Below are 72089 nucleotides of genomic sequence, written 5' to 3'. Positions count from 1 at the left end.
GCCAGGTGCCAGGCCAGGTGACCTGGGAGATGGGGATGGTCCGCTGACTCTCACGGTCTTTTACGTGGACGACCCACCTTCCTACGGGGACCCTCAGATACAGGCCTTGACGATGTTAGGGACGCTCCGTCAGACGAATCCTCCTCCTCCTCGTCCCTCACTGTGTCTGGTGCTGGTCTACGCCTGGTGGTACAGGGAGGGTTTACCAGGCTTTGGGCGATATGACGGAGTGATTGGCTCACGTCCCTGTGCACCGCCAGGAGCTCAGCCAGTCTTGCCTCCATCCGTCCTTGGTGTTGTTGATGACTGGCATGATGCTCGACCTGCAGGTTCATAATCTCATCGAGGGTCCCCTGCATCCCGGAAAGTCTGGACACGACCTGGTCGATGCCTCTGGTGTCACGCCGGTATGAGTCCAGGATGTTGCGTATGTGTGACATACCGGTGTCTTGAGCTGGCTGGTCAGGTTCGCGCCTCCGCCTGCCTCCACTCCCACCACCCCTGCCCACTTGAGCCTGGCCTGCCCTTGTGGGCACATCGGGTCTACGGGAACCCTGAGGAATGGCATTTGCAGGGTTGCCTGCCTCCTCCTGGGTGCCCGTAGAACCTTGTCCCTCCTGGTCAGACTGGCTCTGTTGTTCAGTGCGAGCAGGGCTCCTGGGTGTGTCCTGGGATGTGGCAGGAATGGGGGTGGTGGTTGGCACAGATGTACCTGACACAGGTGCTGCAGGTGCTTGGGCACCAGAGGGGCCAGGTTGGTCGGGGTCATCCACGGAGTGGTGAGAGTCGTCGCTGCCGGTGGGATCGTCTTCACGCGGAGCCTGGGACAGTGATTCTTCCCCCCAGTGTTGGGGGGAGATCGATGATGTTGCCCTGTGTGTGAGAGAGAGACAATGTCAATGGTGTTTCCAGCCACATCTATGTTTCATACATATTCAAGTTGACACAGTTCCTCCAGGTAGTTGGTTGTCCCTAGCATTCCTCTCAATGTCCACTTGGGTATGGGTATGTTGCGGGGGACATATTACGATGTTCTCCTGAGTGTTTGACCTGTAGATTGGTGGCTCTGATGCTTATTTGGCTCTGGATTGGTGTAGTTGTGTCACATGTCCATTGTGGGAGTGTGTAAATCCGTTGCCTGCCCCGGGGGTGTGTGCTTGTGTTAGGGGGGGTGTGTGACCGGGCGTGCTGTCGTGTGTAGTGTGAGTTGTCATTGGGTCTCCCAGATGATGTGTCTGTCCCCTCATGGTGCATGCTGGTATGACAGTGAGTGTGAGTTCCTGTGCTAGATACCTGTGCTTGTGGAGTTGGATTTTGAGTGTACAGTGGTCCCAGGAGGGCCTTGTGCTGCATACAGCAGGGCCCAGTGTCAGCTACCTTGTCAGTAGTTTGCCAGTCCCTGTGCATTGTGCATGGGTATGTACATATGCCATATGGGCTGAGGGCATTGTTGTCTGCGTCTCAGTTCCACAATGTGTCGTGTGGGGCCCACCCTCCCAGCCTCCCGGACATCCAGTCTTGTGTTTGTGGTTGTTGTAGCCTTGGACATGGCCTTGCCTTGATTTGTGAAGGGTGCATGGAGACGTTAGTGGCATGAGCGTGGTTTGTGAGTGTGGTTGTGTGCGGTGAGTGCTTGGGGGAAGTTGCGTGCATTTGGTGTATATGTTGTGTGGACCCCATTGCCCCATGTTACATAAGTTGTTCGTGTACTCACCAGGCTCTGCGACTCCTTCCACTCCGTGTACTCCCACTGGCGGTAGCAGGGCCATCACCTTCTCCTCCCAGGGATGGTAGTGTACGGGTCTGCGGGGCGGCCCACCTCCAGTGATGTTAGTCTGGGCATATTCTTCATTCATTTTCCTCTTGACCGCCCGGTGCAGATCGTACCACCTGGCTTGGCATTCATGCCTGGTCCTTCAGACGGGCGCAACAGCATTCACCTTGTCGACAATCCTCTGCCACATGGCAGATTTTGCAGATATGCTGGTCTGTCTGACCAATGTTCCAAACAGCTGTGGCTCAACTCTGATGACTTCGTTGACAAGGAGCTCCAGCTCCGCCGTAGTGAACTTTGGATTCTTGTCTGTGGGCATGGTGTGAGGTGTGGGTGTGGGTGTGGATGGTTGTGGGTGTGTGGGTGTGTATGTGAGTGCGTGTGTGTGTGAATGTGAAGAGTGGGATGTTTGTGGTGGAGGTTGTGTGAAGGTGTGTGAGTGAAGGTGTAGTGAAGGTATGAGTAATGTGGAGTTGTTTGTGTGTGGGGTCTGGCAGCAGTGGGTCTGTTGCAAAGGCTCATGGGTTGTGTGTGTGGGCCCTTTTTATTGGTCCATTTTTGGGTGTGGCTGTGTTTGAATTTTGGTGGGTGTGTTATAAGAGGTGGTTGTGATTTGGGGCCTCTGTTTAGCTGTTTGGATGTGCCAGGTCAGTCATTGAGATGTATTTTGTCATGTGGATGTGTTTGGTGGTGTTGTGCGAGTCGAATTGACCCTCCTTGTGCTGTTTTACAGTGTCCTGGTTCTGTATGAGTCTTTTTCGCGTAGGTGCGATCCGTATACGCGATGCTGGGTGTGGGTGCTGGGGTACGGTGTTGGAGTGCGGCGTGTACATGCGGTGGGGGTACGGTGCGTACACGGGTGGACCTGGGGTACGGCGCGTGCATGCGGAGGTACTGCGTGTATGGGGGGATGGCGCGTACATGGGGGGGTGCAGTGCGTACATGCGGTGGGGGGCAGGGGGTACGGTGCATACATGCGGTGCTGGGGTAGGTGCGTACATGCGGTGGGGGGCAGGGGGTACGGTGCGTACATGCGGTGGGGGGGCGGGGGTTCGGTACGTACATGCGGTGCTGGTGTACGGTCCGTACATGCGGTGCTGGGGTACAGTGCGTACATGCGGTGCTGGGGTACGGTGCGTACATGCGGTGAGGGGCAAAGGGTACGGTGCGTACATGCGGTGGGGGGCAGGGGGTTCGGTGCATACATGCGGTGCTGGGGTACGGTGCGTACATGCGGTGCTGGGGTACAGTGCGTATATGCGGTGAGGGGCAGGGGGTACGGTGCGTAGATGCGGTGGGGGGGCAGGGGGTACGGTGCATACATGCGGTGGGGGAGGCAGGGGGTAAGGTGCGTACAGGCGGGGCTCGGGTACGGTGCGTACATGCAGTGGGGGGCAGGGGGTACGGTGCATACATGCGGAGGTATGGCGCGTACATGCGGGGGTGATGCGTGTACGGGGGGGGCGGCGCGTACAGTTGCGGGGCTGGGGTACAGTGCGGTCAGGGTGGTGTACGGTGCTGACAGAATTGGGGGTGGGGGGGCTGTACGGCTCGTACACGGGCATAGGTTTACCCGTATACATGTGTGCTACTGCATTAGCTCTGTACGGGCCTTTTTCCGTGCGATTGTGTATTCGGACGGACGGTCGGGATCGTACTTGCGCGTTCGGACTTGTGTTTTACGATGTGCACGTACAAATGTCCGGCTCACTCTCGTACACTTTTCCCGACGATATTCGGACGTAAAAAATTCCTGGCGCACTCTTGTAGACTTTTCCCGACGCTAATCGTAGATATTTTTCGCGTACGGATCGTACGCGGCCATTTGTACGGTACTTGTACGACTCGTACGTAAAAAAATACGGATACGAGTCGTACGGTATTTTTTTTTACCGGATCGGAATCGGCACCTTAATGTTCTTAAGAAGTTCAAGAGCCTTTTGGGAATTTTGTTTTTTCTTTTTAGCAACATAAGAGATAATAAAGTCTGTGGCTGAAGCCTTAAAAGCATCGCATACAACAGCGAAGGATGAAACAGAGGATGAATTACGATTAAAGAAATCAGCAATAAAGGTCTCAAAAGAGGAAGTAAAAGTTGATCAATTAATAGAGATGTATTAAAATGCCACCTTCTGTTGGACTGATTAACAGGGAGTAATTCCAAATCTAGGATTACTGGGGCATGGTCAGAAATCAATATAGAACCAATGTCTGCATGTATTATGTGTTGTCTGAGTGATTTAGAGACCAATAAATAGTCTATGCAAGATTGGGAGAGATGAGTAGGAGAGAAAAAAGTGTATTCACGAGGTTGTGGGTTGCAGAATCTCCAACAGTCAACAAGAGATCTATGGGAAATTAAAGTACTGAAATGTTTGTGCATTGGAGAAGGGATGAAAATTGCCTTGGAGGAGCAGTCTATGTATGGATCAACAATGAAGTTACAATCACTGGCAAAAATAACATATGGTGTAGGAATAGACATCAAAAGAGTTGAAATGTGAGGCCTAAAATTGTTATCAGGTTTAGTAGGAGCATATATATTAAACAAAGAAATAGTAACATTATTAATTTCAAGATGAACAATTAACCAACAACCTTCATCGTCTGAGTCTTCAGATAGAAGGGAAATTTTACGTTTTTTATGACAAAGAATCACTGTCCCATTCTTCTTGCTTGTACCAGGAGATGAAAACACAATTCCCACCCATTGATGTTTAAGTTTCAAAACCTCTGAAGTAACAAGATGGGATTCTTGTAGGAAAACAGTATCCACCTTTAAATTAGCTAAATGGGCAAGAACCCTCTACTTTATTGGGTGTACCCAAACCTTTGACATTCCAGGTAATAAAACGTAGCGTCATTTATCAAAAAATAGAAGAATAAGAGAAAAACGTATAAAAAGTTACAGCAAACATGAACATAGTAAAAAACCTGCAATAATCAAAATAACCATTAGTATAACACTCAGGTGCCGATTCCGATCAGGGTCAGAAGGGCACCGAACGCGATCCGGCCAGAAAAACTACGAGCCGTACGAGTGTTTTCCGGCTGACTCGTACAGCTGTACGAGCGAGCAAGTTCGATGCGAGCTACATGAAATTCACCGACCGAGTCGTTTCCGGGTCCGAACCGCTCCATACGTCTCGGTCGTAAGCTAACCGTGGTGTGCAATGGAAGCGATTCACGACCGAGCCAGTACGATGCACGAGTTGGACAGTTTGTGCGAGCCGGAGTTTCCGGCTTGCAAATTGTCCGGGTGGTTGTCTTTGGGGATCCACGTCGGACCCCCTGTCACCCGCAGCCCTCCGACTCTGACACAGGGGGAGACCCATGGGTCTCTCCAACACAGGCATGTATGGTGCGGATGGCACCGACGCATACCCACTGTAGGGGGTGCCCTTGTTCGCAATGTACCCATTCAGTCAATGGGAGCCCATGTACGTGTCGTACGACCGGCTCCCATTGACTTCTATGGCAGTCCGACCGAACTGAGTCCAACAGCATACGTGCGCATCGTACTCGCTCGGTTGGACTGTAGGGGTCCGGTTCGGTCAGAAAACACTCCGGATCCGACTCGGTCGGAGTGCTTCCCAACCCAGACCGGAATCAGCCCCTCAATAGAAAAAGAAAAGGATATGAAATGGATAAAAATGAAATAAGCAGGAAAGAACAGGAGGATAGAAAGAAAGAAAAAGGAAGGATAAAAGTAAGAGATAGAAAAAGAATAATATAGAATATATAGAGAAGGAGAACAATGAAACATACCAAAGACTTAAAAATGAATGGAGGGTGTTGAGGCAACAAAACGAGAAGACGTATAGCCAGTGAAAAAACTCCAGGGAAAATCACGAGGAGAGATATGGTCAAGACGGTGTTATGCAATGGAAGGTGGAAACAGAAGGAATCGACACCTAGAAAAAGAAGACATAAGAAAGAGGATGATTAATCAGATTCTGTCTTGAAAAAAGGGGATGAGAAACAATGTAAAATTACAGTTGACACAGGGAAACGGTATTACTTTTAAGTAGAAGACGACCTTGTGAACTCCATAGATTCTTCTTTATAGATATCAAGAAAACATTGCAGTAAAGCTGGATCTTTTTAGGTGGTTGTTATATTTTTAAAAGTTACTTTTAAGAGGCAAGGGTGGATCAAACAAAATCTGGCGTTTAAATCATGTAGCGCTGGTCTCATTTCAAGAAAACATTTCCTTTTATCTGCAGTGACTGTCGCGTAATCTTTTGAGAAAAATAATTGTGAGCCTTGCCAGGAGATACGACATTTAAATTTGACTACCTATAACTTTCATCAAGTCAGTATACTCTAAGAAGTAGAGTATTATACCCCTTGGTTTATGTTGAGATGAGGAAGCAGATTGCGGACGGCCAAGTCTGTGTGCTCTTTGTATGTTCAAAGAAGGAGCTTCTGGAATTCCCAGTACCTGTGGAAGAAAAGACTGAAAGAAGGCTATTGGGTTGGATCCTTCCAGCCCTTCAGCTAAACCATAGCTACATAGGTTATTGCGTCTACTACGGTTCTCAAGGTTTTCTATTTGTTTCTGAAGCTGAATATTTCTGCTTTCATAGGGGGAATCTGTTACGAAGAGACTTGTAGAGATTCGACTTGACACTTCACAGAAATGATTTTGATTTGAAGCGAAGACCAATTATCCTCTAAAGCTTGTAGGTGAGTATTTGTCTCCTCCATATATGGCTTGAGAGCACGTATTTCACCTAGAAATAATTCCAGAGAAGCTGGTGGAGGAGAGGTGACAGGCGAAGGAGGGTCTTTTTTAACACGCTTGGTAGCGAATAGTAATGATGAAGAATTTGGTTTAGGCACATTTTTGCCGCTGACTTGAGGCAAAAGAGAGCTAGAAGAACGCGCAAACGTAGATGTACTGGAAGAAGACTCAGCAAGATGGGGCAAAGTGGTTTGTGTTGAGTCCTCCATGTCGTTCTGTAATACTGAAGAGGGGTTAGAGGTAGGCACTACAGTAGATTTCGGGTGTAAAGTGGATGGGTACGATGAAACAGTGCCCCGACCAGCTTTGGTTCTCCCCATAGACACTTATATTCAACAAGGAAATGCAGCTTGTGCGAAGAAAGGCCAAGAAATAGGCGTAGCGCTGTGTTATTAGGCAGATATAATATCACCAGCTGAGATCCTATGAAAATTGTGCGCCACTATCAGGAGTTTCAAAGATGAAATACAACCAATAGAGGTAGCAACATTTCTAGTGTTAAGGTACCAGCTGTTGTAGCAGAATGCAGATTACAATTTAAAAATATGACGTTCACAATATTTAACAGAAGAATACATCAAGCGGACATAGCAAATGACCTTCAAAGTGACCTGTTATCATTGCCTTTCACAAAACTGCAATTTGGGAGGAGACTGCTCTTCGAGGGAAAAACGTTGCAAGTTAAACAAGATGGCGGCCGCGGTCCAGTCATAGAACGCACCACAAGTCTATGGCAGAGGGTACAAAAATGCAGGCTAACTGCGTTTAACAAAAGGCATCTCTAGATGTAGTTATGATTCCGCTAGCCGGTCCTTTGTTTGAAACCGGACAGAAACTTTACAGTCCTCGGATTGTAGCGGGGAGCGGCGTCAGCCAGCCGCCATCTTCATCAGTGCCCAAGCCACGCCCCATGTTGGCTGTTCTAATTGACAAGGGAGAGACCGAGAGAAACCCCCGCAGACGTGTGCCTGTTTGGTCTCCCCAATGCATGGCATGAAGCATCTAATGAAGGCATAGGGCGTGGTTGCTCCAGCAGTCACCGGCTGAACCCGAGAGTATAATATCTGTCTCTGCCTCATCATTGCGGCCACGCCCAGCCGCATGCCACGTGCAGACAGGCCACATTCTGACATGGCGGCCGACCCGCGCAGCCAGCAATATTACAATGGTGAGCTATGAAACCTGTTTGCTCTGAAGACTGAGTTCCACTGGTGCATGATGCATGATGACCATGGCATTTTGTATAGCACTTGCATAGAATAGTGAATTATGAACCCTATAAATCAACAGTCTATGATGGCAAGGTAGGTAGTCTGTGAGGTACTGGTTTATAACGGTGAGCTGGTACATCAATATAACACCAGTGAACCAGGGGGAGCACAGAATCCAGTAAATCAGGGGTCTTTGATGAGGAGTTCGGAAGCCTATATTTTACATAAGGAGCTGGGAAACTCCTTTACCACTGGTGTAGGATGGGAAATTGAGAAACCTGTATATCACTGGTGAATGAGGAGAAGCTAGGCAACTAGTGTACCACAGGTGTATGTTGAGAAGATGAGCCGCCTGTATATCAATGGTATCTAATGGTGAGCTAGTGTGTGTGTTTACCACTAGTTTATGATGGCCTTCTCTGCAACTAGCATACTACTGCTGCATGATGACGAAACAGAAAGCCTCTATGCCACTTGTATATAATAGTGAACTGTGAAATCTGTATGTGACAGGAGAATGCTGAGGAGCCGAGAAGCCTGTGTACCGCTGGTTCATCATGGTAAACTCAGCACTTTGAATACCACTGGTGTATGATGTTGAATTGTGAGTCTATGATTGTGAGCTTGGAATCCTGCATACCTCTGGTGCATGACTGTGAGCAATTACACCAGTGTAATGCTGATAACTGATGAAAAGGTGAGAGGCCTGCATGTCACTCGTATATGATGTGGGTGTGAGAATCCTGATTCTACTCCTCTAATGAGCTAGAAATATATAAATAAAAAAAGGGATAAAAGGTCTGTACGAACGCATGTAATGAGGTGATATATCATGTGGGCTTGAATGGAATAATTTCGGGGGCTCCTTTCTAAAAAGAATGTACATTCCTCACCTACCAAGCTGGCATGCTTCATTATCCTCTACCTAGGGCAAAGAGCAAACATGCAATGATAAAGCATGCCAGTTTGATGGTTGAGAGTTTTGGGTCATTTTGAAAAGGAACCCCATAAATGATTCAAATCAAGCTCTACCCTTTTGTTGTTTTTGTGGTTAAATAAGGGTGATGGCTGGCAGGTTTCACTCTCAATTCCCTCTCACTCTTGCCCGTGTTGTGTGAGTAGTAAGGAACAGGAAAGTCTGTATACTACTGGTTCATGATGGGAAGTTGAGGAGCCTTCATATCAATAGCATTTGTGAGCTGAGGGTCCCATGTACCACTGATGTAGACGATGAAAATTCAACACAGTATACCACTGATTTATGACAGGGAGATGGAAAGCTGGTTCACCACTCACAAAGGACGTAGAACTGGGAAACTGGTATACGACTGCTGCACAATGGTGAGGCAAAAAGTGTGATTATGATGGTGAATTGGCTTGTCTGTGTACAATTGGTTCACAATAAGGTGCAGTGAAGCTTCTATACCACCGTATTGTTTACTAAGAAGTGTGTATGTACTATATGTGTATGTTTACCTGGGACTACTTATGGAGACCGCTGAAGGAGCACCAAAGACAAGGCCCTCTGTGTCCGTCCACACCTGGACTGTGCCCAGTACCAGGAGCCCTGGCTCTTTCACCCCATGAAACTTCACTGCTGCAGACCTAAGAGCCCTGGACCTCAGACGCATCAACGGTCACTGCTGTCACACATCCCAATGCACCACTAGAGAACCATTCTCCTGTCGACACTGCCACTTCATTTTCAGCACCGAAGCAACCGACACTAGAAACAATGCCAACGCAACTGCGTCTACTACGTCGACCAAGACCACCACGACAAAACTCCAATGTATTCTACTCAATGCGTGATCACTTGGCAAACACGCCATGAAGATCTGGGACATGATCTCATCCCTCACCTCGGACATCATCTTCCTCACAGAGACAGGCTGAACCCTGCTGTTGCACCAGACATCACCATTGGCATTCCCAAAGGCTACAAGATAACTCACCGCGGCTGAACCAACAAACACATAGGTGGAATCGCCATCATCTACAAGGACACATCCAGTAAAAGACATCCCCAGAAGACCCGACCCTGATAATGAAACACCTCAGCTTCAAACTCCACATAGATGGAAAATGCACCATCAGAGTCACCCTTGCCTACAGACCACCAGGACCATGCCCCAGCTCGGCAATGCAATCCTGGACCTCATCACCCCGATTGCAATTGACTCCGAGCACTACATCTTCCTAAGGGACCTCAGTTTCCACCTTGATGACCCCAGCGGCGTGAACACTGATAACCTCCTGGACAGCATGAGCAACATCGGCCTCAAGCAGCTTGTCACTGACCCTACTCACATGAATGAATGAATGAATAGAGGATTTTTAAAGCGCAGACTTAGCCCAAGGGCATCAAGGCGCTGAAATACAAACCAATATACAGGCAGACAGAACCCCACTCAAACCCACCTCTCAGGAAACAGCCAGGTCTTCAAGGACTTTCGAAAGATTGTGTGAGATCGTTGCCCCAGAAGAACATCCGGAAGAGAGTTCCACACATTGACAGCAGCAAAATAAAAAGCTCTTCCACCCCATCTCAATCTTTTGAACCTAGGAACCGTGAGGAGATTCTTTTTTGCTGACCTAAGGTTCCTCGAGGGCGCATACTGTTGGAATAAGGCCTTGATGCCCAACGGGCCCAGGCCATAGTAGGCATTGTGGGTGAGGCAGAGGGTCTTAAACATAATTCTGCGATCCACCGGGAGCCAGTGCAGTGAAAGAAGGGAAGATAAGACTGAGTGATGTTTAGGTAAATCCATCACCAGCCTGGCAGTGGCATTCTGCACCAGCTGCAGGCGGCGCAGCTGGACTTTATTGATGCCTAAATAAAGGACGTTGCAGTAGTTCAATCTGGGCAATATTAATGCAACCACCACTTTCTTACGGGCATCAAACGAGAGGAACTGAGAGATTTTCCTTATGAGCCGAATGAGACCGAAGCAGGTGGCTACTGTCCTAGAGACCTGCAAATTCAGAGATAAGGAATCATCCACCACAACTCCAGGTTTTTACCCTGGGAGACAGGAATTGGGCAGGTACCCAAAGAATCAGGCCACCACTCCCTAGACCAGATGACTGTCCTATCCCCAAAAATCAGGACCTCCGTCTTCTCGCCATTCAGTTTTAGACAGTTTTGTACCATCCATGACAAGACTACCTGCATACAATTTTAAAAATTCTGCGTGGAGTAACTGACATTTCGCGTGATAGACACCATTATTTGGGTGTCGTCCGCATAAGACAACACCTCCAGCCCAAACGATTTCACCACCCTTGTAAGCGGGGCCACATAGATATTAAACAAAGTAGGGCTCAGGGAGGAGCCCTGAGGCACTCCGCAAATAAGGGGGGTAGAATCCAAATAAAAACCTCCCAATTTAACAGTTTGAGACCGCTCACCAAGAAAGGAGGCAAGCAGGTCCAAGTCCGAGCCTCCAGCACCTATCTTCCTGAGATGCTCCACCAATCTCAAGGGAGACAGGGTATCGAATGCTGCAGTAAGATCGAGTAAAATCAAAAGGGTGGTATCTGTCTCGTCCACCTGTACTCGTATGTTATCAAATACCGCAGTGAGGACAGTCTCCGTGCTGTGAGACCTTCTGAATCCATGTTGGGAGCCATCCAAGATTTGATGCTCCCTCAAGTAAGCACTCAAGTGAAAATTCAAATGGGATTCTAAGATCTTAGACATCATAGGACACACATTTGACCCCATCTTGACTTCCAGCAACAGAGTTAAATACAACCACACCACACAACTTACTTAATCTGACCACTACAGTGTCCACTTCACCATTTCAGGACCCACCACCACCGACACCATGCCCCCCAAATCCATGTGCAGAGACTGAAAAAAGATATCAGAAGACCAGTGGAACAATGCTCTCTTCTCCCACCTTCCAGACTCTACACCTGACCCAAAACAAGCAGCAAAAAACTTCTCCCAGTGGATCACAGAATCCACCGACACAACCGCCTCCACCAGGACAACCAAACTCACACCCACGAACACAAACCCTGAACACCTGCTCACCTCCTCACCTCGCAAGGCACTATCTCCATCATGAACTCCATGCTCTTGGGAGCATCCACAGACCCCTGCAACACACCATGTCTTCAACCTGGAAAGGAAGACAATAGGCGACGAACTCAGGAAAGCCCTGAACACCTCCCTCATCTTATCCTTCTTTCCAGAGGACTGTAAAAACGCTGAAGTGAAGCTCTTCCTTAAAAATCATCCACCAACTCAGCTGAACCAAAGAACAAAGGTCCTTGAGAAAATGATCGACCAACAACTCACCCAACACCTAAAATACCACAACCTCCTGGACCCCTCTCAATCTGGATTTTGAGCCAACCACAGCAACGAGACAGCCTGATCGTAACGACCGATGACATCAGGTGAACCACAGAGAAGAGATAGTCTTCATCCTCCTAGACCTGTCAGCCACATTTGACACCATCTCCCATCACATCCTGATCAACAGACTGCACCATGTTGGGATCCAAGGAGACGCCAGAGTATCCACCTCCCAACCTTCACCTCAGAGCCCAAGAAAATCATCTGTAGAGCCCCCCAAGGATCATCACTGAACCCCACCCTCTTCACCACCTACATGACCCACCTGGCTGACACTGTCAGATCACAATGGCTCAACATCATCTCCTATGCCAATGACACCCAGCTCATTCTCTCACTGTCCGAAGACCCCTCCACCATTAGAGCCAACTTACACAGATGCTTGAAAAACATTGCTGATTAGATGAAGGACAACTGTCTCAAATTCAACATGGAAAGACGGAAGTCCTCATCTTTGGGAACAACACCTCGCCATGGAACGATGCATGGTGGCGCATGGAACTCAGCCCATCCCCGCCCCAACAGACCATACTCACAACCTGGGCATGATCCTGGACAGTAAGGTATTTATGAAGAAACAAGTCCATGTGGTCTCATCCGCCTACTTCCACACCCTTCACATGCTCTGCAGGAGTTTCAGGTGGCTCCCAGTCAACACCAGAAGGACCATCATGCAGGCCCTCATAACCAGCAGACTGGATTACAGAAACACACTCTACATAGGAATCGCAGCACACTTCCTGTAGAGACTCCAGACAGTACAAAACTCAGATGCAAGACTCATCCTTGACCTTCCCAGAAGGACCTACATCACACCCAACCTCAACAAACTACACTGGCTTCCAATCCAGAAGAGATACCAGTTCAAGAGGCTGACCCACTCTTACAAGGCCCTGCAAAACAAAGGACCAGCACACATCAACAAATGCCTGGCCTTCCATCAACCGACCAGTCACCTTCAATCTGCTTCCCTCTCCCTCGCAGATAACCCACAAATCCACTGAACCAACAGTGGAGGATGCTCCTTCTTGCACCTGGCAGCCAAGGTATGGAACACCCTTCCCTTGCACTTCAGGACCACACCATCGCTCAAGCAATTCAGGAAAGAACTCAAGGCCTAGATGTTTGAATGAACAACCTACCACGCCATGCTCTATAAATGGTAGATTGCGAAACCTACATACCTCCGACCAATAATGGGAAGCAGGATGCCTTTATACCTATAGTGTATGATGAGGAGCTGGGAAGTCTTTACACTGCTGACTTATCTCTTATGGTGAGCTAGACAGGCTGTATACCACTGAAGTTGATGAAGAGCAGGGAGATCTTTGTACCACTTGTGCAGGATGCTAAACTGGTAAGTCTGTATATCACTAATGCAAGGGGGATACCTAGGAAGCCTATATACCACTGGTGTATGATGAGGAAAGGGAAACCTGCATATCACTATTGTATGATGGTGAGCGGGAAAGGATTTGTTTAGTTGTGGCATCATGGTGAGGAAGAATGACTGATATGGTTGGGCAAATGGAGGAGCAGGTATAAAGAAGAGTTGGCGAGCCTTCTCACTGCTGGTATATGATGGTGAGCTGGTAAACCTGCACCCATCTGTATGCAATTGTGAGCTTGTATGAAAATATACCATTGATGTATGAAAGGAAGCTAGGAAGCTTGAACACTACATGTATATGTGATGAACTGCAAAGCAGGTATATCACTTGGTAATGTGGCCTTATAAGCATATACACCACTGGCATTGGTCAGTGAAGTTAGAATCATCTACAGAACTGCTTTTGATTGATATCTTGGAAGCCTGACTATGACTGGGAGTGATGAGGAGCTAGGTAGTCTGCATAGCATTGTATATTATGGTAAGCTAGTACATCAGCTTGTTACTGGTATAAGATTGCCACCTAGGCAACAAGCATACTGTTGTAAGACAGGGAAATGCTAAGTCTCTATGTCACTGGCTTATGAGGATGAGCTCTTCAGTCTGTGACTGATGAGTCAAAAGTCTGTGTACCACTGATTCATCACAGTGAATTTGGCAGCATGAACTGCAGAGGATTATTATGGAGATCTGTGAAGCTTCCATACAACTGGTCTCTGAAAGTGAGCTGAGAAGCATATTTACCACGGCTCTCTGAAGGTGAGCTGAGAAGCATGTTTACCACTGGTCTCTGAAGGTGAGCTGAGAAGTATGTTTACCACTGGTTTCTGAAGGTGAGTTGAGAAGCATGTTTGCCACTGGTGGATGATGCTGAACCAAAAAGCATGTGTACCCCTGGTCTCTGAAGGTGAGCTGAGAAGCATGTTTACCACTGGTCTCTGAAGGTGAGCTGAGAAAAATGTTTACTGCTGGTGGATGATGGTGAGTTGAGAAGCTTGTTTACCACTGGAATCTGAAGGTGAGCTGAGAAGCATGTTTACCACAGGTGGATGATGGTGAGCTGAGTAGCATATTTATCACGGGTGGACGATTGTGAGCTGAGAAGCATGTTAACCACGGGTGGATTATGGTGAGCTGAGAAGCATGTTTACCACTGGTCTCTGAAGGTAAGCTGAGATGCATGTTTACCACTAGTGGATGATGGTGAGCTGAGAAGCATGTTTACCACTAGTCTCTGAAGGTGAGCTGAGAAGCATGCTTACCAGTGGTTTCTGAAGGTGAGTTGAGAAACATGTTTACCACTGGTGGATGATGATGAGCTGATACGCATGTTTACCACTGAACTCCGAAGGTGCTGAGAAGCCTGTTTACCAATGGTCTCTGAAGGTGAGCTGAGAAGAATGTCTACCACTGGTGGATGTTGGAGAGCTGAGAAGCATGTTCTCCGCTGGTGGATGATGGTGAGATGAGAAGCTTGTTTACCACTGGTATCTGATGGTGAGCTGAGAAGCATGTTTAACAGTGGTTGATGATGGTGAACTGAGAAGCATGTTTACTACTGGTCTCTGAAGGTGAGCTGAGAAGAATGTTTACCACTGGTGGATGATGGTGAGTTGAGAAGCATGCTTACCACTGGTATCTGAAGTTGAGCTGAGAAGCATGATTAACACTGGTGGATGATGGTGAGTTGAGAAGCATGTTTACCACTGGTATCTGAAGGTGACCTGAGAAGCATTTTTAACACTTGTGGATGATGGTGAGCAGAGAAGCATGTTTACCACTGGCAGTTGTTGGTGAGCTGCTGAACAACACTGCTGAATAATGAGAAGCTGGAAAGCCTGCATTCTTTTTTCTTTTCTCCTCATTTGCCTTGTTGCCACCCTTCTCTAACGAAACCACCCTGGGTGTTCAGCCTCATTTTCTGGATACGGGGGGTAATTCAAAGCTTTAAGAACAGAGGCTCCCCCCTATTGGGACACCCTCGAGAAAAGCACTGGAGAGCCTCCTACCATAGCCACGCAAACAAACCCTTTCCCCTTGTCTTCCTGTAAGAACAAAGAAGATTTTCACCAGCCGAGGTAGAGAAAGGCTTAATCATTGGACCACTAACTCAAAAACTAAAACGCCCATACCTTCATCCATATCATGCCAAAAAAAGCTTCCAAAATTTATATTTTTTCTGGTCTGATCCGAAATATCCAACTTAGCAACAAATCGCATTGATTGTAACCAACCAACCTCTTTTGGGGGGACCGGAGAGACCCATAGTTTACATATCTCTCTTCGCGCCAAAAGTACAGCATAAAAAATCAGCTTTGCATTGTCGTTTGTGCCCTTACCTTGCAGATCTGATCTTCCAAATATAAACAGCTCAGGGCTTACCTTGATCTGCAACCCTAGGACAGTCGACAAGCAACTACTCACGGCCTCCCAAAAAATCAGAATCTTCGGGCATTGCAGAAACATATGCAGATCATCTTCATATGGGCTTCTGCACTTAGGACACACCACCACTCCACCTGAGCCGAATTTCAAGAGCCTTCGTTGGGTCCAGTAGACCCTGTGCACGGTAAAGAAATTATTTCTCCTTAAATATGTGGGTTTTACTGTTTTATGAAGCATAGACATTGTTACTTGCCATTGGTCTTTCGTCACGATCTCCGGCAAGCAGTCTCCCCACAGCCTCTCTGGTAACGTGAAAGGACCATCCCCCATCTCGAGCATCAGCCAATACCATAATGTTATTTCTTTTTTGAAAACACAGTTAGAGAAAAGCTTCTCCTCCAGTTCATTATAAATCCCTATTAATTCACCCGATGCCGCATACCAACTTTGAATCTGAAGAGATTTAAATCTAGAGAAACTGGCTACCCACTCCTCCTCACACTGGCCCCACGAAATTAACTGTCCTTCCGGAAATAACTGCTTCCAACTCAAAAGACCCATCTAAGGGTTGAGCCAGTAAATCTATAGTCCAAGGTGGGGACCCTGGTGCGTCCCATATCGAAGCCATCTGGCTAAAATATGGAATTTTTAAAGCCCTTCTAATTCTGTGCCATGTTTACGCCATATCCCTTAAAACCTTCAACCTAACCTTCTTAAAATATTTCAGATCAGCACATTTGTTCATAAATCCATTTTCAGCATTTTTCTGTTTCCTCAGCATTTCTCTAAACATTTTACCTATTTCTGTATCAGTGGGGGTACCCAATAACATCCTGCCGTTTTTCAGCACAAATGCCCACGAGTAAAGCTGCAGATCTGGCAACGCTAGTCCCCCCTTCACTAGCCTCCTCCTAAGCTTTTTCCAAGAAAGACGTGGTCCTTTTGATGCCCAAAGAAATGAGCTAATCTCACCCTGCAATCTTATGAACCACTCCTTTTTGAAAGTCAAGGGGAATGTGTCAAATACAAATATTAGCTTCTGCAGGATCATCATTTTCACCAAATTTACATGACCAAATAGTGTGAGTGGTAGATGCGACCATCCCCGTAGACTAGCACTGATCTCCTTTTTAAGTCTATCAAAATTGGTCTTGGTAAAATCAGCAATATTATGAGTAATCCTAACTCCAAGATACCTCATATCATTCTTGCAAGGAATACCCTCAGTACTCATATTCCAAGCCATGACTTCTGTTTTTTGCTTATTGATATTGCAGCCTGAAATACTCCCAAACTCACTGGTTATATCCAGAAGATAACTCATGGTTTGTTGTAATTTAGGTGTTTAAATTATAATATCATCTGCATATAATCCAATCTTCTTGGACCGACCTTCAAATTCAAAAGGCACAATAGCCTCAGAATTCCTTATTTTCTGGGCCAATGGCTCAATATATAAATTAAACAAAAGTGGTGACAGCGTGCACCCTTGCCTAGTACCCCGCATGATCTGGACTGGAGTCAACACCCTATTAACCAACACCCTAGCTGTGGGAGCCAGATATATATCCGTCAACTTTTTACACACATTTACATTTACACTTACATTTATATAAGGTGCTTAACCAGCGTATGCAGATATAGTCAGTTAACCCAGTCGAACGCCTTGGCGGCTTCCAATGCGATAACCGCCAAGGGAAGATCGTATGAAGTAGCCACATCTATAGAACCAATGAGGGAAAAAGTCAGGTCTTTCAGCAATCTACCCCTGATAAAAAACCTTTTGATTCTCATGAACTAGGTGTGATACTGTTCAACCTCCCTGCTATAATTTTAGCAAAAGGCTTATAGTCGGCATTTAACAAAGAAATAGGCCTGTACGAATCCACACTCTTTGGTGTCTTCCCTGGCTTAGGTATTAGAGTTATATTGGCCTCATTCCAGGAAGGGGGCAGAGGACTGTCTAACATGAAGATCTCGTTAAATTACTGCCTCACAATAGGAGTTAATACTCCGACCAGATTTTTATAGACTTCAACCCGGAGGTCATCTAGCCCAGGTGCCTTGCCTTTTTTTCCCCCTCTTATAACCTCCTCATCAGATATCTCTTGATTCAGGATATCCTTTAAAACATCCGATAAAGGGTCCATATATTCCATCCATTTCAACACTTCCTGTTCTTCAACAACCAAATCTTCCTTATAAACCTTCCCAAATGTACATGAATTGCTGCAGCAATTCCCTTGCTATCAATAAGCATCATACCCATCTCTTCACTTTTTATTTCTTTAATCAAATTTCAGGCTTGATCACTCTTTGCCTTCCAAGCCAGTAGCTTGCTGCAGCCCTCACAATTCTCAAAATGTGCTAACTTACTGGCCTCCCACTTCTCCTTTACTCTATCTCTCAGAATTCCTGCTAAGTTTGCTTTTAAATCAATTAAATCTTCCATATCTTTTTCACTTGCCCCCCTATTTCCTACGGCCACTAAGCCTGCCTCCAGCTTTCGAATCTGCTCCTCCAGATCCGAGACCCTACTATAATATAGTCGCCTTTTCTTAGCTGCCAAGGCTCCTAATCTACCTCATAAGTAGGCATTATAGGCATCCCAAACAATCTCTGTCTTAGCTGAACCCTGGTTTCTTTAAAAAATGTCCTTTGTCTCCTCCTTTAAAATTTCCACTGTCTTCTCTTCAAATAATATCGTTCGATTCAACTTCCAGAATGTACCCAATGTGCGTTCAACTATTGTCAACCGGACAGAAATAGCTGAATGATCGGATAGATGCACTCCCAACGTGTCCAACCTGCACTACTGAATCTTTCATCCTCCGGTCCACCAAGAATTAATCAATCCAAGATTTATGGATGTATTTTTTATTATAAAAAGTAAAACCTAGCTGCTGACCAAACTTACATCTCCAAATATCACATAACCCCCACTGATTCATCAGCAATCTCACTCTATTCGACATCTTGGGATTTATAGCCACTCTACTGTTTTCAGGCCTATCTAATTTATGATCCAAAACTGTATTGAAATCACCTGCATGATAATCTGACCAGGAAAGTTCAAAAGCTCCTTGACTAAATCCTCTAGTGGACCAGTATCATCCTGGTTTGGACCATGATATCCCACCAAAATGAGGACCTGCCCAAAATTTTTTAACTTAACTATCAACCACCTCCCTGCTATACTTGAGGCCTTACCTTCTACTGAAATATTTAAACCTTGTTTAACTAGTATTGCCACTCCTTTGGTTACTGCTGTCTGCCGCGTGTAAACTGCATGGGCCAGCCACCTTTGTGCGGAAAACAACTTCCTACTCTCATCCTCTGTCAGATGAGTCTCCTGTAGTATAAACATTTGTGCCGAAGAATCCTTCAAATATTCCATTATCATATCTCTTCTTCTCTTCACACAATTTACGTTCCATGATAAAACTTTCAACTCATTTAATCTACCCCCACTCATCCCCAATAAAAAGAAAATCCCACACACCAAACATTCCAACGACAGCAACGATGCATCTGAGGATTTTTTTACGTTCTCCTCCTACTACTCCCTACCCAAAAAACCCACATCCCACCCCCCTTTCCCTGGAAAACCCTATCCAACTACCCATGGCAAAAAACCCTATGAGTGCCCCTTGACGAGCAGTGCAGTTCAACATACAAAACACCCTAGTGTAAAACGAGTGATAAATCCCCAAAAGAACAGCCTAAACGACTTACAGTATTACTTTAAACTACAATAATTCATATATTACCAGGCTGACATTGCTCCAGAAATTTGTCCACATCCTCTACAGAGCGAAAGAAGTGCATCTTATTGTTCCACATCACTTTCAAAAGAGCTGGAAATTTCAATTGCACCGAAGGACCCAGTTTCCTTAACGGCTCAATCCTTTTACCTGGCTCCCATTGTCTATTGGCAGTTACAGTTGATAGGTCAGATCTTACTTCAACCTTAACACCATCCACCTCCAATGTTTTCTTTTAAAGAGCATTTGCTAGAATCTTCTCCTTCAAAGTATAAGTAAGAAAGTTTATCAAAATTCTCCTAGGTTTAGCACGATTAGGGTTCAGCCTGAAGGGATCTCTATGTATCCTCTGAATGTCTCTAGAGATTTCCTCCTCTGTCTCCTCCAGTTGTAACTCACTCTTCAACAAGTGTACCACGAATTTTCTAATATCTACACCTTCTTTACCCTCTGGAAGTTTTAGAATTTTTGGGCTCAAATGTATAGACCAATCAGCCAAATCTATACCTGTAGCCTCACCCAAACCCTCCCCAAATTCTACCAAGTTACTCTCTTGTCGTCAACATATCTGCCTGTACAGGCGGAGTGTCACTGGCCTTGCCGGCTTCATCTGAGATTTTCCCTTCAACACCAAGGTCTTAGGTAACAATTTAAAATATGACCTGAGGGAAGGTGTCACCTTTATCTTACGCTCTAAAGATGCCCCTCTTGCCAATTTATTGTGTACTTTATTGTTTTTTGCTGAGCGCCTACCCCTAACCTTCACTTCCCATTTTGGGTCAAGTTGCCAAGTCGGTTTGACACTTTTATATGATAAAAAGGCAGGACAGCAGAATACTGCTAGACCCCAAAAGCCTAAATACCAATATACCACTGTATGCTTTTGAACCGGTATTACTTTAAATCACTGATGTATGATGGTGATACTGGAAGACTGAATGCTACTGATGTTGAAAGTTGTGCTTTGAAGTTTGTATTTTGGTATTATATATTTGCGAGCTGGTAAATGTTCACACCAATGATCTACAATGGTGAACTGCATGGGCGGCTCCTCCGCTAGGCGTAGGAGCGTAGCCTCATTGTTTTTAAGCAGTGTGAAGAAGAGAAACATAAAATGATAATAACTTTAAGTTATTATCCTTTTATGCTTCGTGATGTGTCCTGCTGCTTTGCGGGCAGGCGGGCTGCTCTGCTCATTGAACAGGGCAGGGGAGGAGTGGTTTGCCCAGTCCTAAGTGCGCAATGACTGTTTCATTGTCCCTATTGGACCGCCCAAACCGGTCATGCACACTTCCCTGTTCTCCATTCAGGATGCATTACAGCCTGCATGGAGAACATGCCCACCCCTCCAGCCCCTGACTGAGCGTCGTGTCGCGGCGCTCAGACCAATCACAACGCTGCATTGCCGCATTGTGGTTGGCTTAGGGGAGGGTGCCTTACTGCCTGCTCCTGTTCCTGTAGTCAGAGACAGGAGAGCAGGAGCAGCAACGTGTGACCGGCCTCAAGGTAAGTTTATTGGGATTTTTTTGCCTCCCCACGCCCGACACCACCCGCGACACCCCTCCCCTTCATGACCCCCATGCCCACCGCCCCACCCATGAGCCATGCAGGCCGCCTATCCAATATACCACTTTATGCAATTCTTCTCGGAATTCTTTGATGAATTGCCAATTTTGAGGGAAATAAAGCTCTCAAGGCCTCATCTATGAAAAGTGGTGCATCACTGGTTAAAAACAGTGATGCAACACTTTTCATTACGCCCTCCTTGCAACCCATGGATGCACTGTATTTACACTACGGTGCTCCATGTCACAAGGATTGAACAGATACATTAGGAATCCTGACATATCTGTTGGCGCAGTAATGACGCATTGCTGGAGTGTGTCGGAAAATAGGCGCAACTCCAGCAGTGTTTCATTACACATGGGCGGGTCCAGCGGGAAAGGCCCTGCGTCAGTCCTTACGCCTGCTTGAAGCAGGTGTAAGGATGTGATGCAGTGAAGTCGTAGAAGTGGCGTAGTGATCTCATAGATTTCACTGCGCTACTTCTACGAGCCTTTTTTACAAGGTAGCGCCCACCCTGCCTACATTATACCTGACGCATGTATAATGTAGCGCAGGGCTTTACAAAGTGACTCATCTGCTAGCAGCCGCAGCGTCACAAAAAAGTGACACAAATTCATAAATAAGGGCCTGTATCTTTAATCATGCTTCTGAACGAAAGCACTGTTAAGATATGGGAATTGTGTATGCTGTGGATGCACACAAGTGAAACCTAATTAACTCATTGCTAGTGTCAGCAACGGAAAGTTCAAAGCCTCAGAATTTCTGGACTGTGTCACTTCGCTCTCCTTTTTAAGTAGGCTCTCCCATCAGACGCTTCATGGAGTGAAGGAAGAATATTTGAGGGTAATAATAAAGATGGATCTCAGTATCCCATTTGAGACTCTGCACATCAAAAACACATATTTAAAAAAAAAAGTTTTGCTGGAATATTCCAAAATACATACCCCACTGTAGAGGATGTACAGAGAATTAAACTGCTGGAGCAATTTTGAATTAATCAATTAAGAGTAATGCGGTGCTTCGAATAAGAAATCATAATATCCCATACATGTGTATAATAGATACATATGAAGGTGCTCTTTTGATTGCTTGGAATGTACTTTAAAATATAGGAACATTGATTGAATGTTTATGCATTGTAGCAACTAGAAATATAATTTCAGACAGAAGTATCTATCATTAATGTACTGAGTACGAGAACCATGAACTTATGCATTATACTAACACTATAATTTATGCTTCAGTTATTTCAACTGTAGTAACTGTTTGTCTCTCTTATGAGTCCTTTATAAAGTTTTGAAGAAGATTCGTTTTGGTTAATGCAAGATATGTTTTCCTGGATATAAAGGCGCTGATAGATTTCGTGGTTCAGCATTGTTTTCCAACTAAGCAGAAAATTGGATATTGTACAATTATTTGCTTGGAATAAAAAGAATCATAATAAGAATACAATATTTTATTCGATATATATATATATCTAACACCACACGTTAACCTTTAAATGATTAGTAATATTTCTAATTATTCCCGATTTACTCAGCCAAACACCAGTACTTTTTATAAATAGATTTCATAATTGGTTTTCAAAGAAAAAAACAGCATCTGCAGGAGTTTACTTTTTTATGGTTCAGTACAGGCATGCGGTTCATAAAAACAGAGGTCTGGCAAGCAGTCAACACATTATATCTTGTCCTGTATCAGAACTAACACCCATCATTTTCACGACTGTGCAGGATTAATTTCAGGATGTCTGCAAAGCCATTGGTCAACACATTACCAGTACTGCCGCATCAACCATAGCTATCCACTAAAGTGCTCGCAGAAAGGAACTAGGGGGAGAGAAAGATCGCATAGTCCCTAGGGGGGACGGCAGCTTTATTTTAGACTGCCTCTGTGTGTGTTAGTCTGCCAGCACGCGCCCAAGGGTACCACTGATCCAGTCTTAGCTTTCCATCTGTTCATCCATTCTAGTGCATTGAGTGTAGGGGGGTACCTAGGCAACCCGTGTCCTCAGGTAACGTCTAGGACTTGTATTCCCTGAAGTTGCTGACCACTTCTATGCAAAGGTCCGCCTTGGGATTTTTACACAACCCAAGATGTTTCTCTGCGTGCAGCACCACTCCCTCAACAAACGCCCAGTTCATCACATCCACTCACCACCTTCTATGGGGCGGGGGGGGGGAGGGGGATGGGGAACTTCCAATATATCTACGGGCTGTCCCCAGTGCCAAGTCTAAAAATCTGTTGCCAACTTTTTTTTCAGGTGTTCGGGCATGTAGCCCAAGCAGGTATATTACTACAGTGTACAGCTCGCATCTTTCCAATGTGCATTCTAGGTCTGCTGTTACTCGTGCCAAAAGCGGTTTATAACAGTGCAATTCCATACCTTTTCAAGACATCAGTCAGGATGCATCTGGGACAGTGAAGGCCCGTGGTCTGTAGCATAACATTTAATGTGTGAGGCATGAGATATGTACAATGCAGGTAGTTAAATTATGTGTATTTAAATTTGGTGTTGCATGTGAAAGTATAGGTGTCCTCCAGGGTCTGGTCCCTCTCCTTTCCCACAAAGCATCTACTGATATATTCCACACATGTGATGTTCAAGGTTGGTAGGTTATCCACCCTCATGGCCAGACCTGTTTTAAAGAACCAGAAGACTAGATGCCTGCCCTCACCAAATGTGAGCAAAAGCTGCAGCAAGTCATGCACTAGGGGTTCTGGCTCTAATGCACCTACGAGGCTTTGTAGGGCTCCAGTCAGCTCTCTGTAGGTTAAGAATTGAGAACCAGGCAGATTGTCTTCTGTCATTAGTTTCTCCAAAGTGCAAAATGAGCCCTCTGAATAACAATCCCCCATTGTTACCACGCCTGCCTTCATCCAGGCATGCAATGAAGTACCCTCCGCTAGCAGTTGGTATACCAATCAGTGGAGTTGCAGGAGTGTACATAGCCAGCAGTCCACCTTCATTGTGTGGTTCTCCGAGCTTGCCCATTTCTGCCCGATTGAGTCTCATCAGTCAGCGAGCTATCCACTGTAGCTGTGCTACCAGGTAGTATAATTCATAGTCCAGGACCCCCAAGCCTTCCCTGGTTGTCGGCCGCTGGAGCATGGCCAGTGCCACCCGTGAAGTTGTCTGTCCCAAATCAATTCCCTGGTCAAGGCATTTAGGGAGCAGAACCAAGCTCTACATATCCACATTGTGAGGTTCACAAAATTATAAAGGAATCTGGGCATGTTCACTATTTTTATCAGTACAATTCGGGTCATGACGGGGAGATGCAGCATTCACCAAACGTCCACACTGTCTTTAAAGCCCCGCAGCATGTTTTTGTGATTGCCCTCTCGGATATCTGCATCACCATAGTATACCCTGAGCCCCAAGTATTTAAGGGTCCTGGGTTCCCACTGCATGCCGAGTGACAGCACTGGCTCTGGAGGTCTCGCATAGTTCATCAATCTGGAAAAGAACGTTATTACCTCTAATTCGTTTTGAGGCCTGATACCTGTCCAAACTTGTTCAACAACGTGATGCTCCATGAGACACCTGTCCGGGCTTCTCTCAAGAATGCCAACATGTAACCCTCATACAGTGAGCATACATGCTCACCATCTTGTAACAGGATCCCTCTGCCCTGGCATTCCAGTCGCAGAAGGCAGTAAATGGTACAACTGCTAGCGCAAAGAGCATTGTGCAAAAGGGGGCAACCCTGCCTTGTGCCCAGACCGATCTCAATGGGGTCAAATATGCATTTGCCCGTGCATTAGCATATAACAGTGTGACCGATTTGCTCTAGCCCTCTCCTAAGGACATCCAGGTCATGACTGCATGTAGCTAATCTCACTTAAGGGTATCAAAAGTCTTCTGTATGTCTACAGAGAGGACCAATTTGCCATAGAACTGACTCCCATCTGTTTCATCCAAGACCTGAAAGAGGTGCCTGATGTTACGTGATGTTCTTCGTTTGTGGATAAATCCATTCTGGTCCTCATGCACCAGCTTGGGAAGGTGGGGCTGTAGCCGAGTTGCCAGTATTTTGCTCAAAAAGTTGTTGCATAAATTCAACATAAAAAAGGGGGCATTACGCCATTACGTCACTAGCTTCGGTCTCTGGCTGAGGGGTGAACACTATCAGGGTTTCCCTGGTCGTTTCTGACATGTGCCCACCTTCTAAAGCCTTAGTGTACATCTTGACTAGTTTGGGTGCCAGACATGAACCATAAGTCTGATGAAGTTCAACGGGGAGTTTGTCTGTCCTGGGCATCTTACCCCATGCCAGTTCCTTGATTCCTGCTTTTATATTAGGTCCTGAGACATGAGCGCCTGATAGCTTCTCGTGCCTTCCCAGGAGCCATAGTAAGTTCACCCTATCTAAGAAGACGCCCCAATCCTCACCCTCCATATAGGTCAGCGGCCGGTACAGCAACCTATAGTGTTATATTCCATATAAGTACCTTATCTAGGCGCAGGTAACATTTCAACCTTTCACCTATATTCTTCCCTACATTACATACATAACGGTTCTTAGGGACTAACCTTTTACCTAGAAATGACACTGCATTCAGAACGTGGGTTTTTTCCTAGTTCGAATCTCATACATTATGCATGAGGCTTCTCGGAAGCACAGCAGGACTAACATCTCCTGTATAATATCTCTGTATATAGTTCAGGCCCGATGTCACCCTTTAGGCCAACACAGTAACACAGCAAGGTACAACCCCTGGGGAGAACTATGGGTATATATACATCACATGTTGCCTAGAAGGACAGAGGAGACCGAGACTTCCCAGGGAACACACACTGACCAGAGACGCTGAGGTTCCTGCATGCAGATGCTCCAGCTTGTAGTGGTCTAACATCCCTCACGGGGTGTCCAACTCGAGACCAGGGCAGGGCCCCATATTCTCTCATTCTCAGGTAATAGGGTTGACTAGATCCTAGAGGGATTCTTGGCATAACACCTACACAGATGCTAGGTACTTCTAGGTACATCTAGTTAGGGAGGCATCGTAGGAGTACACACTTTTTATCATGTATTTCATGTACTTGTATATATTTATGATTACTGCAAGATGGTAGAACTCTGCCATCCCTTTACTTCCATGGTACTTCTAATCATATATCTCTGCTACTGTCTAATGGTTGTGGCAGCTCATCTATTCTACACTAGAATAACAACTGTTCAATAGATTCTTATTGAAAATGCCCATCCTGTTTTTTCTGTGTATCTCTCTTAGACAAACCAGGTGAGCACGAGTAACTGAGCAAAAAGTAGTATATTGTTTCCACGATTTTGAGGGATCAGGGTTGTCGTGTTCTGAGGTTGCCAGAAACTATTCTCTCCTTGGTGAGAGAAGATTATAGTGGCACTGTGAGCTAGCTGATACAGAAAGGCTAACATACCCGGTGTGGGTGTACGGAATCACTATGCCACCAATTCCACAGTTTATGTTATCTAAACGCACAGATCCTGTATAGGTCATATAGGAACTACACGACAATAGTACCCTGTGAATACTTCATGAATGTCTTTTTGGGAGTAGATCACCTCCCCTGACGGACTGGCTATTTGGGTAATAGGTTTCCCCTTTTTTATGTGCAGGTCAACCACGCCAGTAACCTACCCGTGCATCCTCCCTCCAAGTGCTAAGTAGTCATGTAGTCCCGTTGTCATAAGGATTGGAGTTTTCCTGACAACACAGCCTGCTTCTTCTGCTCTTCACGCAGGGACGGTAAAACCTCAGGTTGACTCAGAGCTTCAATTTCCAAGCGCCGAAGACACCCTCCAACTTTGCCAGTTCTGCCCGAAGTGAATGCTCCACCTCCACAGAATGACTAATGCTGTGTCCACATATCACAACTTTGAAGACGTCCCATACTATGATTGGTTGAATGGTGGTCTGCACATTCGTAGTGAAGTATTGTGCAATTCTGTCTCCAAGGGGTCTCTAAAAGTTTGCTTGTATTGGTAGCTAGAGGATAGCTGCCAGGTAGGGATGGACATAGTGGGTCTCCCCCCAGTGGAACTTCATCAAGAAAGGGTTATGGTCTGAGAGTATGCGACTTAAACACTCTGCGCTTGTAGCCTAAGCAGCGAGCTCCAATGATCCCAGTAGTTTATCTAAAATGGATGTCTCAGTTGTATACTGGAGAGTAAAGAAGAATTTCTCCATCTCGGATTCTCAGATCCTCTCATGCCATTATGTCTCGGATGGCTCAATGTCCCATCCAGTCCATATAGAAGTGTGTGAGTGTCACGACAGGTGAGCCTGTTGAAGTGGGGACAAATCTATAAAGTTCAGTGTCCGCCAAACAGTTGAAGTCACACCCCCAACAACAACAGTCTTTTGGGTTCCCATGATATAACTCTGGAGATTGTGGTCAAAACTTGCAACTGGCCTATAATGAGTCCATTAAGTCTCCCCACTATAATAACATAATGGGCCTCATCATCAACATATGTCTTTGCAATTTCTAAGGGGATCCATGGCCGTACCAAGATCAGCACCCCTCTTGAGAAGGCAGAGTACCCAGTTGCATAAATCCGTCCTCTCCATCGTCTCTGTGGTTTGGTATTTCCAAACCCATCAGGTGTGTTTCTTGGCCAGGTCCCCATCATTCTCACATGCCAAGGGAAGAGGGAGAATTGCATTATCTCTGCTATCTTGATTTTTCAGGTTTACCTCCCCTCCACCCCTCCCCTGTACTCCACCCTCCCAACTCCCAGGAAGCACACAGGCTGCCATCCACCAAGGCAGGGTGTATATATAAACAAAACTATTCCCATCTCCCTCGCCCCAGGTCAGAGTAGCAACCGCCCTCTGGCCACAACATAGAACTTCATTACCATTGTGCCGTATGAGGGTTTTCTTGTGAGAGGTGGATGCTGTAACTACCACCTTGGAGGCTTCTCACTCAGTCTACGACTTCCTTGCCGTAGGATTTCAGACAACCTTGCTCTGTGATGGAGCCAATGCACCCAGGAAAACGATATCTGAGTTTATGCGCCGGGCCATAAGTAGTTGAATGACATGGAGCATCAGGTATAATGTTTGCTGCATGAGTTTCCCCTCTCCCTGACAGTTGGGGAAGGAAAGGGAGGAGGGGTGTATTAAGCTCTGGAGCCTCAGAGGTCATCCGCCATTCAGGGATACTTTGGAGTCCAATTGGAATGTCCTCAGGTAACCGAGTCTAAGCTTTCGGATGACGAGAAGATTTATGCCAGTCGGGGGAACACCCTGGAGACACCCTTAGTGAGGACACCTCATGAAGTGTTGCCACCCTTTCTTTTTCCATTTGCCTTTTGTTTGGGCATGCTCTGGTGATGCCCTCTTGTTGACCTCTACTGCGACATTTCGATTTGGGTAGCTTGGGACTGCTGTGTCTTCCCAGATGCCCCCCTTATATGGTTCCAGCTAGTTCCACACCACTGGGGGGAGGGGTCATTGAGAAAAGTTGCCTGGCCATCTCCTATTTTCTTGAGGTACGCTGGAAACAATAGCATATGCCAGATTCTAGCATCCCACTGCTTCATCTTGACAGCCAGAAAGAAGGCACCCTGCTGCTGGACCAACATGGTGTATTCTAGGTAGATGGCCACCGAGGCGTTGTCTATGTGAAAGTTTGGATGGGATTTACTGTCTAACACAAACTAGGATTTGAGCTGGAAAGTTCCCCAAAGTAATGCAACGTTGTGCTGTGCCCTACATTGCTTCAAGGAAGCGTTCCATTGGTGCAACATGGGCATTCCCGTGCAACTACCAAGGGGTTTTGATGCAAATCCCTATTTACAAACATTTGAAGGCAAAAAATTTCAAAACATCAGCCTCTACGAGACAGGTGTAAAGAAATGTTTTCATTACTCCATAATTTCCAAATTTGCTTCTGTGCCGCACTGCGCACCACACATACAAAGTGGGAAAAGTCTTCGAGGATAGTTTTTGTAAGGTCCCCTACTAGTACAAACCCTATGCTTTAGAGAATAAAAACACCCTTACACTGTGGTGCAAGGGTTTCTGCATTGGCTCGGGGCAGCAAAAAAGTGATCCAGCGACTAGGGGAGAAAACAATTACTACATCTTTGTCTTTCTGTGGTATTTTCTCTCTCTCTTTGACGCAAGGCAGCACAGCAGCTTTGGTGGCTGCTCAGCCCTGCATCAAATATAAGCAAATCTGGGCTGTGGTGTGTTGAAGAGACCGAGAGTGATTAAGGCACTCGGAAGCCCCTACGCTTTCCCCAGACCATAGTAATGTTTAATTCATAGTCTGTTTAAAATGTTTTATTGGTTTTGTATGTGTGTGTGTTTGTATAGCTATGTATATTTATATACACTGGAAAAATCAAAGGTTAAAGTGCTGTTACAGTTAGGTGAAAATGACAGTTTAAACAAATGTTTTAAACTAAAAAAACACCAAAATTCAACAGTTATCATTATTTCAAGTCACTTTAACTCGCACCCCCGCCATGTACAGTGTTGTCACCAGCAATGTAATTTCAGATGTCATGCTGATGTTATCAATATTGTGGTAGAATATGTCATGAGTAATGTAATACGTGAGGTCACAAGCAGTGCATGGTGAAAGCATGAGTTATAGTTACTTGAAATAAACATAACTGCTGTATTTCAGTACTTTTTTTTAGTTCAAAATGTTGCATTCAAACAGATATTTTCACCTTATTATAATGTAACTTTAAGCTTTGGGTTTCTTCAGTGACTGTCTAGGGTTTCTTTAAAGTAAATTAATATTTTATTACCATACAGAAGGCCAAACCCCACCATGCACGGTTTGCCTGGCCTTGTGTACTACCCTCCACAGCCAGCCAACCCCAGCCACACATAGCCTTCAGCCGTGCATTGCATTGGGGTTGCTGCAGGGCATGCACCCAAGCTCGCTTGTGGGCAGCAAACTGCTCGCTGTGCACTTCCTTCAGCCGTGCATGATGTGAGGTTGTCCACAGAGTCGGGCCTGTGGCCAGGCCCAGGGCCCAAACCCTTGAGCAGCCAACACCCCTCTGTGCATAGCCTTCACCTGTATGTGGCAATCCACCACAGAAACTCATGCCATGCCCCCTCAGTGGTACAGATTCTCATGTGGTCCTTCTAAAACTTTAAGCCCTGATTTGTTTGGGTGGACTCGCACCTGCTTTTGTTTTCATGTTATGATCACTTATTACTCAGAATTCTGGGGTTATCAAAATATGATTTTCGGAGAACAGGCTTTCATTCGGGCTACATTTTCCATAAAAGTACTTAACAAGCTTATTCTAGTGCCAATTATTTGCTCATTTTCTATAGACTGCTCGTTTTCTTTTTTCATGTCCCGCCTGTAATCACATTTTCTTCAGTCGGTCAAATATAGAGCAGTGACAAGTGAATGGTGCCATTGCATTTGACAATGACATTTAATGCCAAATTGGTTCCATACCATGCTTGAGTGTTGATGAATGAAGAACATTTATATCACCTAGTGAACCAATGGGTTGCCATTGATGGGGCAGCAGCTGGGAGATAGTACCCTGCTGGGGGCAGAAACATCAGTAATGTAGATGGTCCCTCCCACTACAGTTTTCTGCATGACTTGGTCTTGGGTCTACTTCCCTGCTCCTGTCCTCGAAGCAGATGCACCTAGTGGTTAATCTCCATCAATGACCAGAACTTGGCCAATGCTCCTGCTAGGGTCGGAGTTTCACTACACATTCTCTTTGAGGATGCTACCAACCATAGATCCCAAATTCGGCTGCATGGAGTGGTGGAGTCCTTATCAGCCTTCTGCTCATGTACATCCTGCATCCGGACAGCACTCTTCCCTCTGTCCATGCCACTGCACATCCATGGCCTAGCGCCACCGAGCTCAAGTACACGTGTGGTGCAGAGGCGCGACAAGCGACCTTGATGCTCAAGGTGCATGCTCATTGTTTGTGTGCACAAATCATGTGGACTGCTCTGAGAAGCACTGGAGATTTGGAAAGGAGAGGTCATAGTAATGTCCTCCATGACTGAGGATAAATAATTTTCAGCTATATCCTAACTTGCTGCCATGTGCACTTTGGATTTAGGCAATGACGAGCATCATGAGAACTTTAGGCAGCAGAAATCAAAGTGAAGGCATGGCGGTGAATGTTAAGCATCTGCTCAAGTGGATGATGATTCTGGGATGCTGTGTCAAGCAGCGTATGTGGTATCCTTGCTGTTTGAGAGGAGTGGATCTGATTCAGGTGCCTGGCACGACTCGAGGAATTGCTCCTGCCACCTGCATCCAAGAGCCATTCTCCTGGAAACCTCTTCATCTTCCCTACAATGATCATCTCAACCCCCAGCACATTTGGACCTGTTGGGTACTTCCTTCGACATGGCCTGCTTGGCAGCCTCACATAGGTTATGTGGGACACACTGTGAGCCCAGCATAATGCTGCACTACAAAGCTACTCTATCTGCCTCTTCACCAGGGAAAGTCCTCTGTCCTTCAGGAACATATCACAGTGGTCCTGTTCTCAGCCCAAAGTAAGCTCTGGATGCAAATCAATCAATCAATCAATCAATCAATCAATCAATCAAGGAATTGTTAAGCATACTACTCACCTGTGAGGGTCTCAAGGCGCTAGGGGGGGGAGGATAAGCAGCTCTGGCCAGTCGAAGAGCCAGGTCTTGAGGATCTTCCAAGATGGTTCCAGATCTTGGCTGCGATGTAGGAGAAGGCTCTTCCACCTGTTTGGGCTCTGCAGATGCGCTGAGTTTCTGCGAGGGCGAGTTCGGTGGATCAGAGGTTTCTCTTGGGTACGTGGAAGGATATTCTTTCATTGAGGTCCGGTGTTTTGGAGGCATTTGTAGGCCTGGGTGAGTATCTTGAAGGTTACTCTCTTCTCGATGGGGAGCCAGTGGAGTTCTCGCAGGTGTTGAGAGATGCGTTCCTATCGGGGGATGCAGAGGACGAGTTTGGCTGCGGTGCTCTGTATGGTCTAGAGTCTGCGGAGCAGAGACGTATTGATTCCGGCATAGAGGGCATTCCCGTAGTTCAGTCTGCTGGTTTTGAGTGCATGGGTGACGGTATTTCTTGATTCGGGAGCGATCCATTTGAAGGTCTTGAGAAGGATGCAGAGGGTGTTGAAGTAGGTGGAGGCAACGGCGTTGACCTGTCGGGTCATGGAGAGGGAGGAGTAGAGCACGATGCCGAGGTTCCGGGCGTGGTCCGTGGGGGTGGGCGGGCTGCTAATGGTGGTGGGCCACCAGGTGTTGTCCCATGCGGTTGGAGAGGGTCAGAGGATGAGGACCATTCTTCTCCAAGTTGAGCTTCAGGCAGCTGCTGATCATCCAGGATGCGACGTCCTTCATTCCTTCCTGATGGAAGCTGAGTCAGGTGGTGACAGGATCATTGGTGATGGAGGGGATGAGCTGGGTGTTGTCGGCATAGGAGACTACGTTGAGTCCATACTGTCAGACGATGGCGGCTAGTGGGGCCATGTAGATGTTGAAGAGCATGGTGCTGAGAGATGATCCTTGAGGTTGTCCGCAGTTGATCTCTTTGTGTTCGGGGAGGGAGGGTGGCAGTCTGATTCTTTGGGTCATGCTGGTGAGGAAGGAGCGGAGCCAGTCTAGGGCGGTTCCCTGTATGCCGGCGTCGTGGAGTCTGGTGGCGAGAGTGCGGTGGGAGACGGTGCCAAAAGCTGCGGAGAGGTTGAGAAGGATCAGGGCCGCAGTGTGGCCTTGGTTGAGGAGGGTGCAGATGTCGTCTATGGAGGCGAGGAGGGCGGTCTCGGTGCTATGGTTACTGCAGCATCCGGATTGGGAGAGGTTGGGGATGGAGTTCTCTTCGATGAATTTCGTTAGTTGGGTGTTGACAGTCTTCTCAGTGACTTTGGCAGCGAAGGGGAGGAGGGAGATGGTTCGGTATTTCTTGAGATCCAAAGGATCTGCTGAGTGTTTCTTGAGAAGGGGCTTGACTTCTGCAAAGAAAGAGGCCTGTTACTGTTGCTTGAGGATCTTTATTGGTTTAAGATAACTGTACTTAGGTTTTTGGGAAATCACCACATGTACGTGGAAATGTTGACATAGAATTTTTGTTGCACAATTTCTGAAGTGGCATTTCTGCTTTCCGCAATAGGTCATTGCAAGTGCCTATCGCTGATGTCAGAAGTCCACATATGTATATACACTTCTAGCCATTTAAATATTTGCATACACACATCGGAGCATTGTGGCTTAAATACGGTTTGTCCATATCCTTTCAGGGACAGGATTTTTAACCTTGAATTTCGATCCTAGCTGTACAGGTAATGCATCCCTCAGCCTCTGCTGTAGGTATCTCACTGCATCTCTGTGAGGCCCTGCTTTGGGAAACTCTAACGTTTTGCAGAGCTTCCTAATCTGAATCTATATTTGAGAATCGGGACCGAATTTGCTACATACATAGATACTCTAGATAATAATATACGGCTAGTGGTCAACATGCTGTCAGGGGAACATTTAAAACCTCCTGCAGAAAGGAGCATACAGCAGTAAATAATATAGAAGCACTCATGTTATATTTTCAATAAAATAAATGGATTTTGGAATTTCCTAAGAAAAGGCATTAGTTTTACCCGGAAACACTGATGTGCATGAATAATGCCACGAAGGGTGAAACAATCATTTACATTAACAGGGATCTGGAGAGCTTTGTTAAGGTTTGTCATGGGGAGTAATGTGGTTAATTGATGATCCCAGAGAACGGAGGGAGCATCTACAAATTCTCGTTTTATTATCCCCCAGAGGCAGAAGTGGATATGTAACCACGGCTCTTGAAATAACAGAGCTGCTCCTACGGGGCTCGTGGAGCAATGCTCATATTTGCTTGGCTTTGGTCCATACTTAGAACAAATCAATACGTATTCACTTTATTCTTAGCAGCTGTGAAGCTCACGGCTGCCAGAGATATTTGTGCTTTCAGTGCTTCTAACATTTACAGGCGAAATCATTTGGCACTTTACGGAAAAGACTATTATTTAACGCCGGCCAGAGGCAGCCTTGTAAAAGAGCTATTGACTTTTGCTTAGGCAAATATCAGAATGTATTGACCCTGGAGATAAATATTGATGAGGAAGATGTCAACATTTCCCGGAAAGATGGGAACATCTATTTTCGAATAGTCTGTCTACATATATCAGGGGAGGGCGCTGGATGCTGAAGGGCTTCTGCACAGCAGGGTATTATTCTAACCCAGAAGTGTCAAATGTAATATTTCAGATAATGCATTGCGCTCTTTGCTGTAATAAAAAAACACAACTATCTGCGCGTCTCCGTCCCAGTGCTCAGGCAAAGAGAGCACGAGGCAGCGCGCGAGACACCTGCTTTCTGCTGTTTATGGAGAGGATTAATAGCATTTATGTTAACGGGCCTGATACACGTTTCCTCTGGTAGTCGTTGGTGCTGGTTCCATGTGTAAAACGCATTCTACATCTTTTGGAAATATTGCCTTTAAAAACAATAAAAACTATTCTCTATGCCGAATTTTATTTTCACCTAAACATCTTTCCAGAAATGTGAACCTTCCCTTGACATCTTTTGTTTAATTTCGTTATTATATATATGTGGGGCCAGGCAGGGTGGGGGGTGGTGGTAGCCGACAGACGACGGGATAAGTAATATTAAATAATAAAATAAATAAAACCACTTACCTTGCGCTCGCCGCATTGCCGAAGCTGTAAGTGCAAGGTAAGTGGTTTTATTTATTTTATATCACTATATATAAATAGTATGCGAGGAAAGAGTATATGGAGTCTTACTTGGTCATAATGACATTTTATTCATTTGAACAATAATATTTTTAAACTCTATTTTTAAGCTCTATGTTTTCATGCATTTATGCGATCATTGTACAAGTTGTAACTATTTATAGTTAGAATTGTAATTTTTTTCTATGTCTATTAATCATGTGATTGGACACTGACACTTTAAAATGGTGAAACACAATAGGCGGACCTATTTTTCAAGCAAGAAATAAAAAATAGCACTTACTTTGGGTCCACCTTCGTTTTGTCTCCTGTGGATGAGAGCGTTGAAGAGCGAGATTTTAATACATATATATATATATATATATATATATATATTCACTGAAAAAAAGCATAGGTTTCAGGAGCGTTATAGTTAGCTGGACATTTCCCTCGTACAAAACCCTAGAAATTCCCCCGTTATAGTTAGTTCAGCTAACTATAACTCGCGCCCCCGCAATGCACTGCTGATGACGTCACATATTACATCACACATGACATGGTCAGTGACATCACTGAGGACATCACTGATGACATCTCAAATGGCATCACTGATGACATCACTGATGACGTCATCCAGTGAGTCTGTGTTTCTGTAAAGTTTTAATATGTTTTATATATATAGGGAAAGGCCTGTTGAAGAATGAGTGGGGGTACAAGTGTGTGAATGGATGATTTTCAAGGTGCGTAACTGACTCTATAAGTGAGTCATTGAATGTATTTTACTGCAGACTAGTGACTAAACTGTGTGAATGTCTGTATGTGTCTGTCTGTTGGTGTATAAGTGGCTGCATGGTTTTGTGAATAGCTATATGAGTGTCTATGTGGGTTATTGATTGGTTGTCTGAGTATCTGTATGGGTGCCTGAGTGTTTGTGTGGGTAGGGTGTGTGTGACTCTGTGCATAGATGTGTGAGTGGGTGATTCTATGGGTGCATGGTTTTAGGAGTGCAACTGTGATGGACTATATGGTTGGGTGAGTGTATGTATGGGTGTGTTAGTGATTGAATATATATATCAGTTGTACATGTGTCAGTAACTACATATGTGAAAGGCAGTGTATATGTGTGTAAGAGTATATAACTGGCTATATGTGAGAGTGTGTGATTGCGAGAGTGGCTGTATGGATGAGTGTGTGCTTGTATCAGTAATTGTATAAGAGCGTCAGAATGTGGTAGTATTTTTATGAGTAAGTGAACTTGTGTGTGTATAACTGTATAGGTGAGTAAATTGGAGTGTGATTAATTATTTGCATGACTGACTAGGTGTGTGTGTACGTCCATGGATGATTGGCGGTGTCTGAGTGTCTATATAGGTGTATAATTGCATATGATAGTCCTGTACTGAGTGACTGTAATTATGTGTGACTGTACAGGTGAGTGAGTGAAGGTTTGTGTAGACCTAAGAGTCAATGAGTGGGTATTTAGCTATTGGTATTGGAGTATCTATGGTTTTGAGAATGGCCGTCTGAAATTTTGAGTCGGTGTATCAAAGGTTATATTAGGGTGTGAGAAGATGCACTAATTTATCACATGGATGACGTCATCAGTGATGTCATCAGTGATGTTATTTGGGATGTCATCAGTGATGTCATCAGTGATGTCACTGACCATGTCATGAGTGATGTAATATGTGACATCATCAGCAGTGCATTGCGGGGGCGCGAGTTATAGTTAGCTGAACTAATTATAACAGGGGAATTTCTAGGGTTTTGTACGAGGGAAATGTCCAGCTAACTATAACGCCCCTGAAACCTATGGTTTTTTCAGTGAATTTCTAAGGTTTTTTAAATGCCAATTCCTAACTATAACGTGCATGAAACCTATGTTTTGAATTTCAAAGGTTTTTTAAATGCTAATTCCTATCTATAATTTATCACTAAAGCTGTGATGTTTAATGATTTTCATTGGATTTCTAAATTTTTCTATTTCAGTCTGTTAATTCCTTTAATTATGTTTTTTAAAATTAATTTTTATCACCTTTTTTTAACGTATTTTTTCAATTAATTCTTTTAAAAATTAAAAAATATAATTTGTTTTTATTGGTTTAAAAAAAATTTGTTAGTGTTTTAAAATATATTTTTATACTTTCTTAAACGATATTTTCAAAACTTTATTTTTTATTTTTTTGTCTCCATTTTTTGGGGATCCGCGCACCCTAAGCATACCCTTCACGACCCGTACGCGAAAGCATCCGCGTACGGTAAGTGTTGGGTACGTGTTTGGTGCGCGATTACAATGCGACCGGTACGCGACTCCAAGCCTATATGCGACACTTACGATGCACGTTACGAGACGCTTGCGCGCTTCCGCGATGCGTCATGTGCGTGCAAGACGCAGTGGGTGCGCGAATCCTGCGAAATATTTAACATTTAAAAAAACATATATATATGTATTTATGTGAATATTAATTGAACACAAACTCTGAACTACTCGTAAAAGTAATATATTTTTACATTTAATCCTATATTCTTTTTTAATTCAATTTCGCGGATGCGCGCTGGGTGCGTGCTGCATAAGCGCACGGTGCGCAGATCCCATGTGACCGGAAAAAAAGAGATTTGATTGGTTCATTACACTTCCTGTTCTAACTATTGAAAGACCCCACCCATTTCAATCATTCTTCTTTGACCTTCTTTGGAGGAGCATCTCTTTGCAGAGAAGAAGCTTTTTTGACTAGGTTTTAACTTAGCTCAAACTTTTTTCTAACCAAACAATGGCTTCAGGGCAGCAGGCATCTCCTGGATCTCTTCATTCATCTGAGGAGGAATTTTTGGAAGAGCCACCATGCACACCACGTTTTTCATCTGTGGTGTGGAAATTTTTCACATATCCAGAGGGGCAAACAAAGACCAATGCCACCTTGTTCACTTGCAAGATCTGCCAGAGAGTGCTGTCTCGTGGGGATCCAAACAAGAAATATTCATGCGGAACGGCGAGCATGATGAAGCATCTGAGGACCCTTCATCCAGTAAATCTTGCTCAGGAGGAATGCCGAAGGATGAGAGTCGCTCCTGCGGATTCATCACAGCCAAGCACTTCAAGAGTGCATCCTTCTGCACAAAATTTGGACATCCGTCCGCAATTCCAATTTTTGAAAGTGCTCTGCATAAAATGCAATGCTACTTTATGCTACGGGGCGCAGTCTATCAATCTGATCTGCCGCAAGCAAGAAAGTCACCATTTCTATTTTTTTTCCCCTAAAGTTCATTGTTTTGTTCCTCCAGTTCTATTTTTTCCTTTTTTTTTTACAGAAAATCCCCCAAAAATTAAAAATTGTTAAAAAAAACAAACAAAAAAATATAAAAGAAAAAAGAAGAAAAAAAAAATTTCTTCTAAGAACAAACTTTCCTGGTTTAAAAAAGAGCTATATATTTGTTTGTTGGTGTGTGAAAGTTTAGATGAATGTATGTGTAGAACGTAATTGACTGAATGAATGCATTAATAGCGTATGGTGAATGAATAAGTGCAGAACTATGAGGAAGTGCTGCAGCATCACACAGTAACCTCCTTAACTGCAGTGTGCTGCAGTACTCCCGAAGCACAGGGATGCAACATATGTAGATAAATATGTTGCAAATGTATGCTTCTCTCTGCACTGCAGCTTAAATTGCAGCCATGTGGTGACACAGGCACCTTTGCACCATAGTGCAAGGATATCTTTGTCATGTGCTGTTTGTTTTTGTGCAGAAAGACAAACCTTCCTGCACAAAAACAATCAATAAACACATTTTTCTCCTTCAATGTATGCTGAACATTTTAGCATGCATTGAAGATTTAAAAATTAGTTGAAAAGAAAACAATTCTCCTTGTTCTGCTTTCGTACACCAATTAGAGAATGGTGCAGCATTCACACACATATTGAGATTTATGATTTCTGATAAATCTGGAGATGTGTCTTGTTCTATGAGTATTCAGTGCAATCATGCACAACAACACTTATAGAACAACCTTTCAACGCAAAGTGGTGCATATAATGAGGTTGTATTTACATGGAGTAGAAAAAGTAAACAGAGTGCCTTTTCCTCTCTTTGTAAATATGAAAGAGTGTCTTGCGCAATAACTATGTTACAAAAACGGACATATTGCTTCAGAATAATTTAAGGTAAGCACAGAGTTTTGTCTGCAAAGATGCTCAAAAAAGAATGATTGAAATGATTGCGGTCCTTCAATAGGTACAATAGGAAATATTATGAACCACTCAAATCAGTTTTTTTGGAGGTCACATAACATCCGGTAACAGAGAGATTTCAAAACTACATCGGTATAAACAGAGTGTTTTTAAAAAGTTGTTCAATCTTTGTAGGTTCTTGCAGATATGCCCATTCTGCATATTTATACTTAGTTAAACTTACCTTCACAGTAATAGAAATTAAAAATGGTATACATTTTTTTCAGATTTCTTTTGCAATAAAAATTGATGTAAACTGCTTATTTTAGAATTAGGCTCTGTAAAGAAAAGAAAAAATAGTTATAACATGTAATAATACATGTTTTACAACACAGCATAATTTCAACAAAGTAATTTGTTTGCCTTTTTTGCTGTTCTCAGAATGTATTGAATTTTACTAGAAATAGTGATTTCAATCGTACTCATCACTTAACAGCGGGCAAAAAAAAAGATTGTTTAAAAAAAACAACATGCTATTCTCAGTAAAATACCACAAGATACAAATCACACATATATGAAATGCTTATGGCTAACACAATTTTATAAGTTTAATTTATAAAAATTGTAAATGTTGTTGCTTAAAAATATTCACCGAGTCAATGAGCACAAAAAGGTCCATAATTCAAACATATACCTTTCCTTGAGGCCAAATGGTATTTTTGCACTCCTTTTTATGTAAATTGTCCAATGGTAGTCCTATTAAATTATAATATTACATTTCTCAGAGAGTGAATTATCTTCCTAAAACTTAGACTTTAAAAATATTAGGTAGGAATTTGGTAATTCCCGAGGCAAACGTTGTTTGAAAACCAACTGGGAATCATTACAAAGTGTCCAGCATTTGTCGCATTTTAGATAGGCAGTGTAATGTCCAGATGTGGAGGAAGGACCATCATGGAAAATTATTGCAATTGCTACAAAAGTCCTTCCTGATATTGATACTTGTGTTGCTACAAACTGCTTTATTAAAGTATCCAATTTTTTTCCATCAGCTGTACAACGTTGCATCATTAAAATTATGTATTGTCCATATTTTGTTAAAAATAATGTGGATAACATTTCTGATTTACATTGGCTACACTCCATGTTTTGATTTGGACCTTTAACTAATTTATTGAAAGACACTGATTTAGTCTGGTAATGTTAAATACAGAAATCTTTCAGTGTCTACATTAGTGGAACATGTATACATGCAATTTTCACAATGATGTTCCCATTTGTAAGAAAGGCAAAAATATTTTCTATTTCTACACCTTCATTTTCAAAAACGGTAAGAATATACATTAAAAATTCCTGAGCATCTTGTTGGATATTTTGTGTAAATTGTGTACAACCAGAACACACATCCAAAAGATTACGAACATCTGAAACAGATTGTATTTTACTTGTATCTGTTGTCAATTTTTCAAAAACAGAATGCAACAGAGAACAAAATCTTTCTTGCCAATTCTGCATAATTTGTTCTTGCAAACCTTCAAGATAAAAAACAACATTGACCACTACATTAGCGTAGCAGTTGACACCTGAACTATTTTCAAACTGATAACCAACAACTTCTTCAACAGTGTCCAATTTCTTTTTACTTGCAATCACAACATTATCTTGTTCTATTCCCTTCTCGACACCTTCAGAACAGATATTCTCAAACCTTCTTTTTCGACCAATCACATGCTTTTCAAATACAGGATATTGACCTAAATTTGGAGCATACACCCTTCTTAACCTATTATACTCTTTTACACAGTTTGCATCTGCAGTAACCTTTGTCTCATCAAATCAATCAAAAACAAACCAGATAATGTTCTGACTCGTGACAAAGCAACATATGCCATACCCTCTTTAAATACAGTAGATCCAATGTTCACCAATGCACTGTCTACACTTAATCCTTGAGATTTATGAATAGTCACTGCATATGCAAATGGAAATGGAAATGGATTCCTACGGAGATATAAATCTTTAACGAACTGAACAACGACCAATTACTTTAACATCTTCAATCTGATCAAATTTAATTTTTAAAAATTCAATTCCTTTTTTTTTCTGATAATTAACAAAATCTACCACTTTACCCATTGCGCCATTAACTAACCCTTTTTCTACATCCAAATTACGCCTTAAAATTACCCGACAGATTACATACGCATACAGTGTCTTTTCTAAACCAGCTGTTTTAGATATTTTTTTTCTAAAGAATCCAGTTTTGTTTTCAACTTTCCCGTCAAAATAATAGTGATTGCTTCATGCTCTATTTTATCGATAGCTTCCATTTTTATAATTTCTTCATTTTCCAGTTTCAATAGTTCTTCGTTGAATATGGAACACTCGCGCAGTGTTGGCATTAAACAGATCACTGATTTATTTTCAGCAATTTTCATGTACTCTTTTGCAGGAACTACATTTTATTTGGAAAGACATTGCAAAGTAATCGAATTTCCAAAGCTTGTTTGCCATGTTTTGTAAGAATTCCAAGTCTTATATCTTGAAGAATACTTCCATATTCAGCATCATTTGCCTGTCGCATGTTTGTTGACAGTTCTTTGTATTCAAAATTAGTCAAAATTTTCACATTACCAACACTACCAAGAGACTTTCTGGTATCTTCATGTATAAGTGTTTTAAATACCGGTTGTCCTTTTACCGGAGTCAGTTGCAATAGATCTCCAAAAACTATGACGTGTTTTCTTCCAAATAACCCGTCATACTCTGTTTTAAGAATTTGCTGCAATCTTAAATGCACAAAGGCAAGCATCAAGTTTGAGGCCATGCTCACCTCATCAATAATGAGAAGTTTCATTTTCTTCAAGACTCTTGAAACTTCACAACAAGCTTCTCCAGATAGCTTGTGGTATTCCAATTTGTTCTCATGCTCTACTGGTAGCATTAGTAAACAATGTAAAGTAATTCCTTTAATGTTATGTGCTGCCAACCCAGTTGGAGCAGTGACTACACAAGACAAATGCACCTCAGTTGTTGTCTGCAGATAACTTGTAATTACTTTAATTAAGAAACTTTTTCCTGTTCCAGCTTGACCACTCACATATATTCGGATAGGTTGAAGTGATGTACATGAGACCACTTTCTTTTCATGAAGTAATCCATGGTCAATCTGCTCTTTCACTTGTTGATATATTTGTTTCTGTTCAACATTCAGTTGTTCTTCCAAGTTTCCTAACTGCATTACATCTTCTTGAGATTGATACATTGCTGTTTCCACCTCATTCATGGCAATCGCTGCTTCATTTTCAACAATTGGTTATCCTAGTGGATCTTGACTCAGTGCAGCAGAACTTTGACTGTCTTGAGAATTGTCTCTAGCAATCTCAGCTGCAATTGTAACTTCTTGATCAATTTCATCATAAAACATTTTCACATAATTTGCAAAAGCACTGCATTGTATGCTATCTTTACAAGCATTAAATGAATCTTCATAGCTCTGAAAATCTCCAAGTAATTCCAGTTCTGAACGCCATGGTTTGAACATTTGCAAAAGGGCTAAATAGTAAAATTTCCTTTTATCAGCAGTGTCGCAACTCAGTTTCCTGTGATTAATTACATTTCCTTTCCTTTGTTTCACCAGACATCGTTCAGAACCAATTACTGCATATTTTCCATCATTGATGTTCTCTGTAGTATTCCGTTTAAAAGTGTAGTTTTGCAGCTCTTCATAGAGACACATGTTCTCAAGATGATGACTTCTGTTTGGGTAATATGTGTCCAACATATTCGTTTTCAAAATATCTGTACTTTCAGGTTCTTTTTCTGCTAAATATTCAATTTCTTGAACAGATTTCAGTACCCGATTTCGCATTCCTGCAAGACTAGACTCACCCAAATGATTCTTCTACTTTTGGAATATAGACTTGCAGATGATAACCGATCTGAACATTCATATGCTCTAATTTCACGATGCGATAACATCTTCAAACTGAAACTGTATAATTTTTTACTTAGAGTCTTCTCGTGAGAAATCTCTTCCCACATTTCTTTCAATTCTGTCTTTTCTGATTTAGTAATGTAGAATGTTACATATCGTGCAACAGCAATGGAATTGTCCGCAACATACTGAATATCCATGGTAGCATTCCACATGGATAAAATAACTGGATTGTAGTCATTTATGTATTTTGATTCTTCACTTCTTTTTAAGTTGTAGGTATTTTTCGGAGACTTTCTTGTGATGGTATGTCGCATAGCTGACATAAAACTGTTCACTCTTCCTTTGGATAATACAGGACGTGGAAATCCAAAACAACATTTGGTATAGAACTTATCCTTTGACTTGTACTTTCGTCGACAGTATTTTGCACATCGATGGCTTTGGAATCGTAAGACTTGTTGTTTTAAGTTTTTATGTTCTCTGCTATTGGGTACAGCACATGTGGCATAATCTTCAATGAAAGACAAAACAGTTTCATCTGAATCTGTTCCACATTTGGGGGCGTCCTTGATCCATAACAACATATGTATATGAGGAGCACCTCTTGCTTGATACTCCTTTCTCCAAAAGAAATCCACAACTTCTCCAAGAGAAGGATTCTTTTTATTGCAGATGAAAGACATCATAGCTTCAAATCTATGATTGAAATATCTGCATACATTAACAGGATCCAATGAGCACAATTCTCCAGGTGTCTTGTATTCAATATTTTTTATATTGGAATTTGCCTCTCGAAGAAATTCAAGTAAATCATCCCAAGCATATTCAGCACAGTTTAGTGTAACAAACCATGTAGGAGTTCCCAAGTTACGTAGCATGCATTTCAGTTCTCCATGACGACGGTACCAATATTCTTTAGTCCCACGCTGACATGCCATCATATTAATCAACTGAGATTCTAAATGATCATCTCTCTGATGCACTTTATCCATAAAATCCTTGGCAGTTACATTTTGCAGATGCATTCCAGTTTTTAAAATGTGATTTACTGCATATGAAAGTCCAGACAGGTCACTTTCAAGCAGAAGATGAAACATATAAGGGATACATTGTCGAAATCTTGGAACTTCTGCATATAATCTTGTTGTCCGATATTCAGATGCAGGAATCTGCACAGGACGTTCATCATATCGTCCACCTTTTCCTGTTGGAAACAACTGCGGGAAACAAAGAGCTTCCAAACTCTCTTCCCATACACTCATGGGACTTCCTGTTGCTTTTTTAATTTGGAACAACTCAATCGTATTCCCCATAACCTCTTTGGAATGAAGTGGATGTACACTGTAATGTTCATAGATTTCTTCACATCTGGACATGTCCACTTTTTCAATTTGTCCACTTAATGTTTCAGTATCTTCTGCTAAATCTATTTCTTCTTCTCCTACAATCACATTTCTATAGTACTCATTATTTTTTAACAGATACAAAGATGCCTTTTGCACTTTTCTAACATCCACTAACTCTTGCCAGATTTTCTTATTCTTAGTAGGAACACCATTAACTAGAATGACTAGTTGCTCATTTTCTGCATGGTCTAAACCAATAGTTTCAATATTTTTCATTAAATCTAACGGTAAATACACAACTCTTCCTTTCAATCCTCTTTGCAACTCTGATGGAGGTAATTTACCTGTTTTAGGCTCCATACGAACAATAGCCTGAAATGGGTGAACATATTGAATAGACTCATACGTATTTAAATCCATCAGCTCTGGAGGAATAGCAACCAACTCTAGATTATTATGAACAGCTCTAGCAGGCATTTTATTCTCATCTAATTTTTTATAACAATATTTGCAAATACGCTGCTCAGATCCCAAATCAAAACAATCCTCTACCAACAAATAAGTGGCAAATCCATCCACTTATCATTATCTTCTATTTCACTTTTTAAATACAGATTGACACCCCTAGTCTGATTTTTATAGTGAGTTTGCCGACAACAAATACAAGAAACATTTGGTCTTTCACCTGAAATTACCTTAAACTTTGTGATTTCATCCTCAAAATGTTTTGTAATTACGGATTCTGCATTGTCTTCAACATTTTGTTCTACTAATGTGTCTGCACTCTCTTGCTGAGGACCAAAGTAACAAAACTCAATATCATCACAAACCTTCTTCACATCTGATACTGAGCCACACAAAAGAGCACTGTTCAACTCATTTAACTTTAGTGCTGGACTTTTCGCATAATACAATCTTCTCACTAACTTCCGCATTTGAGAATGATGTACTGCCAGCATCCTGAAATGGTGAAAAACACTTTCACAAACTTTCCTAGAAAGACAAGCCAGAGAATGACTTTGCAAACCAGTATTATTTCTCACTCTGCAAGGGTCTAGTCCTTGCAACACCTTAATCTTTTGTTTAACACTTTTTTTACTATATGCTCGTAAAAAACTACATAATTTATCAATAGATTTCTGTCGTACACTGCAAATACTACTGCAATCCCATGTATACACAGGGTGTTTAGGACGTCTCCCTAGAACTTCATCAGCTATCACTTCTTCTGCATTTCTTTCAACCATTTTCTCTTTCTAAATTGGACAACCATCTCTAACTTCATAACCTCTACCACTGGTGTCAACTGCAAACAGTAATTTTTTGCTCTGTAAAGAACTCTCTCCATTAAAGAAAGGCTCTGAACTGGAACTGTGTTTCCATTTTCCCAAAAAAGCATCACAACATTTTTTTCTATCAATTACTCTTTTCCTCCTACTTTTGGCCTTCAAGAAATGGATTGGTTTATCTAGTGATCGAATTCTGTTTAATACTAAAATGAATAGTTTCCTTTTTACTTCAAAAGCCTTTTCAACAATGTTTTCAATATGCTTCTTCTTTTTATAAAATAGAGCTCTCTTTTTATATTTCTTCACATCTTTCAGCAAATTATGTACTACTCTCTTGTAAAATATTTTTGGGCGTAATTCCTTATACTGATTTTGCCTTCTTTTAGCATACGTTGTCTCCTTTGACTGAACATTAGTTTTTTTGCTTTTCCTCTTATTTTGAATTGTTTTTCTAGTTGAAACATTCTCAGTGGTTTCAGCATTCTGTACATTCTGTTTGCTCCTACAAACATTTTTAATAAATTGCTTTGTGATCTTACCAGAAGATGTTTTCTTTTTAGCCACATTATCTTGTACATTCAATACTTGTGGTTGATGTTTCTTCAAGTAATTCTCCTGTCTCTGTTCTTTTCTTTTTCATTTTTTTTCTGGCATGATTTCTCTATTTTAACATTGAAAAACAGTATCTGTAACAAAGAATCAGAAATAAAAGTATATTAATAACTTAAACATTTATACTATTCTATTACTATAGAAACACATTTTATATTAAAAACTGACTAAGAAACTATAGCCCTGAAGCACAAGTGTGACGATGGTTAAAACACTACATGCATAGTGCATACTACTTTGAAGCAGTTCATGCCCTTGCGCCCACCTCTTTAGTGTGAAACCTGACTCCTTTTATCAATCCATAAGCAAAGACTGGCTTCTAATGCTACTAAAACTTGTCAAAATGAAAGGTTTTAAAACTGTTATCTGTCAGCAAATACATGATGTTACCAAATGCTTCTCTCACAGTGGTTCCCAAATGCACACAGACTCACAGTGTGATTCTAGACAAGCAACACTATCACTAGGAGTTTACCAAAACTCATTCACTACTATGGAAGGCGTAAGGGGAGTGCACACAATCTACATATTTAAGTACTGCACTTTAGTGTCAAAGCGTAACTCATTTTGTCAATGCATAAGCAAAGACTGCTTTCTAATGCTACTAAAACTTGACAACATAGCAGGTTTTAAAACAGTTATCTGTCAGCAAATACATGATGTTACCAAATGCTTCTCTCACAGTGGTTCCCAAATGCACACACACTCACAGTCTGATTCTAGACAATCAACACTATCACTAGGAGTTTACCAAAACTCATTCACTACTATGGAAGTGATAAGGGGACTGCACACAATCTACATATTAAAGTACTGCACTTTAGTGTCAAAGCCTGACTCATTTTATCAATGCACAAGCAAAGACTGGCTTCTAATGCTACTAAAACTTGACAACAAGACAGGTTTTAAAACAGTTATCTGTCAGCAAATGCACAATGTTACCAAATGCTTCTCGCACAATCCTTACCCAAATGCACACAGACTCACAGTGTGATTTTAGACAGACAACGATCCCTTGTACAAAACACATTTACTAGTCTACAAGATCTAAGCTGACTGCACACATTGCAGAAAATCTACTACTACAGATTACTACCAAAACGTTTCTCTCAAAATGATTCCTAAATGCACACAGACTCACTGTGTGATCCTAGACAAACAACACTATCCCTTGCACTATACCAAAACACACTTCTTAATCTACAAATACTACATTTTAGTGTAGAAACATGACTCATTTTGCAAATTTATAAACAATGACTGATTTCTAATGGTACCAAAATATAAAAACAGCACAGTTATCTTTCTACAAAGACATGAAAAACACAAATGCTTATCACAGAATGATTTATACATGCACACACACTGTCAATAAGATTGTAGACAAAAAAAGTACTCCCTGCACTTTACCAGGAAAAATACATTAGTCTGATTAAAATAAAAAAAACAACCATTACATCCCCTCACAATTAAATAACTCACCTCTCAAGTTGTTTTGTAGATTAAGAAATATATCAGTCACACACCAGATTTTCTTATACAGAATCTCTGCACTGTGCACCTGTCAGCAAAACCAAAGAATGGCAAAGTTTCCCTCTCATTTTACACACATATACATGTAAACATCAAATCACATTCCTTCCCATATAAATTCAAAAACAAACACACATTTCTATTGGTTAAACATTTCAACCCTTTCTAAATGACATACATTTGAACCCTACCCCCAATCTGCCTTCTGCCTGTTGCAATAGAAACAGGTCATGGAACACTGAACTGATCACACAGGTCACAAGTTCAGCACACAATGTTGCTAATCAAAACAGCAAGTGTGCTTGACTTTTCAACATATCAGCTTATCATATATAATGTTCCTTTCACTCAGTTTTTGTTAAACAATAAGAATCATGCGTTTAAAAAACAGAAATATGCACCTTACCTTTCAGTGTAGAAGGTTGTCAAACAACCAATGATTTCTTGTCTTTTTTCAAAACTGCACCTTAGCCTCCATTTTAGAAAAATCTTACTTTTCAAACTGCCATTTCATTTACAGAGACCATCGGAGTGCATCAAGACCTCCCTTCAAGAGTGTGGATTGTGGGACACAGCTATATTTTCTGGTATGCAGAAAACAAAGGCATTCACAAAGACCTAGGTTTGCCAAATGTAGACATTAAATGGATTGGACAGAGAGGGTTAAAGTGGCACCAATTGATGCCATTGGTAAAATCCTTTATGCATATCCAACACCCTGACCTCTTCAAGTGCACTGTGGTGGCAATGACCTAGGCACTTTGACTGGGGTAGGTCTGGAAATGCTTATGAAGGACACCTTTGCAGAATTGATTTCACTTTTTCCCAAAACTGCCTTTGTGTATTCCAACATATGCCAAGGCAGAAATGGAACTGGTCCAATCATTTTTGTTCACAAATTGAGAAAGCTAGGAAACATGTGAATAAATCTGTTTCTGCTTTTCTCCGAGACTATAGAATGGGGTCCATTTACAATAACAATCTGCGCTTTCATATGCAAGAGATGTATAGGAGAGATGGAGTACACTTTACTGATGAAGGAAACAGAGTTTTCCTCAACAACTTTAAACTCTGTATAGGTACTTACTTATCAGTACCAAAAACTCTCAATGAACACAACAGCTCTTTTTAGAGCCACTCAAGAACAAAACACTTAAGCTTGATGTTTAGCTCCCAAAAATTTGATAAAAAAACGTTGGAGACCGTGGGGGGAGCCCCAACGCCCCCACGGTTCCATCCGGCTCCCAGCGTCCTTTGGGATCCGGCATTGCTTTTCCACATGGGGAGCTGCTGACATAAACAATATCGTTTGGATTTTGAAAGAGAGAGCATGTTTCCCTGCTCTCTCTTTCTAAATCCTAATGAACTTTGCTATGGGAGGGTGGGAGACTCCCGCCCTCTCATAGCAAACAACAGTGTCCTGGGGAACCCTAGGACACTGTAGGAGCCGGCCCTGGGGGGTGGCGGTCCCCAGGGCCCTCGAAGGCTCCAGGAGGGGGGCCACGCAGCCCCCCTTCCTCGATAAATTTCCAAACATTTTACCCTTGAGATTTGGCCCACCCGGGGGCTAATTATTAACAAAGCACGGAAGCCCGCGCTTCGGGTTTGTTTTTTTCTGTCCGGATCCGTGCACCCTGCACGCATTAAAAAGGGGGCCCCAAGGGGTCCTTCTGGGACCCCCTAAGCAACACTAGAGGGTCAGATTATTTCTACCCTGCCCCCTTTATATGTTTTAAACATTTAATCCCTTTACTTCTTCAGCCTCGCTTCTACCGAGGCACAAAATGGCTGCCAACAGTTCCTGGTTTCGAATGTAGACAGACACTTGACAGCCAATTAGCATTCAGCGCGTGATCGGGAGGGTGTGTGCTCGGTTCGGGGAGGGTGTGCTTAGGGTGTGCATAGGGTGCGCGGATCCTCCGAGGCCATAGATATATCTATCTTTTTTAGTCTAAGTTTCTCAGGAACTACTGAGCAGATTTACACCATTTATGCAAAAGGCACGAGTCTGAACTGAGGACTACCTCTTTGCCAAATTTGGTGTAATTCCGTTCAGCAGTTCGGGCTGTAGCTGCGTCAACAGGTCCTATGGGAAATTGCATGGGGAAAATGCGTTTTGGGACCCACTTTTTTCTCAGCCCCCACTTGACGAATCACCACAAAACTTTCAGGATAGGAGCGGACCAGAGCTGGCCAAAAGTTTGGAAAACTTCATGAAGATTCGTCAACCGGCGCCAGACTTATTGGGAATTAAATGTTGCGGATTTCCTATGGAAAATAGGTCCTAACTATAACTACCTACTGGCAACTGCCAGTAGGTAATATATATATATATATATATATATATATATATATATATATATATATATATATATATATATATATATATATATATATATATATTACCTACTGGCAATCGCCAGTAGGTAGTTTTAGTTAGGACCTATTATCCATAGGAAATCCTCAACATTCTATTTGGAATAACTTTGACGCCGGTTGACGAATCTTCGCAATATTTTCAAAACTGGTGGAGCGCTCCGGTCCACTCCTATCCTGCAAGTCTCGGGGAGATTCGTCAAGCGGGGGCCGAGAAAAAAGGTCCCAAAACATGTTTTCCCCATGCAATTTACCTTGGGAACCTCTAATCGCAGCTGCAGCCCTAACTGCTGAATGGAATTACACCAAATTTGGCAAAGAGGTAGCCCTTGGTTCACACTCGTGCCTTTTGGTTAAGTGGTGTAAATCTGTTCAGTAGTTGCTGAGAAAATCAAAAGTAAAATCATTCATATCTCTGGGCGGAGCCTAACCACACATCTCATCGTGATTTCTGATTGACTGTCAGCACTTCATCCATGAAGTGTTGGCAGCCATCTTGGGACCAATATACATGATAGCACCTCATTAAAAAGCATTGCACTTAATAGAAGGTTTTAAGACTTTAGTTACATTATAAATCATTTGTTGATGGTACCATACTCATTTTAGGAATTGTGGTGTGTTGTAAGGTGATTTTTCCATGTGAAAAAGCCTTCTGCTGGGATATCATGAATCATGTTTGAGAGAAAACTACTTTCTCATGCTTTTCCCACAGAGGTTTGGAAGGTGATCTATAAGCTAAACTGAGAGCATATTTTCTGTAAATTCACATTATCTTTCTCAGTCATGTGAGAATGAAGTCTGGCACACATGGAGCCATCTTGATTGGAATAAAGTGGTAACTCTTAAAACATTTAATTGAAAAAGGAACAAAATGAGGGGGTTCATTTTGCCATAGGACGTATGATTAGTGGTGCAGAAAGAAAAATTAGGGCACATCTTGAGTGACTTCTCAAATCCTCTTCTATTTCATGAAAAAATTCTGACATGCAGACTGAAACATGCACTTTCGATACCAGCAGCAGACTTCCCTGGTGAGCAGTAGCTTTACTACAGTGATCTAATGAACAACTAGAGTGCTAACATTCTGAATTCATGGCAAATGTGTGACACGTCTGAATGCATTCTTGATGGAATCAAAGTAAAAAACTGAAAGTATTCCTACTAGGCCTGGGCTAAATTTCCGTACCACTCGCGGAAATTGCGATAATTTGACATTTTCGCGTCCGCGAAGAGCGCGAAAATGTCAAAATTTCCGCATTCCGCAGCTTAGCGATAATTTGCTTCTCTCTCGCGCTGTAAAATAATACATTCTCGCGCACACGCGATCGCATTACCTGAATCCCCGCGATTGCCGACTAGTTTTCCCGATCCGGTCGCGTTCTCCACGAGATGTTGGATTGACAGTTCGCGCCCGCAGTAATGTCATTGGTCGCGCGATCACGTCTTTCTTCTCGCGATCATGCACCGCGAGAAGAGTGAAAACAAGATGGCCGCGCCCGCGAGCAACCGCATGGGTAAGTTGGCGAGCCGCGACCATGCAGAAAATACCGCGAACGGGCGGGAAACAAACTTCCGCATCTTCGCGATATTTCCGCGTGTTTGCGGAGATTTTTAACATTTTTGCGATAATTTGCGAAAGTCACTTTCGCAAATTCCGCCCACCCCTAATTCCTACTGAGGAGACTGTAGGAAATGAGGAAATTAGGAAACTTCATAACAAATAAGTCTTCCAAGATGGCCACCAGAGACAAAAGAGCCCAAAAGTAGCACAAATATCACCCAGATGTAGCCCACGCGTAGCCCAATGACAGAATGTCCCAGAGTGTTCTAAAGAACAACTAGAGCACTAACAGTCTTACTTATGACAAAAGTATGGCACAACAAAAGCCATCTTGATTGGAATAAAGTGGTAACACTTAAAACATTTAATTTGCAGAGGAGCAAAATGAGGGGGTTCATTTTGCCAAAGAAATTATGATTAGTGCTGCAGAAGGAAAAATTAGGGCACATTTTGACTTCTCAAATCTTCTTCTATTTCATTAAAGAATTCTGACATGCAGACTGAAACATGCACTTTGAATACCAGCTGCAGACTTCCCTGGTGAGCAGTAGCTTTACTACAGTGATCTAATGCGCAACTAGAGTGCTAACATTCAGAATTTATGGCAAATGTGTGACACATCTGAATGCCTTCTTGATGGAACCAAAGTAAACAAGCATTGAAAATGCAATAGGTCTCGCCCTCGTTTAAGTTAAAGCATTTCTGTTTGTAGTTAGGTGTCTTTGTAGCTTTGCTTTTATTATTTTTTTTTCAAACTTTTATTTACATAACATGCATATGTATGCATATATGCATATGTATATGTATGCATGCATTTATATTTGTATTTATATAGATATGCAGATGATATATGTTTATATATGTATATATAAATGCATATGCATATATATGCATTTATATATGTGGATATGTGTGCGTGTAGAGAGAGGTAGAGAGGTAGAGGTGTAGAGGTAGAGGTGTAGAGGTAGAGAGGTAGAGGTAGAGAGGTAGAGAGGTAGAGAGTATTAGAGAGAGAGGTAGAGAGAGGTAGAGAGTAGAGTGAGTAATAGAGAGTAGAGAGTGAGTAGTAGAGAGTAGTAGAGTGAGTAGTAGAGAGGGAGTGGTACAGAGTAGTAGAGAGTGAGAAGTAGAGTGTGACTGGTAGAGAGTGAGTAGTAGAGAGTAGTAGAGAGTAGTAGAGAGTGAGTAGTAGAGTGAGTAGTAGAGCGTGAGTAGTAGAGAGTAGTAGAGAGTGAGTAGTAGAGAGTGAGTAGCAGAGAGTAGTAGAGAGTGAGTAGTAGAGTGAGTAGTAGAGAGTAGTAGACAGAGAGTAGTAAAGAGTGAGTAGTAGAGAGTAGTAGAGAGTGAGTAGTAGAGAGTGAGTAGTAGAGTGAGCAGTAGAGTGAGTAGTAGAGAGTGAGTAGTAGAGAGTAGTAGAGAGAGAGTAGTAGAGAGTGAGTAGTAGAGAGTAGTAGAGAGAGAGTAGTAGAGAGTGTGTAGTAGAGAGAGACTAGTAGAGAGTGAGTAGCAGAGAGTAGTAGAGAGTGAGTAGTAGAGAGTGAGTAGTAGAGAGAGAGTAGTAGAGAGTAGTAGAGTAGTAGAGAGTGGGTAGTAGAGAGTGAGTAGTAGAGAGTAGTGGAGTAGTAGAGAGTGAGTAGTAGAGAGTGAGTAGTAGAGTGAGTAGTAGAGAGTAGTAGAGAGTGAGTAGTAGAGTGAGTAGTAGAGAGCGAGAAGTAGAGAGCAAGTAGTAGAGAGTGTGTAGTAGAGAGTGAGTAGTAGAGAGTAGTAGAGAGTGAGTAGTAGAGAGAGTAGTAGAGAGTGAGAAGTAGAGAGAGTAGTAGAAAGTAGTAGAGTAGTAGAGAGTGAGTAGTAGAGTCAGTAGTAGAGTGTAGTTGAGAGCGAGAAGTAGAGAGAGAGTTGTGGAGAGTGAGCAGTAGAGAGTAGTAGAGAGCGAGTAGTAGAGAGTGAGTAGTAGAGAGGGAGTAGTAGAGAGTGAGTAGTAGAGAGTAGTAGAGAGTGAGTAGTAGAGAGAGAGTAGTAGAGAGTGAGTAGTAGAGAGTAGTAGAGTGAGTAGTAGAGAGTGAGTAGTAGAGAGAGAGTAGTAGAGAGTGAGTAGTAGAATAGTAGAGCGTGAGTGGTAGAGAGTAGTAGAGTGAGTAGTAGAGAGTAGTAGAGAGTGAGTCGTAGAGAGTAGAAGAGTAGTAGAGAGCAGTTGAGTAGTAGAGAGTGAGTAGTAGAGAGTGAGAAGTAGAGAGTAGTAGAGAGTGAGTAGTAGAGAGTGAGTAGTAGAGAGTGAATAGTAGAGAGTGAGTAGTAGAGAGAGAGTAGTAGAGAGTGAGTAGTAGAAAGAGAGTAGTAGAGAGTAGTAGAGTGTGAGTAGTAGAGTAGTAGAGAGTAGTCAGTCAGTGTCAGTCAGTGTCAGTCAGTCAGTGTCAGGCAGTGTCAGTCAGTCAGTGTCAGTGTCAGTCAGTCAGTGTCAGTCAGTCAGTCAGTGTCAGTCAATCAGTGTCAGTCAGTGTCAGTCAATCTGTGTCAGTCAGTGTTAGTAAGTCAGTGTCAGTCAATCAATGTCAGTCAGTCAGCTAGTGTCAGTGTGTCAGTGTCAGTCAATCAGTGTCAGTCATTGTCAGTCAGTCAGTGTCAGTCAATCAGTGTCAGTCAGTGTCAGTGTCAGTCAGTGTCAGTGTCAGTCAATCAGTGTCAGTCAGTGTCAATCAGTCAGTGTCAGTCAGTCAGTATCAGTCAGTCAGTGTCAGCTAGAGCAGCTCTGCTGACCTGGTTCTCTGGCTCTAAAGCAGCTCTGCTGACCTGGTTCTCTCCCTCTAAAGCAGCTGTGCTGACCTGGTTTCTCTGGCTCTACAGCAGGTCTGCTGACCTGTTTCTCGGGCTCTACAGCAGCTCTGCTGACATGGTTCTCTGGCTCTAGAGCAGCTCTGCTGACCTGGTTCTCTCCCTCTAGAGCAGCTCTGCTGACCTGGTTCTCTCCCTCTAAAGCAGCTCTACTGACCTGGTTCTCTGGCTCTAAAGCAGCTCTGCTGACCTGGTTATATAGCTCTAAAGCAGCTCTGCTGACTTGGTTCTCTGGCTCTAGAGCAGCTCTGCTGACATGGTTCTCTGGCTCTAAAGCAGCTCTGCTGACTTGGTTCTCTGGTTCCAAAGCAGCTCTGCTGGCCTGGTTCTCTGGCTCTAAAGCAGCTCTGCTGACCTGGTTCTCTCCCTCTAAAGCAGCTCTGCTGACCTGGTTTCTCTGGCTCTACAGCAGCTCTGCTGACCTGGTTCTCTGGTGCTAGAGCAGCTCTGCTGACCTAGTTCTTAGGCTCTAGAGCATCTCTGCTGACCTGGTTCTCTGGCTCTACAACAGCTCTGCTGACCTGGTTCTCTGGCTCTAAAGCAGCTCTGCTGACCCGGTTCTATGGCTCTAAAGCAGTTCTACTGACCTGGTTATCTGGCTCTAGAGCACCTCTGCTGACCTGACCCCTTGGCTGTAAAGCAGCTCTGCTTGCCTGGTTCTCTCCCTCTGAAGCAGCTCTGCTGACCTGGTTCGCTCGCTTTAACCCCTTCGGTGCTCATGACGGAATGGTTCCGTCATGACCCACGGTTGAGCTGTGCTCATGACGGAACCATTCCGTCATGACCACGCCCGCGCAAGATTCCGTCAGCACAGCGGCGGAATCTGTGCAGCATCGAAGGGGTTAAAGCAGCTCTACTGACCTGGTTTCTCTGGCTCTGCAGCAGCTCTGCTGACTTGGTTCTCTGGCTCTAAAGCAGCTCTGCAGACCTGGTTCTCTCCCTCTAAAGCAGCTCTGCTGACCTGGTTTCTCTGGCTCTAGAGCAGCTCTGCTGACCTGGTTCTCTGGCTCTAAAGCAGCTCTGCTGACCTGGTTCACTCCCTCTAAAGCAGCACTGCTGACCTGGTTCTCTGCCTCTAGAGCAGCTCTGCTGACCTGGTTCTCTGCCTCTAAAGCAGCTCTGCTGACCTGGTTATATGGCTCTAAAGCAGCTCTGCTGACTTGGTTCTCTGGCTCTAGAGCAGCTCTGCTGACCTGGTTCTCTGGCTCTAAAGCAGCTCTGCTGACTTGGTTCTCTCATTCTAAAGCAGCTCTGCTGGCCTGGTTCTCTGGCTCTAAAGCAGCTCTGCTGACCTGGTTTACTCCCTCTAAAGCAGCTCTGCTGACCTGGTTTCTCTGGCTCTACAGCAGCTCTGCTGACCTGGTTCTCTGGCTCTAGAGCAGCTCTGCTGACCTAGTTCTTAGGCTCTAGAGCATCTCTGCTGACCTGGTTCTCTGGCTCTACAACAGCTCTGCTGACCTGGTTCTCTGGCTCTAAAGCAGCTCTGCTGACCCGGTTCTATGGCTCTAAAGCAGTTCTGCTGACATGGTTATCTGGCTCTAGAGCACCTCTGCTGACCTGGCCCCTTGGCTGTAAAGCAGCTCTGCTTGCCTGGTTCTCTCCCTCTAAAGCAGCTCTGCTGACCTGGTTCACTCGCTTTAAAGCAGCTCTACTGACCTGGTTTCTCTGGCTCTGCAGCAGCTCTGCTGACTTGGTTCTCTGGCTCTAAAGCAGCTCTGCTGACCTGGTTCTCTCCCTCTAAAGCAGCTCTGCTGACCTGGTTTCTCTGGCTCTAGAGCAGCTCTGCTGACCTGGTTCTCTGGCTCTAAAACAGCTCTGCTGACCTGGATCACTCCCTCTAAAGCCGCACTGCTGACCTGGTTCTCTGGCTCGAAAGCAGCTCTGCTGGCCTGGTTCTATGGCTCTAAAGCTGCTCTGCTGACCCGGTTCTCTGGCTCTAGAGCAGCTCTGCTGACCTGGTTCTCTGGCTCTAAAGCAGCTCTGCTGACCTGCTTCTCTCCCTCTAAAGAGCTCTGCTGACCTGGTTCTCTGGCTCTAAAGCAGTTCTGCTGACCGGGTTCTCTGCCTCTGGAGCAGCTCTGCTGACCTGGTTCTATGGCTCTAAAGCAGCTCTGCTGACCTGGTTCTCTGGCTCTAAAGCAGCTCTGCTAACCTGGTCCTCTCCCTCTAAAGCAGCTCTGCTGACCTGGTTTCTCTGGCTCTACAGCAGCTCTGCTGACCTGGTTCTCGGCCTCTAGAGCAGCTCTGCTGACCTGGGTCTCTGGCTCTAGAGCAGCTCTGCTGACCTGGTTCTCTGCCTCTAAAGCAGCTCTGCTGACCTGGTTCTATGGCTCTAAAGCAGCTCTGTTGACCCGGTTCTCTGGCTCTAGAGAAGCTCTGCTGACCTGGTTCTCTGGCTCTAAAGTAGCTCTGCTGACCTGGTTCTCTCCCTCTAAAGAGCTCTGCTGACCTGGTTCTCTGCCTCTAGAGCAGCTCTGCTGACCTGGTTTTCTGGCTCTAAAGCTGCTCTGCTGACCCAGTTCTATGGCTCTAAAGCAGCTCTGCTGACCCGGTTCTCTGGCTCTAGAGCAGCTCTGCTGACCTGGTTCTCTGGCTCTAAAGTAGCTCTGCTGACCTGGTTCTCTCCCTCTAAAGAGCACTGCTGACCCGGTTCTCTGGCTCTAAAGCAGTTCTGCTGACCGGGTTCTCTGCCTCTAGAGCAGCTCTGCTGACCTGGTTCTATGGGTCTAAAGCAGCTCTGCTGACCTGGTTCTCTGGCTCTAAAGCAGTTCTGCTAACCTGGTTCTCTCCCTCTAAAGCAGCTCTGCTGACCTGGTTTGTCTGGCTCTACAGCAGCTCTGCTGACCTGGTTCTCAGCCTCTAGAGCAGCTCTGCTGACCTGGGTCTCTGGCTCTAGAGCAGCTCTGCTGACCTGGGTCTCTGATTCTAGAGCAGCTCTGCTGACCTGCTTCTTAGGCTCTAGAGCAGCTCTGCTGACCTGGTTCTCAGGCTCTACAACGGCTCTGCTGACCTGGTTTCTCTGGCTCTAAAGCAGCTCTGCTGAGCTGGTTCTCTGCACGCACCCGACTTCGCGAAAATATATTTAAAAATCATATATAAGTTTATTATAAGTACAAATATATTATTTTTATGACTATCTTAGATAATCTCTTGCCCTGATATGTATATTAAAGACACCTACATATCTTTTTGGAAAATATTTTTTTTTTGCGGGAGTCGCGCACCCCAGCACGTATATGACGTCACGCGGGACCCGCCACCACGCAAGCATCTCATACCGTAATGCGCATGTGTTGCAAATGCACGGGAGCCACAGACTGGTCGCATACCAATCGCGCACATCACGTAATATTAAATGTATATGATGTAACTGAAAAACACGCAGCTGTCGCACACCGTACGCGGATCCTTCACGACCTTTCTAAAATGGCAGCTAGAATCCGCGCACTCACCATGATGTGTATGCTTTGAGTACGCAACTCTGAAAAAAAATTGTATTTTTTAAAAAAAAGAAAGAAAATAATATAAATATTTTAAAATCAAAAATGACAACAAAAAAATTAATCAATATTTAAAAAAATAATTCTTTTTGCAATTTTCAGAAAAATATATAATGTTATTTAATGAATAAAATATTTATAAATAAACAGTTAAAAACTGTAGAAAATCAGTAGAAAAAAATAGGTATAACTACTATCACACTTAAAAATTAGCATTTAAAAAACCTTTGAAATTCACTGAAAAAAAACATAGGTTTCAGAGACATTATAGTTAGAAATTAGCATTTTAAAAAGCTTTGAAATTCAATGAAAAAAACATAGGTTTCTGAGAGACGTTATAGTTAGATATTAGCATTTAAAAAACCTTAGAAATTCACAGAAAAAAACATAGGTTTCAGGGGTGTTATAGTTAGCTGGCCATTTCACTCGTACAAAACCATAGAAATTCCTCCATTATAGTTAGTTCTGCTAACTATAACTGGCGCGCCTGCAATGCACTGCTGATGATGTCACGTATTATATCATTCATGACATGGTCAGTGACATCACTGATGACATCATTGATGACATCATTGATGACATCACTGATGACATCTCGGATGACATCATCCACGTGACAATCTTGTACACCTCATCATACACTAGTATAACCTTTTATCACTCACTGTAAAATACAGAGTACCATATTTGAAACCATTGACACACCAATACCAGTTACTTCATATCCACTCACTCATTTCTTAGTCTACACACACAACTACCCATTCAACAACAGAATCATTTATACATGCAGTTACTAATTAATAGAACACTATTTAATACACTTATACACATATATAGACATTGTCATATCAGCAGTCATCTTAGTCGGTTATGCAGTCATCCTACTCACTCATGAAAAAAATTAATCACACTTACAATTACTCACTTACACAATTATCCAACAACACCTCATTTATTCAAACACATAGTAACTCATAGTTAATATTCACTTAAAAAAGCATAGGTTTCACACATGTTATAGTTAGGTGGACATTTTACTCGTAAGAAACCAATGAAATTCCCCCGTTATAGTTAGGTCAGATAACTATAACTCGCGCGCCCGCAATCTAGTTCTCATGACGTCACATATTTCATCACTCATGACATGGTCAGTGGCATCACTCATGACATCACTGATGACATCATCCTTGTGATAGAGTGGCAGTCGCGCGAGTTATAGTTATCTGACCTAACTATAACGGGGGAATTTCATTGGTTTTTTACAAGTGAAATGTCCACCTAACTATAACATGTGTGAAACCTATGGTTTTTTAAGTGAATTTGCAAGGTTTTTTAAATGCTAATTCCTAACTATAACATGCGTGAAACCTATGGTTTTTTAAGTGAATTTGTACGGATTTTTAAATGCTAATTTTTTTTTAATGGTTTTTCACCGTGCGCGCACCGTGCGCGCACCGTGCACGCACCCCGCAATTTAAAAAAAAAAAAAAAATGTTTTTTCACCCTTCGGGGTCCTTTAGGGACCCCCTGACAAAGGCTAGGGGGCCAGGAACTCTCTACCCTTCCCCCTTTTCACGTTCGCCACCTCTCTTTTTCACTCTCGCACCCACAACAAACAAAATGGCGGCCGACACTTCCTGATTTCGACCGATTCGAACATTGACTGACATGTAACCACCAATCAGAATTACGCTCGCGCACGTTAGGGTGCGCGCACGGTGCGCACACGGTGCGCGGCTATAGATATGTATGTGCTTTTAAATGCAATTTTCTCAGGAACTACTGAACAGATTGACTCCATATATGCAAAAGGCACTTCCCTGACATGTGGACTACCTCTCTGCCAAATTTCAAGTAATTCTGTTCAGCCGTTCGGGCTGTACCTTCGACTAAAGGTCCTCTGGGAAAATGCATGGGGAAAACGTGTTTTGGGACCCCCCTTTTTTCTCGGCCCCCGCTTGACGAATCACCCCGAGACTTTCAGGGTAGGAGCTGCGCAGAGCGCCCCATTAGTTTTGAAAATTTCGCGAGGATTCGTCAACCGGCGCCAAAGTTATTCATAATAGAATTTTCAGATTTCCTATGGAAACACAGTCCTAACTATAACTATCTTCAGGCGACCACCAGTAGATAATGTTAAAAAATCACCATTACAATTATACACTCAGTCATATAGTTACTCTCAAAATCACTGACTCTTACACATACTTATTTATATACACCAACTCTCACATACAATGCCTTTTTTTATTACTTTGTTGAAGATCTACAACTAAAACATATATTCGCTCACCAACACACAAAGAAATACACTCAGTCACCCAAACAACTGTTTCCACATGCACTCTTAAACCTATACACCTAGTCAATCAACCATTCACACATCTATGCATAGAGTTACACACACCTAATCCAACCACACACAAACTCAGTGTCCCGTACAATTACTCACCCAACTTATCAATAACTAATATACACACTCATGTAGTTAGTGACCAACTGATGCAGCATGTTATACAACAACAGAGACAGTGATGCACACAATCACATAGTTTAGTTACTAATCCATGTATTAAGTGAGACACTTTCACTTAAACAGACAGTCAGACAGCTGCTAAATCCTCCATCCAGACAGTTATATATCCACTCAATCTTCAATACATATTGGTATATATATAATACATATTTAAATTTCAAACTAAACCACTTTCACTGGATGATGTCATCAGTGATGTCATTTGAGATGTCATCAGTGATGTCACTGACCATGTCATGAATGATGCAATATGTGACATCATCAGCAGTGCATTGCCGGTGCACGAGTTATAGTTAGCAGAACTATAACTATATACATATATATATATATATATATATATATATATATATATATATTCCAAAAGAAAGCTGCTCGCTGCTTTAGGACGCCAATCACTTTGTTTGATTTCACCCTTCTTTATTTCGGTAGGCAGCAGCAGTATGAACAAGCCCTACAGCCCGAACCGCTAAACGGAATGACACCAAATTTGGCAAAGAGGTAGTCCTCATCATTGAATCAATGGTCCGTTCAGTAGTTCCTGAGTTAAAAGTACATAAATATCTATCGGCCGGGGAGGATCCGCGGACCCTGCCCGCACCGTGAGCGCAGCCTCCCCGAACTGAGCGCGCACCCTCCCGATCGCACGCTGAATGCTAATTGGCTGTCGAGTGTCTGTCTACATTCGAAACCAGGAACTGTTGGCGGCCATTTTATGCCTCGGTAGAAGCGAGGCTGAAGAAGCAAGGTGAATAAGTGTGTAAAACATATAAAGGGGGCAGAGAGGAAATACTCTGACCCTCTAGAGGTGCTTAGGGGGTCCTAGAAGGACCCCCTGGGGCCCCCTTTTAAAAAAAAAAAAACTGTGAAATGCGCGCACGGTGCGTGAATCCTATCGCGTTGGGTGCATGGATTCTCTCTCGTTGGGTGCACGGATCCACGGAATTATTTTTTAAAAAAAGACAAGAAATCATTGGTTGTATGACTACTTTCTACACTGACTTTTAAGACTAGTTTAGAGTTTGTCTTCAATTAATATTCACATGAAATACATATATATGTTTTTTTAAATGTTAAATACTTTGCGGGATCCGCGCACCTACCGCGTCATAGACGCAGATGACGCATCGCGGAAGCGCGTAAACGTCGCGTTTCGAACATCGAACGTGTCGCGTATAGGCTGGGAGTCGCGTACCGGTCGCATTGCAATTGCGCACTAAACACGTCCCCAATGCATACCATGCGCGGATGCTTCCGCGTAGGGATCGAGAACAGTGCGCATAGGGTGCGCGGATCCAAAAACATTGAAAAAAAATATGTAAAACAAAGTTTTGAACATAAAGTTAAAGAAATATTTTTACAAATATAAAAAAATATGTTTGAAAAACCCAATAAAAACAAATATTTTTTATTTTTTTTAATGAATGAATTAAATAAATAAATTTTAAAAATGGTAAAAAAAAGAATTTCAAAAAAACATAATTAATGAAATTGACACACTGAAATTGAAAAATTTAGGAATCCAATGAAAATCATTAAACATGATATCTTTAGAGATAAGTTATAGACAGGAATTAGCATTTAAAAAACCTTTGAAATTCACTGAAAAAACCATAGGTTTCATACACGTTATAGTTAGGAATTGGCATTTAAAAAACCTTTGAAATTCACTGAAAAAAACCATAGGTTTCAGAGATGTTATAGTTAGAAATTAGCATTTAAAAAACATCTCTTCCTCAGGGGCAGCCAACAGTCAATGAAAGCATACCGGACTCAACCTCCCTATTTACCAGCAATCATGCGCCGTGATTCGGCGGCTCTGTTTGAGTCAGCATGTCAGGATTATGGGATTCGTAGTCCGTTATTCAACCCTGGATGGATGCTTTCACAAATTCCATGCTGCATTTCAAGCCCTAAATGGGCTCCGGAAAGCGTTGTCGTCCTAAATCCAAGACCTGTACCTCACACATTGAGCCCCGTGTATCAGAACTCCGTGACCCCCTTATGATTCTGGGGTGGTGCAGGCTCGCGGCAGGACGTCCGCCAATACATCAATACACATGGGGAGTCCAACTGGTAAATAGGGAGGTTGCTGGTAAATAGGGAGGTTGAGTTCGGTATGCTTTCATTGACTGTTGGCTGCCCCTGAGGAAGAGATGTTCTCGAAACGCGTCGGGCTACAGTCATATGCTTTGATGTAACGGCGAGCGGAGCTGTCTGTACCAATAAAGGCTTTGGGGACAAGCGGACCTGTTACCTGAGTGCGGCTCATCTGTTGGACTCCCCATGTGTATTGATATATATATATATATATATATATATATATATATATATATATATATATATATATATATATATATATATATATATATATATATATATATATATATACATATATATATATATATATATACATATATAGAGAGACAGAGAGAGAATTTCAACATTTGTCCATTTTTATACATGAAATGTCCATTTAACATTCCAAAATATTTTAAGTTTGTTTTAAATTATTTGAAACATGTTCTTCAGTGAACGTTAATAAATCTTTCTTTTGAAACTGTTGCCAAATTACAAATAAATAAAAAAAGCTACATTTCTATTGTTTGTGCAATTAAATGCAATGATTAATTTCATCTGTTTTTTAAAAAAAACAATATTATTGTAAAATATGTTTTTGAAAGTTATTTTTGCAAAACATATTTTGAAAGCTATGTTATCACCTGCTGCATGTGTTGCCTGTGTGTGTGTATAAACTAGCAGCTGATTTGTGTATCAATGTTTATTTTCTGATGGTTTCAATTGATTACCTTTTTTCATATTAACAGACACTTAAGCTAATCTTTCCTAAGGAATATTCTTGGCATAAACACATCACACAAAATGTGTTGGTTAGCTATTAAATTATTCCCAACATTATAATTATCAAACTCCATATTCAACATGTTGGGCTTTGAGCAAAGTTCTAATTGTGATAATTCAAGTGTCAAGAAACACATATAAATATCTATGAAGTGAGCAATACTCTTCCTGCAAGACCTGTGTGTTCTGCTGTTCACGCTTTGTTTGGAAGCCCAGTGTAACCTAAACTATAACTCTGCTGTTTTTATGCTTTACCTGCAAGACCAGTGTGACTTGGGCACTAGCTCTGCTGAATTACTACCTTACCTGCAAGACCTGTGTGACCTGAGTGATAGCTCTGCTCTCTTTGCACTCAACCTGCAAGACCGTTGTGACCTGAGTGATAGCACTGCTTTCTTTACACTTACCTGCAAGCCTGATGTGACTTGAGAAATAGCCCTCCTGCTTTACACCCTACCTGCAAGAACAATGTGACCTTAGTGTTAGCTCTGCTTTTTTTTACACCCTATATAGGATCACAACAAATACAACACTCTGCCAACCATGCCCTCACCTATGGTGCAGCATGCTACCCATTCCATAAAGTGTTTTGGTACTCCATAATTGAGGTGAGGTGCTACATCAAAGCTACAGTACAATACAGTTTTTCAAGGGAGCCTAAAGCTAATCTTCAAACGGGCAGACATCTGCTTCAAATATTGGCATCTTTCAGCCTACCAGAGGTAGGAAAAACCTGGACCTATCAAGATTGGCCATTTCTGCTCATGTTGCAAACCTTGAATGTCCTTCCACCTCTGTCCTTGCTCATGACGTGTAAGTGTACACTAGTAGGCAGTATACCTGAATTAAAAAAGGTGCATGGCAACAGCACTGGTCACCAACTTCAACTTGTGCCCATTTGACAATATCACTAATTTGACAGCATCTCTGCCTTGTGCATCTCACCCTGTGGATTACTTGACCTTCTCTGATTATCAAATATTTAGGGGTATATTCACAAGAACGTGTGATAAACAACACCAAAAAATGCTAACGCAACTTTACACATCGCAGGAAAATAACCCCGTGTTAACGTGGAATTCACAACACGGCGGTAGCAAGCGATAGTCTGCTGAAAATGCGGCCAATGTCCGCGATACAACTACCCCCAATGGAGATAAAAACACAAATCCCAACACCAGAAAACATGCGATGAGCCCAGTTGCAATGAAGAAAGCTGGGATAAGCACCGCCAGGATCGTGAAACACACGGCAGGTGGGAATAAACACAACAAAAGCCTGAAAAGAGTAAGAAAAACCAAACCAAAAACAACAGCCAACCACAATGGAGGCAAACCGAGCCAGCAGACAACCCCACCAAACCCATTGGCAACAAATGATTGTACATGGCAGGCCATCTTGGACAAGATGAATGCAGCCTGAGAGCGGAGGAGGATAATGGTAGAAAACCAGAACACCATCAATGATGCGAAAGGCACAAACAAGCAGAAACACGCCAACAACAAGAAGGCAGCAATGCACACCGGAGGTGGGAGTCCAGCGCCGCACCAGGAGCTGGATGACATGGAGGATATGGTGTCCACCACATCAGTCTGGAGATGGTGGCAGGACTCGGGTACAGGAAACTGCACAAAACAACAGACACAACAGCAACAGGGAGAGGAACCAGCAGGGACTGGAGGCACGGGGGAGATGGGCACAATGGCACACATGCACCACTAAGCACAGCACAACTGCAGACAAACCATGCCCAATAGTAACAACACCAACCAGGAGCACAAGTCACACAACCCTGCAATGTCACGCACCTGAACAAGCACAGAAGTGAAAACAACACCGCCTGAAAGGGAGAAGGGTGAGCCAAATCAGAGCTGAAGGGACATCTGTGAGAAGTTGGCCTGATATATGCTGTCTACTAGTGCTAGTGGGCACCTTGTATCAGTCCAAACAACCCCTTATTGGTTATAGGTTAAAGACAACCTTTATTGAAAGCTATCCTAGTGGTAGCTATGGAGAGCAGCCTTCAGGCTAAGTCTTGAAGGAATGTAAAGCAGCTTGTTTTATCAGTCTATCATCTCTTGAGTCACTAAATGAAAGATATCCACACCACGTATATATATAAAATATATGTATTTATTACTAAACACACCCTCCTAGTCTCTGTATGAAGCTAGAGGTCAAAACACATAAGTTGCACTTCAATAATCACAGTAAAATAGCACAAATACATGTGAGGCCCTAGGGGCGAGCCAAATCATATACTAAAATAGTGGTATAAGAACCACAACTTAAATAGACACAAGGCCTAGAGCCTGTAGAATCGCTGGGAACACAGGGAACCACCCAAGGTAGTGACACAGGGGACCCACGGGGGCCGTGTGCAGTGTGTGAGCACAGCCGCGAGCTCCTGTTAGCTTCAATGGGGAAAGTCGCGGTTGGATTTTTAAAGATTAGGGACACTTAGAAATGAGTCAAGGCCAAACCCTTTTGGACTTGGGAAGTTCTAGGGCTAGCACCCACGGGATCACTGGAGTACTTGTGTTACCTCACCCAGGGAAGCCGGGTGCATAGGTGTCTTTTGGTGTCGGGTCGCGTCGTCGATTTCAATGAGAGCTGGCGAAGAAGTGCTGCCGCCGCGAAGATGCGAAGTGTCCGAAGAGATCTAAGAGAGAAACCTGAAAGCAGAGGGGACAGAGTCGGGGTCACTTGACAGTGACCTGGAAGGTGATGAGCAGATGCCCACCGATGTCGGGTGATTTCAGGTGAAAGAGGTGAAGCTTGACTCTTCAGCCATGAGGACCAGGAGGTGTCGAGGACAACCGGGAGCTGGATTCGAGCTGTACCACAAAGGATGTCGAGTGCTGCAGCATTGGTGCCCGGATTGGACACAACAAGCCTCGGCAACAGCAACCCACACAGAAACGAGAAAGATGCTTCGGTGCAGACCAGCAAGGTCTGTGGGATTCACCACTTGGTTGGGCGTCAGGGTACGTCTGGAGCAACCAGGAAAGTCCAAGGAAATGCAAAGTTACCCCCTCAGGAACCCACCAGTCAACGGACCAGGGATCGCGAAGGGACCTCAAGACAAAACACAAAATGGTGGCCAATGGGTCACTCGGAATGACCTGGCTGACAATCTTTGGTGGATTCAGTGCTCTAGGTGGAGGCTACAAGTCAGCCCAAGCACGACTTCAAGAGATGTCAAGAAGTCAATGCACTTGCAAAAGTGCACGGTGACTAGGAGTTCCGGTTCCACGCTTCTCACCAGGGCTGTGGGTCTCAGCTTTGCTGGGGACTCGGGACGGCCTCTGAGATGTCTGGAAATCCTCTTCCTGGGCTGCAAATACTAGCGGGAACTTCGAGGATGCAGACTGGCAAATTGCTTCATTGGTGCCTGCCAAGCAGGGGAGTCACTCCTTGACCCCAAGGGAGATTTCTTCAGTCCTCTGGTCTTGAGCAGAGCATCGAAGGTCCAGGATTCAGCTTTAGAGTTTCATCCAGGGTAATCTAAAGTCCTAAGGACAGGGGTCCCATACTTATACTAAGGTAGGGGGTTGGACATACTCTGGGGACCCACCTATGGGAGTGTTTGGAAAGAGTGGTGGCTACACCCATTTCCTTTGTTCAGTTTCGCGCCAGAGCAGGGGATGGAAGCCCCTGAACCGGTTTGAGCTAGACTATGCACAGGGACACCAAATGTGCCCCCAGTGCAGGACTTCAAAGCACTCAGAGAGTGCTCCCACCCAGCCCCAATACACATAAGCCTGTCTGGGAGGTAGTTACACCTCCCTGTGACAGGAAACCTACTGCCCAGGCCTCCCCTGCCGGAGTTTCAGTAGCAGGAGGCCAGACCCGTGTCTGTGGCTGCAGCATCCATTTTGTGATGCCAGGGCTGTATTAAGTTTCTACCGGGTATACCAGTGCCGTCATGTCTCTCCCTCTAGAAGGGTGGGATCATACTCCCACACCAGTTACTGGTGTGGGGGTATGATTCCAAGGTGTTTGACACCAAACACAACATGTTTCCGTGCAGCCAGTCCAAAGTTACCATTTACCGTTTGGTTATAATGCACTTAAGAGTATATGGTCAGGCTGCACTACAAACAGCATCAGAGAAGGGTCTCCGAACACTGCAGAGGGGCTCTTCTCTTGCAGGGGCACCCTCTCACATAAGAACCAAGCACTCTGCCTTCAGGATTGATAAGGCCTGCCATAGGAGTGACTTATAGGTTTATATGTGTGTATATATGTAGTGATATATAGGTAACCTATATCACAGTAAGGGGTGCATGCACCACCTTACCCAGGCTGCAGTAACAGACCTGTGGTGTCATTTTGGGTGGCTTTCCAGGGGTGGCATAATGCATGTTTCAGCCCCTGGTAGGCCTCTGGGGTACCTATGCCCTGGGTACATAGAATACCATATACTAGGGACTTATAAGGGCACCTCAGATCCAATCTGAACTGTACCTAAAGTACATGGAATCATTTTAGAGAGGAAGCAGCTAGGCTGGGGCCCTGATTAGTAGGGTCTCAACCAGACTAAAGTCGAAAAACAGTGAAACACCAGCAAAAAGTGGGGGTAAACATGTGAAGCAGATCCTACTCTCCTACAACATCTCACACACAATGCAGCACACACACATAGGACGCAGAGCACCCCAACATCGAACACAATGTGTTACAAACACCAACTACTGTACAACCAAACACAGGACACAAGTACACCCGCCTGTGGCCGTTAAAAACACCATACACATCTGGCAAAGCACGAAACAGTGACATGATAATGTACAAGTACAGACACATAGTCCTGATGGGGTAGCAATGCATGTATGGCAGGGAGCCAGAGAGTCCATGACACACACAGGTGGAGACAAGTGAAAGTGCGGAAACTTTATCAACAAGTGTGAGTCAGTACGGCCAAGTGAAGTGCCATGATATGCAGACAAATGCAGCAGCATGTCCGAATGAGGAACGTAGGAAAGCGCCCATGTCCACCTCGGGGGAGTCCCTCACCAACACAAGTCAGTGCCAAGCCGTGTTGGTTGTCCGCGCCTGGAACATGAGTCCTGGCCAATGCAGCCATGTCCACTGTCTTCTTGGGACATGTGACCATATCCACAACATGCAACCATGTGTCGGGACAAATGCAATGGCTCACATGCAGTTGTGGCTGCAGGTACCTTGTCACTCATCCATGAACGCGAGTGCAGCTGCGTAGGCCAACATCTCAAATGAGCGATCATCGTCCACCACATCTGACATGTCATCGACGTAATCCATCAGCTGACCCAGACAGATGTGCTGACTCCAACAACTGGACCCAATGTGCACCAAAGCCCAATCGGGTAGTGGCTCAATGTGCTCACTGCACACAACGACTCGTGCAATCTCCTAGGTCCAGTCTCCAGCCTGCATGCCAAACATCCATGCATGCCATAAGCGGTCATCCTGGTGACACTCCTGGTCATGGGCCAACAGGGGGTGCACACACACGTCGTAATCCAGGTCAGCTACTGTTACATTGGAGAGGCAGACATCCATGGACCACTTGAATATGCACGAGCGACAATGCAACACAGGCTGCACCCAGGTGATGTGCGCAAGGCGTAAGCTCAGCCTGTAACTGATCCGCAGCACTGCCAACGGCAGTGCCCCCAGTGCATGCAGCAGACATGCACAGTACAGCTCCACGTGACTGGAGTCGAGCATGTGTCCGGGATGGTCTGCCATTGCGTTAATGGCTCTGTTTGAAGCTGCACTGGCTTGCCCTGCGACAGTCCTGTGGATGAAATGGCACAGCTCGGTGCAATGAGCAGTGTCTGTTTGCAATGGGTGCAGGCCTTGGGTGGGGTGGGAGTACGTGTGAAGGCCATATCACGCACGCCAACTACGGCCAAGGACTACTGCGTGTGGGATGTGTACACGTTGGTCTCACGTCGGGCAGTGTGTAGGGTGGGAGTCGCAAGCAAATGTTATCGCATCTGTCCAGATGAACATGCAGAAAACCACCAGGCCATGGGCTCTGACGCCACCAAGGTCCAACCAGATGGTGCCCATGACTCATTGCGCACAGAGTTAGTGGCACCGGTGCTGTTAGGGGATTCTGCCTGCGATGAGGCGTGTCCAATGGTGTGCATTCCTCCACATCTTACCCAAGACACAGTCCCACATGTGTGACCTACTGGACCGCAGTGTAGGCCTGAGGCAGCAGTCAGCATGGGCCATTCACCAAGTCTCACCGGCATAGGTTGGATGGCCCCACCGGCCTGCGTAGTTCAAGGTCAGTGGCACCACGGGACATGGACTTGCGTTGAACAGGGTTAGTGGCACCACGTGTTGCCGGCTTGCGATGAACAGGGTTAGTGGCACCACATGTCGCGGGCTTGCATTGAGCAGGGTTAGTGGCACCACGTGTAGCAAGACGCCCATATGGAACTATGCCTCACTGATCGAAGGGGTCACTGCCATTCAGGACTCAGGACACAGTTTCACATGTGGGACCTACTGGTCCGAAGAGAACGCCTGTGTAGTATGTGAATGAGGAAAGAGTAATGTAGGCCAGCGTCGGAGGGCTAGCGATGGTCTGCAGAGGCTGCAGAGGTTGTGGAACTGGTGCTTGGAGCTTGCACCGGCACGTGGTGGCCCACTTTGACACACGCCGGTGTAGGCAGGTGAGCAAAGCCTCGTTGGTGCGCTGGGGCACGCATGACGGGTCTGGGGTCCAGCGTCCCGGGGTTCAGCAGGCGCACAGTGACGCAGGCCCCACCGCACTCGGCGCAGGACTCCTGGAGGGCTGAGGGGTGCCGCCCTGGCAGGCGCGTTGTCCGTTCCAAATGAGAACCACTACCAGTGCAACAGGCTTTTTGTTCACACTCCTGCGCAGGCCTGGCATATGCAGGTCCAAGCCACTATGCACGTGCATGCAGGGGGGGACGTAACAAGCGACATTTCCGCGTTCTACCCCACAGCCTGTCGGGACATGTTAGCGTCCACTGGCAAATACACTCCATGCACCAGCAGTTCTCCAGATGGCCATTTCCGTGGTTTCCACTCTATGGTCTGTCTGGCACCACCACGCCACACCTGGCATTGGGTATGTTCACATTCCTTAGTCACTTTCCGCTCTCGCACATGCCTGCTCCATGCCTCTTGTCACATCGTGTTATTGTGTGTCTGTGGTGCCATGCCGTGGCTGGGTTGTGGGCATGGCAAGGCCGGATTCCCAATGGAGTCGTGTTGTGGTGTCTGGTCGGTTGGCATGTTGTGTGTCATGTTGAATGTGGTTGTGCTGCGTACCCATTGGCAGTGTCGTGAGTTGCATGACTGTGGGTCTTCCGGTGTGGCTCTTGGATGGGGTTCCTTTTATGCTGCAGGTAGTCGTCCTGCTTTACACCAGCAAAAGGCAGGTGTTAATTCCCTGCTGCTACCGCGGCTTATCGCCTGTTTTTGGTTCAAATCGCAGATCTGGCAGTTCGTTGTGAAAGTGGTGTTGTGTTTTTTTTGTGTGTTTTTGCATGGGAATGCCTACTCTGCACCTCATTAGGGTTAGTTGGTGGTATCTGCCGTGGAGGTAAATTTTGGGGCAGTTATCGCGGGAATACTGGCGATGTCTGCAGTTTGCACCGGCTTGTGAATGGGGTGTCAAATCTATCTCCACTTTTGTTGCGTTAAGGTGGTGATAAATCAGAGTTCAGTCCTTGTGAATATGCCCCTTAGTGTACATTCACAGAGCAACCAGCGACTCTTCTGGCTGGGTTGATGATGTGGAGCTGACTGTATGTTTTACTGCATATGCCCCCAGAATGGACTACCCATAACTCAAACCATCCAGGTAGATCCCTGTCTCTTTCACCTATTTCTTTACCTTTTATCATTTCCTCCTCTTCTCCCAATTCTTCTTTCTCTTAGTCTGCCTTCTCTTCTTTGCAAGCTTGTCTCTCGCACCTCCATCACATTGTTAGGTGCTACATCCAAAGACGAGATAAGAGCACATCTGTGGTCACTCATGCATGACAACAAAACAGTTTCCACATGGGATCACTGCAGGATAAACAGTTTGACAACCACAAACTCCTCCACAGTGTAATGTGCTACCCTTCTGATAACATGCTTTAGTTCCCCATAGTCATTTATGAAGCAGTACATAAATGTTACAATAAAAATGCATGTGCTTTTGTAAACACAAACCACCGGCCCACACTGAAATCAATACATAAGGGATGGATGAAAGGCAGGTGGGTGAAGTAATGTCAATCTCAAAAGATATGTTATCAGTAAAGACCAAGAGTTGGTACTTTTACAGTCTCCTGATATATTTTATCCATTATTTTGTGAATGATTAAAAAAATAGCTAATTTTTTTACATTCAGTTTTATAGTTTTACACTTCAAGGTTGTATTTGTTTGGTCATGGCCTTACAAGGCTTACATAGTGTGGAAGTCCAACAATTGAGCCTATACAAAAACTGCATTTTGTAGAATGTGAAGGATTACTACCGTGAAACTACTCATTTATTTCATAAATGCAATTCACTAACCCACATGTGGAGACCTCTGCATCTCCTTCTCTTGTCTTTTATGTGGGAAGATCTCTTCCACATGTGCAGAGACTTTTGCACACATAAGTCTACATTT

This window comes from Triturus cristatus, chromosome 3_2 (genome assembly GCF_964204655.1).
Source record: "Triturus cristatus chromosome 3_2, aTriCri1.1, whole genome shotgun sequence".
NCBI lineage: Eukaryota > Metazoa > Chordata > Amphibia > Caudata > Salamandridae > Triturus > Triturus cristatus.
This window is presented reverse-complemented; position numbering follows the sequence as displayed.